Source organism: Chenopodium album, chromosome 4 (assembly GCF_948465745.1).
Source record: "Chenopodium album chromosome 4, dcCheAlbu1.1, whole genome shotgun sequence".
In the NCBI taxonomy this organism is placed as follows: domain Eukaryota; kingdom Viridiplantae; phylum Streptophyta; class Magnoliopsida; order Caryophyllales; family Amaranthaceae; genus Chenopodium; species Chenopodium album.
Genome location: NC_137837.1, coordinates 26,349,646 through 26,421,734, shown reverse-complemented (window position 1 = coordinate 26,421,734; position 72,089 = coordinate 26,349,646). Strand labels below are relative to the sequence as shown.

The 72,089-nt window shown below is 34.9% G+C and overlaps 2 protein-coding genes and 1 long non-coding RNA gene across 3 annotated transcripts; 2 read left to right on the top strand and 1 right to left on the bottom strand.

Moving 5' to 3' along the window:
* Positions 1-20,133: 20,133 nt before the first annotated feature.
* LOC145626881 (uncharacterized) lies at positions 20,134-21,206 on the top strand. The gene is made up of 2 exons (XR_014111134.1): positions 20,134-20,537; positions 20,943-21,206. It is a non-coding gene; the product is annotated as an uncharacterized LOC145626881 (long non-coding RNA).
* A 1,140-nt stretch (positions 21,207-22,346) lies between these two features.
* Positions 22,347-33,386, top strand: LOC145629064 (uncharacterized). Its single transcript, XM_081681542.1, has 16 exons — positions 22,347-22,504; positions 23,308-23,899; positions 24,175-24,403; positions 25,221-25,492; positions 26,199-26,366; positions 26,502-27,275; positions 27,363-27,457; positions 28,428-28,490; positions 28,568-28,653; positions 28,768-28,830; positions 29,413-29,985; positions 30,153-30,227; positions 30,596-30,663; positions 30,744-30,801; positions 31,916-32,150; positions 32,493-33,386. The coding sequence occupies exons 2-16, from the start codon at positions 23,484-23,486 to the stop codon at positions 33,149-33,151; spliced, it is 3,834 nt and encodes a 1,277-aa protein (XP_081537668.1). The 5' UTR covers positions 22,347-22,504; positions 23,308-23,483; the 3' UTR covers positions 33,152-33,386.
* A 1,501-nt stretch (positions 33,387-34,887) lies between these two features.
* Positions 34,888-47,975, bottom strand: LOC145629063 (uncharacterized). The gene is made up of 5 exons (XM_081681541.1): positions 46,886-47,975; positions 45,846-45,978; positions 39,567-39,811; positions 35,777-35,948; positions 34,888-35,307 (listed from the first exon to the last, which is right to left on the bottom strand). The coding sequence occupies exons 1-5, from the start codon at positions 46,999-47,001 to the stop codon at positions 35,152-35,154; spliced, it is 822 nt and encodes a 273-aa protein (XP_081537667.1). The 5' UTR covers positions 47,002-47,975; the 3' UTR covers positions 34,888-35,151.
* Positions 47,976-72,089: the final 24,114 nt, after the last annotated feature.

Sequence of the window (72,089 nt, the reverse complement as noted above, 5' to 3'; positions counted from 1 at the left end):
CCGATCAGATTTTCTTCTTTGTCTATAAATACTCTTGTAATTCCTTTTCAAAGCTAACTTTTAGATAATTTTTCATTTGCTTAGTTTTTAGAGAGAGAAATTAGAGAGAAGTTAGAGAGAAAGTAGAGATAGAAATTCTTGGATTTTGATTTGTATTACAACATTGATTCAATCAAGTTTGGATTTCATCTTCATATCAATGAAAGTTTGTGAGATTTCTTTCCTTTGAATTTACTTTTATTGCAATTTCCTTTAATGCTTGAATGTTTGATTTGAATTTTGGTTTAGGTTTGAGAAATTGTTGAATGATTGAATTCCTTCTTGATTAAACTTGAAATGAATATGTTTGTGATTGAATTTGTTGTCTTTCAATTTCACTATGATTAGTGAGTAGATTAGTGACGAGGGGAAAACTAAGTCGTTATCTAATCTTCCCTCGGTCAAACTAAATTTATAAACACTTAACAAACCTAAATACGAGTATAGAGGCAAGTCAAGGGTCGAACCCAAAGGAACGGTAATGTTCAAGCACTTTCAATTATGCGCCTAAGCTAGGTCGAAGACGAAGGTAAGAGTGAACACTAAAAACTAACAAAACAGTACAAGTAACCAAAGAAATAAAACACTAGGAACGGGGATCAACAAGTAATCATGTCAATTGCAACAACTTGGAAAGATCAAGTCAATCAAAGGTTGTGAAGACTAATGATAAGAGCAATCAATTGGAATCAAAGAGCTATCTCCTAATTGTTAAGCTAGGGTTCACTATGAATAACAAACTAAGAGAATCACAATCAAACCCAATCGATAATTGCAATTACTAAATCAATTGTTCGTGTCATTAGCAATTACAATACAACCTAGCATAATTCTCGAGGCCTAATCGAATTACACACATGCGAACCTTCATTAATCACTTTAATCTCAACAATCAATCAACACAATTCCCAAATTAATCACAATTAATCAATCATACAAGTTTCACCCAATTCCTAGCCAAACAACTATTCAAGAATCATCATCTATCAATTAACAACTATGGAAATCAAGAATCAACAATATATCAAGAACAAATACACTAAACAAGCATTAAACATCAAAATCAATTCAAACAAACATGAAATTGAATAAAGCAATAAGGTGAGATAGAGTAAAGAATGCTCATTGATAATAGAGAAGATCTTGAACACAATTGTCACCCTTGTATCTTCAATCTCTCAATCACCATTGAAATCCTTCACTTTCTCTCTCTAAAAATACTCCTAATATAGCCTAATCTAGAGAGAGAAGCTCTCAACCTAAGAGAGAGAAAATTATCCTAAGACTAAGAATTACATGAATGAATGATAATGAAAACCCCCAAAAACTATCTATAAACAAAAGGAGAAAAGAAGCTTAAAATCGTAAAAGACCCGGAAGCCCACGCCCTCGGAGAAATCGGTCGCGCCCGCGGAGGAGAACGGACACCCCGGAAGCCGCGCCCGCGGGGAGCTCGCGGCCAGCCCTAGGGGACTTACTGCCCAAAATCGACAGAAATAGGTTGCGGCAGATTTGCAGGGCCAACTTTGGAAGGCTGTAACTCCCATTATAGGAATTGTATGAAGGCTTGCAACCTATGATTGGATAGCTCGTCAATTCTAGTTTCCAACCCAACTTGAATCACCTCAATCCAATCTGTAGAACTCGAGATATGGCCGAAACAATGCACAAAGGTCCTTTTTGATACTTTGCAAGCCTTCATTTTCCTTTGTTTCTTGGATTGGCTTGACTTGCGTGCTTGGCTTCCCTAACTTGGCTCCGTTAAATTCCTTGAATGCACTTGAGATCCCTCCTTGATGATTAAATCCCGGGAAGCTCGACACACCTACAAAACAAGTCAAACAAACGGAGAAGCGAGGGAAATAGCTGAGAAATGAATAAAATAATAAGAAAACCATTAAAAGCACGCATTTCTCTAAACTAGCACACAAACACGCAAATCAAGCATTATTCCCTAAAAACACGACATAAACAACTAAAAAAGAGCATATAAATATAAAGAAAACATAGCCTAAAGGTGCCATAAATGGCACGGATCAATTAGTTGCTAGGGAGAAGGGGAAGCATGCTTGATTGATGATTTTTGCTAGTTGATGATCATTGATTGATTGAATTGTTGCAATTAAATTGGTTGACATAGTTGTGCATGTGATTAATTAGACTAGGAGTGATCAACCTATAAGATTAATCTAGATTGCATTGCAAATTTCAATGACCTGAACCCTTGATTTGAGAATTGCTTTAATTGATTGAATTTGATTGTGATTTTCCTTGTTAGTTATTCATAGTGAACCCTAGCTAGCTTGGCTTATAGAAGATAGCTTTTGGATTCCTTTGATTGCAACTATTGTTTGTCCCTTGTAATGTTTGAATCAATTGAGTGATCTATCAATTAGCATAATCATTGAGCTTGCATGTGGAACCTATATCCCTAGTGTTTAGCATATTGAATTTCTCGATTTGCTAGCTTCTTGATACTTTAGTTACCAACCACAACCATTTATATTCTTCGAATTAGCTTGACGTAGACTATAGCATCATATCTACTTGGTTCGACCCTTGACTTACACATACTTGTATTAGGTTGGTCGAGTGTTTACAAATTAGGTTTGGCTCTAGGGAGAGGTAGTTAACGACCTACATTTTCCTCTTGTCAGCAATCAATAGGTTTATCCCTAAACCTTTTTAATCTATGTTGGTTGAATATTAATGCCAAAACAAAACTATTATTGGCGATCTCTTGAATTAGAATCATGTTAGCCCTAACAAGATTATTAATTATCCTATTAAGCGTGATTACAAGTACAAATTCCCTTTAAACATACATAAAAGGCGTAATCAAGCAATCACAATAAGTAAATAAACATCAATCAACATATAATAATAATCATCATAATAATAATCATAATTATATTAATCATGTTAAAGCATAATATTAATAGCAAGATCCTAGGCATGATACTAACAAGATTAATAATAAAGCCTAGCATGTCACTAAACATAAAAGATCAAAACTTTAGCCCTAACAAGATACTAACATGATATTAGGAAAGAAATAGGAAGCATCATAGAAATCATAATTGATATAAGAAACTTAATTATTACCCTAAACATGATACTAGGAATCAAAATAATAATCTAAACATGATTTCTATATCAAAGGATCAATAAAACAATTAAAGTACTTACTTCGATGCCTCGTATCTTTTTCTAATAACAAAATACACACGTTAGTAACTTCAAGGAAAAGTAATAAATAAAACAATTAAATTAAATTAAATAATCGAAATAGAGATTAGGGACCAAACCCTCAGAAATATCAAACCTTTCACGTTTAAGGCGAAGGCAACTTCGAACTTAGCTAGGTGTGTCTAGTGATAATGTATGAGGAATTATGTTTGTAAAAGGATAGGCTAGAAAGAGGGAGAGAGAATAAGCTTTAGCTTAGAGAGAGAGTGAAGAATTAGAGAATTTTGGTTTTTGAATTGATGAGAATTGGTTGATTGAAAACGGAGGTCCAAGGACCCTATTTATAAGAAAATAGTTCGAAAACGATAGAAAATACTTTGAGTTCAACACGGAATAAAACTGCAGCGCCAGGCGACGAACTTGTCGTTTGGCGATGCAATGGAATTTGACACGTTTTCAACGCGTAATCCTCTTCTCAATATAATTAAGTTGTATAATCCGTGTTTAAAGGGTAAAATCGTATTTTCGTGAAAACACTTCTTTTATTCCAAGTAAAACTCATATACATAATTATCAATCCTAATTCCTTTAGGATTTAAAAGAACCTTCTAGATGATTCTTGAAGACTATAATCAATCCTAATAGCTTTAGGAATAATAATTAATAATAGGCCCTCTTTTAGATCATTGGGCCGTATATAAGAACCAAATCGGGCCCAGTTTAGTATTTTGGCCATAACTTCCTCATTATTCATCGAAATTGGGCTTATAATATATCGTTGAAAAGCTCTTTTCAAGCCCCATCCAACTACACCATTATTGGACCCTTTTCATGGACCAAACTGAACTAGACTGGCTATTTTCATAAAATAGAGAAGGTTTACGAAAACAGAAAGAAATATTTTTTTATAAAAACTAACCGCAACATTAGACTTTTTCACACTTTCACTTAATTGGATAATCATTCGACGTGAAAGGTATTCATCACTGGGTTTAGTTTTGGGGAGACACAAATGGGTGTCTATAGGGACTTTCGTAGCCCACTTCTGTTTCCAAAACATAGTTGATTTTCCATTACCAACGGCAACAACAATTCCCTTTCGAAGGATGTCGATATTCTCTACCATACCTAATGCTGTCAAATTTCAAACCGAAACCGTTTAACTGTCCGAAACCGACTGACCCAAATGAGAACCGAACCGATTAAAAACCGATTTTGTAAAACCGAAAACCGACCCGGACCGTATTTAAGTAAACCCGAAACCGAACCGATCCGAATAATGTCAAACCGTATAAGAACCGAACCCGTTAACAAACCGAACCAGTTCTTAACCGAACTGTAATCAAACCGAACCGAAAAGGAACTGAACCGTTTCTAACCCGAAACTGTTTCCAACCCGAAGCCGTTTGAACCGAGGTAAAAACCGTTTACACCGAACCGTTAACAAACTGCAACCCGTTTGCACCGAACCGTTTATAAACCAAACCACTTACAAACCGAACGGTCTATAAATCAAACTGTAATTTCGACGTCACAATAACTCATCAAATCATGATTATGACACATCAATTAGTTGATTGAATAAGAAGCAGCTAATAATGTGATAGTAAAATAATAATAATAATAATTCATTAATACACTAAACTTTTATAATCTACGTTACTTCGTAATAAACTAGTAAGATCAGTATGACTAAACTTGAAATAACATGATATGTATTTTTGAAATCGATGAGAATTTGTATATAATATAATGCTTAATGCCTAAATATGAAATGATGAAGTCTCGCCTTGATATAAAACTTGTTAACCAGCGAAAGGTTAGCAAGTACTATGAAACTTCAAACCAAAATCGTTTAACTGCCCGAATCCAAACGACCCGATTAAAAACCGGCTTTTTGAAATAAAAAACCGTTCCGAACCATAATTTAGTAAACGTGAAATGAAACTGATCCAAATAACGTTAAATCGTATAAAAGGCAAACCCGTTAACAAACCGAACCAAAATAAAACTGAACCGAAAAAGAACCGAACCGTTTCTACCTCAAAACCGTTTCCAACCCGAAACTGTTTGAACCGGTATAAAAACCGCTTACATCAAACCGTTAACAAACTGCAACCCGGTTGCACCGAACCGTTTACTTTCCGAACCATTAACAACCCGAACCGAATTAAAACCGCTCAAGAATAAACCGAAACCGAATCGAACCGATAACTATTTAAACCGAACCGAAACCGACCCGCGAGACACTTAAACCGATTTCAAACCGACCCGATTTAATACCGAACCGATTTCAAACCGAACCGAACCCGAACTGTCAAACCGTTTTGACAGTGCTAACCATACCCCTCCAAGTATTGGAAGAATCACTCTTGTGTTAAAACATTTCAACATCACGTCGGCCCTTACAATACTTGTGTCTAATTACTCTTAACCATAAAGCATTAGGTTCTGCAAGAACCCTCCATCCCAACTTCTCAAGGAAAGCTGCATTGACTTGCCTCATGGAACGCAGTCCTAACCCACCTTCGGATTTCGAAGTAGTCACTTTATCCCATGACACCAAGTGCATCTTTCGTTTCTCCTCTGTACTACCCCACAAGAAGCCTCTTATTTTAGTGTCCAGCCTATCACATATTCCCTTAGGAATCCGAGTAGTCTGCTGCAAGGTATCGAAGAAAGAAAGGATTGGATCAAAGTCGCTCTTCTAGCCATAGATAGCACCTTTGATTTCCATCCTGCTAATTTGGCATTCACTCTCTCTACCAAAAATTGATAGTTCTCCTTAGTTACCCTTCCATTGATTGTTGGGACGCCAAAGTACGTACCAAAATCTTCCGTAGCATCCATCTCTAACTCTTGGCAGACGGCATCTTTGATCTCTACATTCATATTATTTAAAAAATAAATACGACTTTTTTCAATGCTAACCTTACTGCCAGATGCTTTGAAAAACTCATTAAGGCAATGTTTCATTATACTTGCTTGCTCCGTGCTTGCCTCACAAAATAATATTAAATCATCAGCAAAGGCTAAATTAGAGATCGGGGGACCTCCAATGCTTGCTCTAACCAGTTTCCATGAACCCAACTAGCACTCTCTATCAATGAGATAGGCTAGTCGTTCCATACTAATCACATAAATATACGGCGAAAGTGGATCACCTTGTCTTATTCCACGAGAAGGCACAAAAAAATTCAGTTGGCTCACCATTCCAAAGGATACTCAGTTTACTAGAATTGATACACATCATGATCAAATCCACTATATTTTGTGGTAGCCGAAGCTCAAGGAACGATCTCGAATGAAGGACCACCTCAAACGATCATAGGCCTTTTCGAAATCAATTTTCACTGCCATGTACCCAATCCTTTTCCTTATTTCCTACGCATAGTGTGTAACATTTCCTGAACAATAATAATATTGTCCGTAATTTGTCTCTTTGGAGCGAAAGATCATTGGGTAGGTGATATGAGAGTGGGAAGAAGCGGTTTGAGCCAATTTACAAGCACCTTGGTGACTACCTTGTAGATTATATTACACAATCCAATTGGTCCGAAATGTTTAGGCTTTTGAGGCACCTTAATTTTAGGAGTTAAAACCAAAAAAGCTTTGGTTAGACCCTCTGGAAAACTTCGACCCTCTAAGATATCAAGCACAGTTCTCGTAACAATGGGATTTACCAGACTCCAAAACTTTTGGTAAAAAATGGATTGAAACCCATCTGGACCTGGGGCCTTGTATGGGTCCATACTCATAATGGCTGCTTGGACTTCACACTTAGTAAAAGGACGGACCAAAGTCTCCCAGTCAGCCCTTTCAATTTGAGGAAAATAATTAATCAAAAGTTGGTCTTGGGTCGGCCCACTATTCTCCTTCGAAAACAGGTTATGCCAATAATCAACAACAAGCTTCTTCACTTGGGCTGAATCTGAAATCCAATTATCTTCATGGTCTTGGAGCATTTCAATATGGTTTCTACGTCTTCTAATGATAGTAGACAAATGGAAATATCAAGTGTTGCGATCCCCATCAACATTAGCTTGCGCTCTTGATTTTTAGAACCATAGTAGCTCTTTTTGTTCAAGAATTTCCAGCATCTGTTTCTTCAAGTTTTCTTCCAACTTCTAAATATAGGCTCGAGCTCCCCTCGCTCTTGATTTTTTATCTTTGCTCACTTCATTTATAATTTTATAGATAATCGCTTTTATGGTGTTGCCTTAAGATATTTGGCAACACTTTTGAATTATTACTAGCTAATACATCAATTGAAAAAGGTTGTATATTATGACATAAGGTTACAATTTCAAAATGTCTTCTAAGGTGGAAACAGTCATCATTTGTTATCTTTGTAAAAGTGTTGCCTTAGGTATCATTATACCTTGGCTTTTAAAATTGTTGCCTTTGAATTAAAATGTGTTTCCTTATGAATAGACAACGGGGGTATAAACTACGCCTCATATGTGTTGCTTTAGCTACAAGGCAACACATTTTTCATATTAGGCAATGGTTTTTCATTGTTATATTTGCTTTATTTTGTTGTAGTGTGAATTCCCTCAAGTCTAGCCCAATGCTCCGATTTCTTTCGAAATATGTTATGAAAGTGATCCTTGTTCCATCTTTGAAGCTTCTCGGCAAACTCTTTCAAAAAAGAAATCAAAGTGGTGTTGTTATTCCAAGTAGCCATTACATAGTCTTCAAACTTATCATGCTTAATCCAAGCTGCTTGGAAGCGGAATGGCTTAAGAGCAATAGGCAAAGGCGCAAAACTGTTGGTATCAATGAGTAAAGGGCAGTGATCCGACACCAACTCAGTAAGATTCTTGACCGCACCCTCAGCAAATCTAAGTCTCCAACTCTCATTCGATAGACCCCTATCCAATCTAGCAGCTTTCAAAGTAGCTTGAGAAAGCCCTCTACTCCAGGTATGCTTAGTACCAAAACATCCTAAGTTAATAAGATGATTAGAATTGACTCAATCAGAGAAATCCTTACACCTACGAACCATCTCCGAACCACCATTTCCAATCCTTTCCGACATGCTCAAAGTATCATTAAATCCCCGGCTAACAACCAAGGACCCGTATATGATCTTATATTCTCCAAATACCCCTCCATAAATCTCACCTTAGGGACGAATCTGGGCTAGCATATATCGCAGAGAACATCCAGGGATCTTCCTCCTTCTTTTTTATCTCAACAGTAACATGTTGAATATTATTATCAAGTACAGTAATATCTATCAACTCTTATCTCTAAAATAACCAAATACCTCCAGTAAAACCTTGAGCATCAACACGAAATTGGCTAGAGAAACCAATTCAATCACAAACTTTCTGAGTTTGATCTCCACTAATATGAGTCTCGACCAAAGCCAACACTGTCGGATCATTAATTCTAATCAGTTAACGAATAGCAGCTAACTTGTTACCTACACCTTGAACATTCCAACTCATGATTTTTAAAGATATATTAAAATTCGGAATATTAGGGTATCTATCTATAGGCATCATTCGAAGTGCGTCTACTTTAAAGCATGTTGTGAATATGCTTGGCACTCACAGGAAGTGGGAATTGACATAATACGATTAGGGACAAGGAAAGTAGGGATCCACAAACAAGTTTTTAAGGAACTTGTAAACCATTCACGGATCATTTAAGGCAATCACGATTGAGGGACAACGAAAGGCAACAACGATTGACCCGTGAAGGTTACTGTAGACACCCAAATGTGTCTCCCCAAAACCAAACCCAGTGATGAATATATTTCACGTCATTTGATTATCGAACAAAGTGAAAGTGTGAAAAGTCTAGTGATGTGGATGTTTTTATTAAAATATCTTTCTTTCTGTTTTTGAAAATATTTCTTTCTACACTCTATTTATGAAAATGTCCAGTCCATTTTAGTTTGGTCCATGATAAGGGTCCAGTAATAGTGTAGTTGGATTGGGCACGAAAAGAGCTTTCCAACGATATATTATACGCCCAATTCCGATAAATAATGAGGAAGTTATGGATTAAATTAAATTTGGCCCAAAATGAATTTTATATGTGGCCCAATGATCTAGAGGAGGGCCTATTAATTATTATTCCTAAAGTTATTAGGATTGATTTTAATCTTCTAGAATAATCTAGAAGGTTCTTTTAAATTCTAATGAGATTAGGATTGATAATTATATTTTAAAAGAGTTTTATTTTGAATAAAATAAGTGATTTGTCACAAACATGATTTTGATCTAATCAACGCGGAATTAACTGCTTAATCGTATTAAGAAGAGGATTCCGCATACAAAGCGTGTTTGATTTCAGAATTAGCGCAAGACGACAAAGATGTCGCCTGGCGCTAAAAGTTGTCGCCTAGCGCTAAGCCTGTCGTCTGGCGCTAACTCCTGCCGTTTGGCGCTAACTCCTGCCGTTGGCGACAGCTTATTCTCATTCATCAACAATCACTCAATAATCTCTATTCTCTCTCTCTAAAAATCTAGAAGCTTATTCTCTCTCTATTCTTTTTCTAAACCTTCCCTCTTACAAAATACCACATTCACAAGTTCTAGACACACCTAGGCAAGTTCGAAGTTGCCTTCGTCCTTGGCGTGAAAGGTTGATAGTTTCTGAGGGTTTGGTCCCAAATCCCTATTTTATTATTTAATTGTTTGATTTAATATTTTCCTTGAAGTTACTAACGTGTGTATTTTGTTATTAGAAAGAGATACGAGGCATCCAAGTAAGTAATTTAATTGTTATTCTTTTATATAGAAATCATGCTTCGATTATTTTAATTCCTAGTATCATATTAGGATGTCTTTTTGATTCCTAGTATCATGTTTAAGGTAATAACTAAAATTTCTAATATCATGTATGTTTATGATGCTTCCTATTCTTTCTAATATCATGTTAGGGATAAAGTTTTGATCTTTATGGTTTAGTGACATGCTAGGATTTGTTATTAATATTGTTAGTATCATGCCTAGGATCTTGCTAATAATATTATTATGCTTTGAGATTGAGACTATTATTATTATTATTATTATTATTATTATTATTATTATTATTATTATTATTATTATTATTATTATTATTATTATTATTATTATCATTATTATTATTATTATTATTATTAGGCTAATATGATTATAATTCAAGTGATCGCCAATAATAGATTTGTTTGTGCATTAATATTCAACCAACATAGATTAAACAGGTTTAGGGTTAACCTAATGATTGCATGTTAGTCAGAAAACGCACATGAATGTGAGAAGAATAAAGTAGAGTCCTATTTTTTGGGCAGGTTCAATCTCTTTTAGGTTGGATTTGTACCTTCATCCTCGAATATCCAGTCATGGTTCCAGACCACTATGGAGTTAGCGATCTCATGGATCGTGAAGGGGTGTAACCTTCACCCTGTGAAAGGTTTACAAGTTCCTAAAACTTATTGGCGACTCTTTTACTCTAACTTCCTTCCCTTTGGACGCCACCATGCTTAAATGTATGATCACAGTGGGGCTCAAGTGTGGGATACTTGAAATATTCCCTACAGTTTTTTGGCGACTCCATTGGGGAGGATTTCTATTTTAATTCTTAAAATTTATTTTGGCAATAATTTAGAATGAGTGGATGAGACTCGAAAAGTTCTAAGTATTTCATGTGCGTAATTTTGATTAACATTATTGACATATGCATAAAAAGGTTCGCATTGGAATGACCATCCGTAATGCGTCAAAAACGTAGGTTTTTTACACTTAGGAAATTAGGGAAATATCTTTCACAACTAAAGTCGAAATAACGCTGCGAAAAACTGGAAAATTCAAGAACAGAAAGCTGCCGAGGCATGTAGGAATTAGCACTGAGAAAACAGCGCCATCGCCAAGCGATGGCTTTGTCGCCTGGCGACAATAATTGTCGTTTGGTGATAGTTCCATCGTCTGGAGACAAGCATTGTTGTCTCGCGCTGAATTCTTCCAATACCGAGGCGGAAATCTACCTTCTTGTTTCGACTAGTTTTTAGTACTGTTTGCTCGATTTTACTTCCTGATTGAGTTTTTCCCTTTTTTCTGAAACCCGGCCATATGTGTTCTACATATGGCCATAACCCTCTGGGAATTCACGCTCCATCTACCCAATCGAACGCTCCTGGCAACGAAGGGTACATCCGAGTTTGTTCAATTCACCAAACCGTGGAAGCGAGTTTAACTCACGGGGTCCCATCCTCTCGCGCCAACCCTTCCAAAGGTAAGGCTTCCGCGCGGTGCATCCTGACTCATAACCATGGACACTCTTTGACTAAGGCCTTCCAAAGGGAGGTTTGATAGGTACTTGTATATACATATCAAGGGGCACTAGAGACATTTCGCATGAAATTTACCCATCTCTCTCCTCCTTTTCTCTCACCCCCACGTGCTGGATTTAAGTGTACCACTTGGTGATTAATAGTATCACTAGATGATCAAATAGTATCATTGAACATTTAGTGGTACTCTATATTCATTCAATGGTACTGTATATTCATTTAGTGGTACCAACTACGTATAGAAATAATATCACTACATATTCGATGATATTATATAAGCTTTTAGTGGTACATTTAAAAATTGGTCCCACTTGCCAATCTCTCTCCTCCTTTCTCTCACCCCCATGTGCTTACAATACTTTTTAATATTTTAAGCTTTGATATGTATTTGCAAATACATATCTAAACTTCATTAGTACTTCCTCCTCTTTGACTAACCCATATCCTGAACTTTAGAGAACTAGAGCCATGGTAAGGTTGCAAACTCATTGCATCATATTGTGACTATTTGACTGCTTTTCCCTCGTATTTTTTAAATATTTTATAAATTTTGTTTTATTTTATTTATAATATTTATTTGTTATTTTCCAAAATTTAATTTCAAAAGTTTCAAATGATTTATCTGGTTCGAAAATTATTTGAACAAATTATTTTATGCACCTTTATTCTACAATTTATGTCCAATCAAACAAGTCTAACCCATTTGTTTACTTAATTGACCATTATTTTTATGAGGCCCAATCTTCCTATTTACCCTACAATTCTCTCCTATAAATACCCCATTAATCCCCAAAAATTTCTCACACAAAAAGTTTAGTCTTATTTTCTTTCTCCTTTGTTTTATTGATTTGTGTAATTATAATTATTGATTTATGGGTTTTGATTTTATTGTTTGAAATTAATTTAATTAGTATCAAATTGTATTTTTATGATTAAACTTTATAATTTTAGATTTTATAAATGTCATAATTTTCAGATTTTGGAAATTTTATAACCTAGGGTTTTTAATTATTGAAAATCATGATTTTAGAGTTTTTATGAACAATTGATTTAGGGCTTTTATAGTAATGATGATTTGAAATTTTGGTGATTATAACTACTGATTAGTTTAACTTAATTCCAGATTATTTTGAACACGTAAATTCGTGTTTTAATTTTTAGATTTCCGTTTGTTAATATTAATCCCGTTTTAATCCCGATCAGGTTCTGAACTCATCCGATTTTAATAAAAAAAAAAGTAGTGTTTTCCATGTAGAAACAACGTTTTAATAAAGACACATTACCTTTGGTAGTGACCACCAGCCTTTCATGGCCAAATTCAGCCTCTAAATATGATTTTCGGGCAGTTTTTAATTTTAACGAAGTTTTTTATGCTTAAATTTTATCCTTGAATTTGATTAATAAAATTAATTATGTTTAAAGTTAATTAAGCATAAATATATGTTTTAATTGAAGTTTTAAGAGGTTTAATTTTTCATCATATTATATTGTTGGAAATTACTTGGGTTAGTAATATTAATTGTTGGTTGTTTTTTAGGAAGTGATTATTTCCTAGGAGACTTTTAATTGAGTATTAAAGTGATGTATTGATAAAGTTTTTGAAGGGTTTTTATTTAATCTAAAGTGCTGGAAATAGTGTCTAAGTACTACTTTTAATGTTTTATAAAGAGGGTTCAATCACCCATTAAAAAGGGAGATTATTAGGGGTTTTTAAATAATTTTCAGATTTTTATTGAACTTTAAACTTGCTGTAATTTCATGTATAAGAGTGTATTTTAAGGTTTTTATGAAGAAAATTTAAAGAAATATATATATATGCTTTTAATTTTAACTAAAGGGAAGGTTTTAAAGTGTTGTTTAATTGGATTTTGAAGGTTTTTAAGTAAGTTAGTATTGATGTAAATTTGATTGATTGGGTATTGATCGAGATGTTATTGTTTGGTTAGGGGAGTAGTTTATTGAAGGTGATTTCTAGTTTTAAAGTGGCCAACCGAATTGTTTACACAAGGTACGTACGAGTTACGAAACCTTGATTTTGAGGTGCATGTTTAAGGACGGATCGAGAACTTAGTATCATGTATAGAGAAGACTGAGCTAAATTGTTTGGTTATACATTGTGATTTCCGTATATTGTGTATGAGGCATGTTTGAGATATTAAGTATATGACTACAGTTGTGGGTGATGTATAAGTGATTGTCTTATCAATTGAATATGTTATGATTAATTAAAGGTTATGGATTCTTGGTTGTCTATAAGTGGAATTAATTTTGATAATGGTTCCATGAGGTTAATTTTTAATACTCTTTCATGAATTAATTATGATTTGAGTAGAGGAAGTTCATTAAAGTCTTTTAAGACGAGATTTAGGATTTGAAGTGCCCTATGCACTTAAGGTGTTTATACACCGAGGTAGTTAAATGATTCAATACTAAATGTTGCTTGTCACTAATAAATCAAGAATTGAAATTGGAAAATTGTTTTACTTGATTGGATTGATTGTATTGTTTGCATATGAGTCATCACCAAGTCTAAACTTGTAAATCACGTAAAGTGCAAGATGGATGAGCAATAAAACTCTGGATTGGTGCACATCTGGAGTAATGACAATCAGGGGTTGGGGTACATGGGGTATTAGTCGTGTACTTTTCTCGAGGCCGTCTGATCTACGAATCTCTTATTTCAAATATATTTTTTTAAAACTAGGAGTTATGTGAGATCTCATACTAACTACGGTCACGGAGTCGCGCCCGTGGTCGTTGGATGTTTATTGATGTTTCCGAAAGGAGGAATGGGGTTTTTCTTCTATTGATGTTCCAAATGGAGCATGGGTTGGACGACCTTGTCTATTGCTTAATCCAATGAAATAAATAAATAAGTTAGCTACTATCAACTAGTGAAGACTTAATAAAATTGATAGTTGAGTCGTGTGTCGAGTCTATAATTTAATGATGCATGATGTTTGATTATTAGTAACATGTTAGATATTTCTTAATTTATTTCGCAGCTTGTATGTACTCAGCTTTGCTGATTGCGTGCTTTTGTGTGTGTCTTTCTTTGGTCATGGCCTTCTCCTTTCAATGACCCTGTGACGATCCAATTTTTACACTTGTAATATTGGGGAGCAGATTAACCACAGGTTCTTACACATTCAGTATTCGCATCATAGTTGTGGGATTTTGAGTGGAGTGTTGGTTACTTTTCACTACTTATTTTGCTACTTACTTTTGAATTCATTAATTAAACTCAATTTCCTTTTATACTATTTTATCTAATTTGGGTTTTGAATAAGGGTCTTAATGATTCCAAGTTGTAATATTTAATTTGGTTTTGGTTATTGGTTTTAAAACTTATTTATAACTAAGTTAGTTTTTCCGCTGCTATTTTCTGATAAAGCCTTAACGTTTGAACACGTGGCGGTAGAACGCCAGTAATTCTCTTGAATATTGTTCAGGGTCCTCACAAGTTTAAAGAGAGAACTATTGGGGTGTTACAGTGCATTATTTTCTTGTGCATAACCTATATGTGTTTCCACTAACCGTTTGTTTGACTTGTGAATGAGTCTAAATAAACTTATTAATGACTAAAGGACTTTGCTAAATTAATTACTTAATTAATAAATGATTAAAGTCTAAATAAATTGATCAAACTTGACTTAGTAGGACTTTAGGCTTGTCCCTTTAGAGTAAACTACTGGAAACAGTCCCAGACCAATGTTCCAGCAATGGCACAAAAGAACCTTCTAGATTATTCTACGGTCACTAGTCTTAGCACACACTTTGTGTATATGTGACCAATAAGTTTTAGTGACATGCTAGGATTTGTTATTAATCTTGTTAGTATCATGCCTAGGATCTTGCTAATAATATTATTATGCTTTGAGATTGAGATTATTATTATTATTATTATTATTATTATTATTATTATTATTATTATTATTATTATTATTATTATTATTATTATTATTATTATTATTATTATTGTTATTATTGTTATTTTTTATGTTGCTTGATATTATTGTTATTGCTTGATCACGCCTTTTATGCATGTTTAAAGGGAATTTGTACTTGTAATCACGCTTAATAAGATAATTAATAATCTTGTTTAGGCTAATATGATTATAATTCAAGTGATAGTCAATAATAGATTTGTTTGTGTATTAATATTCAACCAACATAGATTGAACAAGTTTAGGGTTAACCTAATGATTGCATGTTAGTCAGAAAACACACATGAATATGAGAAGAATAAAGTAGAGGCCTATGTTTAGGGCAGGTTTAATCTCTTTTAGGTTGGATTTTTACCTTCATCCCCGAATATCCAGTCATGGTTTCAGACCACTATGGAGTTAGCGATCTCATGGATCGTGAAGGGGTGTAACCTTCACCCTGTGAACGGTTTACCAGTTCCTAAAACTTATTGGCAACTCTTTTACTCTAGCTTCCTTCCCTTTGGACACCACCATGCTTAAATGTATGATCACAGTGGGGCTAAAGTGTGAGATGCTTGAAATATTCCCTACAGTTACACCCCGCCATTCATAATCCATGAGATTACTAACTCCATATGGTTCGAAACCACGAAAGGAGGATCGGGGATGATGGTACGAAGTAAGTCATGAAGTCACATTCGCCCATATTGGCCTCTACTCGATTCTTATTGTGAAAGTGATTCCTGTAATCTCAAAGGCATGCAAACAAAATATTCAATTTGCGCCAAACTATTATTATATGCTAATTTGGTTGAATATTAATGCAACATATAATTCTAAAATATCGTGATCACTTGATCAAACAACAAGATTAAAAAGGAACCTAAACCGGTCATGCAAATTATCTTATTAGTCGTAATTTTCAATTACATATTCCTTTTAAACATGCAATATGATGATCAATAAATAATATAATAGAATAAACATTAATATTGGAAGGAAATTAAAAATAAATTGTTAGTCAAATCAAATAATAATATTCCTAATCATGATATTAGCAATATAAAATAATAAGAGTAATTAAGTGAAATAATTACTCACTTTTCGCGTTTCCTTGAATTCCTACATCATGAATAAATTATTAATAACTTCAATAAAAATATAAATTAAATGAAAATTAAAAATTAAATAAAAAGTAGAGTTTATTTGGTCCAAACCCTCAGTCAATTCTACCTTTCACGCCTTGGTTTAAGTATAGAATTTCGGGTCAAGTATGGACTCCTTAGAGTGCTTAAGGGAAGTATTATGGAAGAATAGGGAGGTTGGTGTTTAGGCTAAAGAGGGAGAAGAGAATGATTTAGTGATCAATCTTGTTTATGATTGAAAAAGGGGTGATATGACCTCTATTTATAAAGAAAAAAGAAGGGCCGACCGGTCGAAGAATCAAGAAAAGATCGAATTTGAATCGGAATAAAACTGTTGTGATGGACAACAGTTTTTGCGGTTATTGTTTTTATCATATCTTTTGATCCAAAAATCGACATAAGATAAATAATATGTCATTGGAAAGTTGTTGAAGTCTACTTTATAACCCAATTGAAATAAGATTAAAATATTTTGTAGAATAATAGATATGGCTGAAATAGTGGGACTGTGTCAGTTTTGGATAGAGTTTGATGTTTCATTCATATCTTTTTTGTTATAGATCGGAATTAATATTATAATATATCATTGGAAAGATAATTTCAAGGGATATCCAACCATTTAAGATTTGGATAAAAACTATGAGGCACAATAATAAAATTTGTCTATCTTTGAACGTTTTTCAATTTGAATAAAATTAGGACTTTCAAAAAGAAAAGTTTTATTCAATTTCAAACTCTTTAATCTTGTCTTTTCATAAAGGATGATTAAGATCTTTTAGAAAATTAAAGAAGCTTCTAATTAATCCTAATTTTTTTTAGGAATGGGATTATATCCTTTGGACCCTCCACATGATCATTGGGTCGGAGGTAAGGTGGGCTTCGGTTTGGTTTAGGCTCAGTTTATTATTTTGGCTATAACTTATTGGTTATAACTCGGATTTAGGCTTATTATATATCGTTGGAAAACTCTTTTCAAGCCCCATCCAACTATTCCAAAATTGGACCCAAATTATGGACCAATATAAACTAGTATAAACGTTTCTATAAAAATGACATGAAATGAATGATTTTAATTAAGGGACACAAAATGAATTATTTTGGGTTTAAATGCACGAAAAGAGGAAAATTAGTTATGGTTTGGGGAAATTGGATAGGAATTGGGTTGGTTTATGAAATGTATTGGGATTGAATATGGATTCAAGCACTCCAAGATTAAATACTCAACCCAACCAATAATGGCAATGAAAGGTTGTTCATCATCGGGTTTGGTTTTGGAGAGACATTTTTAGGTGTCCACACTATCATACACTTTCAAAGGAACGTTAGGCATTGTCCTGGGAAAAGCGTCTCTCAACGCCTTCATTGGACCATCTACTTCCATCGAAATTGCTACTGACATCAACATATCCGGGGAGGGATGCACCGATGGCAGGAACGAATTCATTTGGATCTCCGCTTTGTTCGCCACGGGGTGCACCGCTACTAGATCGAGTTGGACCATTCATCGGATAATCCACTAGGGCTGAGTACATTGGTGGGATTTTGGTCACCAAAGTGATCAGAAGTCGAAGAGGATTTGTCATAGTTTTCACTAGAGATCACCGTATCCTTGAGAGCAGTAGGGGTATGTGAGACAATAGAAAATTGAGGACTTGTACCCTTACTAAGTAACTCTTGTCGAACATTAGGGGAGACAATAATATCTTTTCCTGCCAAATTAGCACCAGCAGAATTGATATTTTCCTTATTATTATTGGATATCAAGGGTCCAATTGGGAAACGACTGTTCGAATTAATCAAACCTCCCCTAGCAGTATTGTAAGTTTCCTTATGAAGTCCACTTTCTTGTCTTTGATAATATTGTCTATATTTTGAAGAGATTGACCCAAATCAATTGTAGATTTTTTCGAGATATCCATCTCCATCTCTTTTGCCAAGTTGTTTCCCAAAAGATTATATTTTCCTCCCAAAGAAATATCCTCTCCTAAATTTATGGCACCTTCCAGCTCATGACTAATTCCCATAGTCAAATCCTTGACCTCCCCTTCTTTATTTCCAGCCGTATTATTCCTTTCTAGCAGATCCTCTTCACTTACCATATCCTCAACTTGGTTCAAAATTTGAAATCGAGATCCACTTGAGCCAACCCCACCCTGTTTACCATTAGCCACCTGGTTAACATCCTTACTATTCAAGTTCTTAGCCCTCTGAGTTTGTTTGTCCTGGTTCGAATGACCATCCTCCTTGGATTTTGGAACCTCAACAGCTTTCTTGGCACCTTCTCCTCTATTCTTTGGAACATATTTCCTGTTATTTCTTAAGCCATACTAATCACATTCTTCTGGCCTTGGTTGGTTCTGCACAATTGAATTAGCTTCTCCAACCTTGATGTTATTCCTTTCTCCATTCTCATCAACCCCTATCACCATAGGACAATCATTATCCTTGTGGCCAAGCTTACCACATTTAAAGCAAATTTTCTTTAGTCCCTCATATTGAATCTTCCACACTTGCTCATTGAGTTTGAATTTGTACAATAAGGGCTTCAAAAGGTCGATTTCAATGCTGAAACAAACAAATTGGCCTCTGCTCATGGACTATGTGTGTCGATGCTTATCACTCTGCCTATTTTGGACCCTATTCTATGAAGAAACTTCTTATCGAAGTACTCCACTAATAGTTGAGGAATTCTAACCCATGCTGTGAGGAATTTGCTCGGAGTTTCATCCGCAACAAAATTTGGCACCCATTTCCTAATCGTTAAATAACTGTCCCCAATAATCCAAGGTCCATTAGTGAGAACGTATTGATTATCCTCCATACTTGTGAATCGAACCACATGATATGCAAAACCAACATCTGTCAAGGAGATATCACCTTTTAAGGACCATTTCAATCGCAAACGTTTAATGAAAACCTCATAGCTTAGTTTTCTATCAAACAATTTAATTATTAAAGCATTCTGCCACGACAGCCTCAATCGCCTTTTATCCTCCTGTGACAATAGGAAATTCAGGCAAGACTCATCATTGATTCACATTCCAATGGAATATCATCGTCTGATTTACATTCAGCTTCCCAATTGTCATTATTGGAACCTAGCAGTCCCATCCCATTAGAGCCCTTATCTATTTGACTATATGGCAATTTCGACTTGGTGAGGATCCACCAGGGGATCCTCATCATTCCTTTGCACCATCTTTGTATCCATTCCATAATCAGGTTGATTAGGGATACCTTGAGGAGAATTCTCCGGAGTTCGTTTGAATTTCTTATTCGATCTTCAAATTTGGTCAGTCTCTTCGCTCGACAGTTCGTTCGCTCTCCATTTTTGATATATGTTCAAAAAAAATATAAGATGAATCTAATTTAAATATAAGTTTATAGCAAACCTTGATCAAGATATAAATCCAACTCCATCACTTCAAACAACACATTTCTCTTTATCACGCCTGATAACTTTGGAACCTGTGAAACTAGGGGTGAAAGTAGTTTGGATAAAAACTGAAAACCGATCCAAACCAAACCGAACTAGAAATTCGGCTTGGATTCGGTTCCAAAATCCTGAAACCGAAATATTTCGGTTTGGATTCGGTTCTGGGTCCTAAAAAACCGAAAACCGAAATCCAAACCGAAATGTTTAAAGCCCATATAGATTCCATCCCAATTCCCCTACATATATATAGCAAACCCTAATTTTCTCCTTCATTTTTCTGACTTTCAGCCACCTTCACTCCTCAATTCCTCTACTTCCTCACCAAAACCCTTCATTTCCTTCACTCCGGACATCGTATCTCACCACCGTATCTCACTCCGGCCACCGTATATTGTCTCCTTGGTCGAATATCAGTTCCTTTCTTCAGATCTGGTGTTCGTAGACTTCGTACTCCCTCAATCCGCGACGCGCCACCACCTTCTGTCGCCACCACCTCTCTCAGTCACTCAAAGGTAAGGATTTTTTTATTTACTCCTCTTTTCCTCTTTCATTTGTTTTTTTGAATTGGGAATTTGAATTATGTTCGAATTAGGAATTTTGAGTTATTTCTGGGAAATTAATTTATTATGTTCGAATTGTGAAATTGAGTTATTAATTTATTATGTTCAAATTGGGAATTTTGAGTTATCTCTGGGTTATTATGTTCGAATTGATTCCATTCAAATTGGTGATGTTTTGTTCAATCTTTATAGTGATGTTTTGTTCTGTTATGTTCAAATTGGTGAGTACTTATGTTATTTTTGATATATTCATTATTTTATGAGCCTTATTTTTGTAGTATAATGATTAATTATCATATGTTTTTTTTTTCATTATGTCATATATATTATGTAACTTGTTTATTTTTTGAATGTTAGACTTGAAGAATATGAAAATTACTAATCCAATCAACCCAAACTTGGTTGAGCTTGATTGAATGCATGAAGAGTACGCTGCCAAGAAGAAGAAGCTAATGCCAGATTTGAATGAAGCTGCTGCCAATCTGTCATACTGTCATTTTATGTTTAAGACTATTGTTGTGTTTGACTGTCTGTAATTTTTATTTTGGCTGGACAAACTTAAGTGTTGTAATTCATGACATTAATTGTGGTGGTGGAAGCTTTGTCTAAAAATTTATGTTTTGTTCAGGAACAGGTACAAAAATTAGGTCTTTAAAAGGCCCAAAACTATTTGTCCAATAACAGCCCAGAATTCAAGGCCCAAAAAAACAGCCCAAAGAAATTCGGTTCGGTTTGGATTCAATATCCAAAACCGAATTATTTCGGTTTGGATTCAATATCCAAAACCGAATTATTTCGGTTTGGATTCAATATCCAAAACCGAATTATTTCGGTTTGGATTGGATTGGATTGAATCCAAATTCGGTTTGGATTCGGTTTCAAAAATCCAAAACCGAAATAATTCGGTTTGGGGTATAATCCAAACCGAATACCGAACTTTCACCCCTATGTGAAACTACATGGCTTTGGCCATCCATGTAAGTTTGAGCAAGCTACAAAATATATCTTCCAAACTACTCCTTCCGTTTTTTTTATTTGCATCACTTTCCTTTCATGGATGATTTTTTTTAATTTTTTTTTTATTTTTTTACTTGCATCACTTCTATTTATTGTAACTTTATACTATATTTTATTATTTATCTCTTTTACTTTAAGCTCCACTCAATTAGTTTATCATTTTCTCTCTCATGGCCCCCACTACTCTCTCTCACATACTTTCACTTTCATGATCCCCACACTACTTTTACTATAATAAATTATTCATCCACTCACATTATTATATTATACCAAATTTATTATCCTAAAACTCCGTGCAAACAAAAGTGATGCAAAAAAAAAAAAAAAAAGAGAGGGAGTAGCTAGCTTTTTGCTCCATATTCATGCTTATGTGCAAGTTAGGACTTTTGTTCTACCGCAGTTGATGCTCTTATTCATTACAAACAAGTTTTGAAGTTAATATGTTTTGAACAAGTAATTTCGAGTGATAATAATAACAATTTGGGTACAAATGGACTGAGTAATTACGACTTCAGGTAATATCAAGTAATTTTTGGATATCAATGATTTTGATTAAAAGGTTTTTTTCTAATAAAATGGATGATTGATAACTAACTTTCAAATCAATTATATAAGACCTTTTGAATTCGAGGCTTATCGACTCAAATCAACTTGAATCAGACTCAATTTAACTTGAAATTTTCGGATCGAGTCAGTTTTTAATACCAACAATTGAGTTGATATTATAGGCGTGTCATTAATATTCGTCTTAGATCTATATTTTTCTTTTTCCCCCTTTCGATCTTTTTCACGTTTGCGCTGCACCCCTTCCCCCTCTTCTCTCTCCTCCATTGAAGCGTACTCTGAATTCTCCATTGAAGCGGCTTCGAAGCTTTTTACCTTCAATTGAAACAGCTTCTAAGGTAAGATGTTTCATATTTCTATCATCGAATTACTATTTCACAATCTAGTGTTTAATCTTTAATTTAATTTTTTCAGTTATAGTCAATTTAGGGTTCTTCTAAGTTGGATTATTAAACCGTTGATTGTAATTACTGAAGTTATGAAAGATTATATTGAGCGATCTCGTTGCTATAATTTTGCAATTCATATTGTTAAGGAAGAAAAATTTAGCGTAATTTATCGAGTTTAGTTTGATAATTGAGTCAACTTTGGTTGTTAATGAGTTGCAGGCTTTGGTTTATATAACTCTTTAATGTCAGGCAAAGCCATGAAAATAGAAATTTTTTTCTTGGTTGTTTACGGGTTTGTTTTGCATATATGTGATTTTTTTTATCTTGCTCAATTTGGGTTATTTAAAAAAAAAACCTAATTTTTTTGGTTGAGCTAGGGTTTTGAATTTTTTAGGTAATTATGTTCGTTTGCTTACTTGATTTGTGATACTCTAGTTGTTTGTTAGTTGCTTAATTTGATTAATTTGTCTGTTTTTTTTGGCATGATTTAGCTGATATTTATCGAATTCAATTGGGTTTATTAATTATGTTTATTACTTGCTTTAAATTATTATTTTATTAGATTTTTGCTGATTTATGGAAAGATGATTAGTCGAATATTGATGTGTGTTTAATCTTTGCAAGCAATTTTTTAGTAAGGAAAGTAGGTATCTTGGGACACTTTGGGTGGAGAAATAAGTAAATAGCCTTTTTTGTTCTTAATTTATTTATTTAATGTGTATCATGGCTTCATTTATTGCTATTTTTGACAGATTGTTTGCTAAATTCTGGTCTGAGTTATGGGCTTATTGGATTGTGGGTTGTGTCCTTGACTTGGTACTTGAGGAATCATGGGTCGTTGATGGGCTGATACTTTAGCTAGTTAAGTTGTTCTGGGGTAGAAGTTTTTAAGTTTTACTGGACATGAGTTAGTATTGGACTTGAGCTAATGGCTGGAAATGCAAAGTTTGAATTGAGTTCTGCCAGTCCGGATAATTCAGGCTTTTCAGGGAGCTATTCAAATGGACAGCGAAGTAGTTATGCGGGTCCTAGTTTGGATAGGTCCGGAAGCTTTCGTGAGGGAAGTGATGGTAGGAATTATAGCTCTGGCACATCGAAAATGAATGCTTCACCGATGGCCGATTTGCCACCATTATCCCAGTGTTTGGTACTGGAGCCCATTACAATGGGAGATCTGAAAAATATACGGGCAGGTGAATTGAAGAGGGCATTAGGTTATTCCTTTGGTAATGCCTCTGAAGATAATTCTTTTGGAGCAGGTCATGCTAAGCCTTCACCAAATTTGGCTACTGAAGAATTGAAACGCTTAAAAGCAGGTGTTTATGAAGGATCTTTGAAGGCTAGGTACTTATTAATGCTAAATGCATGCATATAATTCAGTGGTCTTATATCGTTTTGATGATTTTGGTTATACTATCTCCCTTTGGAGTATTATATTTAAACCCAGTAAATTTATGCAGGAGAAACATTCATGTGCTGAAAGTTATACTGATGTTATCCTTTTGTCTTTTTATTTATTCATCTATAGTGTTAGCATTGTATTTGTGCTTCAAATGTGGGTGTCTTTTTGCTTAGATTTGATTATATGCTTAAAAGAGGTATGCTAATGCTAAATGCAGGACTAGGGTCAAAAGATTGGATGATTCGTTAAATAAATTGAACAAGTATTTTGAAGCTTCAAACTCAAAGAAGCAATTGCCAAACGAAAGATCAGGTGGTTCAAACTTGCTGAAGATGGGAGCCCAGTCACATCGAAACTCGGCAGATCTCGCAACCCAAAAGTTAGAGGACAGAAGTAAGAACATGGGTCTCAATAAGCGTGCCCGAACACCAATGGGGGAAATGCGGGTATGTATATACCATACACCAAGTTATATTCCTTTTTCTTATGTAGTTCAATCCTTTGGCTATGCCATTTAATTTGTTGTAATTTTATTCTTTAGTGGGGTGCCTAGCTAGCTATGTCTAGGGAACTCTTTCGGTTTGGTCTTATGTTTCAAATTTATTTGTTGACAGTATTAATGTGGAAAAAATATGTAAAGAAATATTTTTGCAGGAGTATAAATGTCAGCACACTATTCTTAAAAATTTGAAAAAAGGCAATTAACATAACCGAGGGAAAACAAATAAAAAAACATTTTTAGCGGTATAAATGTCCGCACACTATTCATAACATTAACGAGGGAAAAAAAATAAACAAATATTTTTATGGTATACATATCCGCACACTATTCAGAAGAGTTTGCTTGAACTTTTAAAAAGGTAGGGAAGTATAATATGCGTAGTAATTTTATTGGCATAATCAATGACTGATTGACTGTGCTTTATTTTTTCTGATCGCTGAAGACTGAAAGATACCTTTTTGAATCTCACATATATTGATGATTAGAAATATAAAGGAGGGCACATCTCTTGCCTTTTCTGTCAAAATGACCTTTTACATTCCAAGATCCTAGTTCTGTTTCCATTATTAACCTTTTGTTTAGATTGTCCTCAATCTGTTTATTTTAGTTATTAGTTGCTGTAATCTATGGGGTTTGTTGGGGAAATTTGCCCTGCTCTTATTTCCAGTGGCTTTGAGTTATGTTGACAGTTGTGCTTTGCAACTGTTGATGTATCTGTATAACTTCCATTAATTTTTGGTTGTTTAAAATAAAATTTTCAGTCAGAAGGACGGAGCAATGGAGTCCCAAGGCAACATTTAGTGATGGGAAAGGATAAAGATGGACCTAAGGAGGGTAGCTCTGAACTTGGTGAAGAAAAAATTCGCAGATTACCTGCTGGTGGAGAAGGATGGGACAAAAAAATGAAAAGAAAACGTTCAGTAAGTAGTGTATTCCCTAGGTCGGTTGATGGTGATGGAGAGCTTAAGAGGACCATGCACGGTAGGCTTGGCAGTGATTCTGGAATTCACTCTTCTGATGCTCTTGGCTTCAGGTGTTTTACTATTTCTTCGATCTAAAAGTTCGGCCTCATGTCTTCTAATATATTATATGGCTGAAAAGCTTCTATATTTTCTTGGCCATTGTATATTGCACTCCTCTTGCTGCATGACTAGTAATAACAATAATAAGGCCTTGGCGCTGGATTAAATTTGTGCAGGAAGGAACTGTAGGATACGATCCTAAAACCCTCAGGAAGACTAACTGAAAACGTTTTTGAGTACTCCATAGCAGCCTTTACAGAACTCTAGGCACCAGCATTGTTACTGTGACTTTCGGGTTAACATATATGTGTCATGTCAATATGTCATTAGTCTACCACCTGTAATCTAAGAATGCTTTTCTATGTGGATAGGAAAAAATTGCACCAGGAGCATATAGTTGATTTAATTGTTAGGTACCTAGACCTGATAAAAAATTATCTTGCTCCCGATGAATACTTTTTTTTTTTTAAGAAAAAAATTTTCTTTTAATAAATTCATGGGTCAATCTCTTAATTCTACAATGTCCTTTCAAGATTTTAGATCAGCCTTGTTAGTTGTATTTCACATGCTCAATCTTCATAAAAATTGGCAAGATGAACTCTATCGATCGTGGAGATTGAGTTTGACACCGGCCAAGTTTGGCATTTATTCTTGAGAATTTTTTCTTTCCATGACTGTTTTGCATTTAATTCAGCTGTGAAAGTTTATATTTTGTAGATCCGGGTCTTCCAATGGTACTAATGGAAGCAACAAGTTAGAAAGAGCTCCATCACCTGTGAGCTTGAGCGGTCGTATGACACCTAAGAATGAATTGGACAAGACTTCTCTTTCTAGGGAGCTTACTGGAATGAACAAGGAAAGATTACTGCCAAAAGGAAATTCTAAGTATGTAATAGCTCCAATTGTTTGGATACCAACTGCTTTGAATTGGATTTTTATGATCCTATTTTTGTCGCAGTTTAAACTGCATGCTGATCTAGTTTTTTTTAAATGATGACCTCTCATCTTTGTATCATTTAGGTTAAATATGCGTGAGGATTCCCATGTGTTCAGCCCTGGTTCCATTACGAAGGGCAAGGCTTCAAGAGCTCACCGAACTGGTCCTGCCTCAGTAGGAAATTCATCTCCGAGCTTCTCGCGAATGTCTGGGGCAGCAGAAGACTGGGAACAACCCCTTAATGTAAATAAGGTCCATTCTTTGGCTGGAGTGAATAATCGTAAACGTCCCCTACCCTCAACTGATTCATCATCTGGAATGGCTCAATGGGTCGGTCAAAGACCACAAAAAATTTCCCGTAATCGGAGAACAAATATTGTGTCTCCTACTTCCAATCATGATGAAGCACAGATTTCATCTGAAGGATGCACTCCGAATGATTTTAGCACCAGAATATCTGGCTCTGTGAATGGGTCATTTCCTGTCAGAAATATAATGAGTAGCTCACAGCAGCTAAAGGCTAAACTTGACAACTCATCTTCTCCGGCAAGATTATCTGAAGGTGAGGAAACCAGTGCTGTTGACAACAGACTCAAGGATAAAGAGCTTGGTGGTTCTGAGTTGGATGATAAAAGTTCCAACTCTCATCAGCATGCTAGTCCTTCTGGCTTGTTCACAAAGAAGAGCAAATTGCTTGTGAAGGATGAAATTGGTGATGGTGTACGTAGACAAGGTCGAAGTGGGAGGGGCTCTTCCGTGCCAAAGGGTAGCATGTCTCCTTTAAGGGAGAAGCTGGATAGTCCAACAATGGGAAAACCTGTTAGGAGTGCAAGGCCTGGTTCTGAGAAGAATGGAAGGTGAAGACTTTTTAAGTGATCAAGAGTTTACCCGTTTTTTAATGTAACATGGTTAGACTGATATTTTATTTTCTCTATGTACTGCAGTAAGTCAGGCCGTCCTCCGCTTAAAAAGCAATCAGATCGTAAGGGATTTACCCGTCTTGGACCTCTGCCAAACAGTAGCTCTCCAGATTTCACAGGTTTGACATCTATTTGGTGTGTAATCTTTGCTAATTGTTTTTTGTAAAAACTGAATAGACATTTCTCTCAAGAGCAAAGGCAGTGGTTAATTTTTAACATCAGAGTTAAGGAAAGAATTAAGTTCCAAGCTGATTAACCAGTCAATTGAGGTAATTTTGTGAATGCCGTGTATACATTAGACTTAGACCATTATTATACTTGATGCTTAGTACATAAGGTGTTTTGCTGATATATTCTGAGAAAACCACCTTTGTAACCATAGTGTGATTTTCTCATAAAATATGAGCAAAAACATTTCATATACTTAGCACCAAATATAACAATGTCCTAAGACTATTACTACCTCCGTTTTTTTTAGTTGCCACGTTTTGACTTTAGCACTATTCACAAACTCCCCTTTGACTGTGTTTTGTGCTTTATACGTAATGGAAAATATAGTCATGTGGGATCTTGTTAGATTCGTCACGATATATATTTACAAAATATCAACTTTTTATATTTTTTGCTTATCGGTAATTAAAAATATGAATAGTTGAAGTTGTGGATTGGCAAACGTGACTAAAGAAACGTGTCAACTAAAAAGAAACGGAGGAAGTATTTACATGACCTTTACAAATTTGCAAGAAATAGATGCGAGTACGTGACCATTTCAGGAATATTGTTTAAATTGTTCATCATAGAACATTTGATTATTTCTGCCATGATATAATAAAAGAAGTGTTTTTCACTTGAGCTGTTTGCCTGTCCCTAAAATAAAATTTATTTTGCTCCTGAAATTGATTGTTCATACAATTAAATATACTATATTTGTGGCATTATTGTGTTTGTCTAGAGTTAAAGTAATATTTAAAGGATATTAATTGCTGACTTGGTTGACACTTGATTTTTACTTGTGACTGTGATCAGTAAGCATGGGCTACTTGTGCCTGTCACTTGTATGACCAACGTGCTTTTTGTGTGCTGTTTCAGGTGAATCGGATGATGACCGTGATGAACTTTTAGCAGCGGCGCAGTTTGCTTGCAATGCCAGTTGTATGCCTCTATCTGAATTTTGTGTGATTTGTAATTTAATGTGGATTCGTTTTCACAAATGGTGTTTGATTTTGCAGATAATGGTTGTTCTTCTTCATTTTGGAAAAGAATGGAACCCCTTTTTAATTTTAGACCAGAGGATAAATCCTTTTTGGAAGAACAGGTGATTTTGTCGTGTATAATTTGTGTACTATGTGTTTAGCAGAAGCTCCTGTATCTGTTTGATTGGAATTTGAATTCTTGTTTGCTGTTGTTGGTGGTTATGCACATGTAACAGCTAAAAATTGCAGAGGATCGTTCAAATGAACGTGAGTCGACAAGCTTTGGCGATTTTACTCTGGTATGTGCTTCTAGCATAGATTAATTTTTGATAGTTAAGTAAGTTGGTCAAGCACCTTTCTAGTGCCTGTTTCACATGCCTAGAGAGATTTGTCAAAGTAAATTCCTAATTGAAGTAATTATAACTGTTTTTCTTAGCTGTAAAATATGTCGCTATAGGTGGTGTGTGCTACTGTAAAGTATGTCACTACTGGAAAATGTTCAACTTCGGCTTTTAGAAATATATAGGGCCTTTATCCCTAAATTTCTGGATGATAAATATAAGAGTCTCATTCATAGAAGGCAGAGGGAGATTTTTGTGGCACTAAGATTCCTTGCATATCTATTTTACTTACCTTTTTGTTGGTCTCTTTGATTGCAAACTTGAATACTAGGTTTTAGGTTGTTATAATTGTTATTTTACTTACCTTTTTGTGGCACTTGTTTTTTTTTTTTCCTTTTTTTTGTGTGGATTGCTTGCTACATCATATGCTGTTACTCTGTTATTTTAAGGTGGCACAGTATTCTAGTTTTTAATGTTAACTCTATATATATATATATACTCTTAAAATGCATGTGGTTACTGTTCATCCTCGTCTTGCAGAGAAATGTTACTGAAGTAGAACATTTTCGGACACAAAGTTTTGTTTCCGGAGAAACCAAGATATGCACTCTGGACAATGGGCTGACAGAATCAGCCAAGACAGGAGACTTCATTAATCACTGTCAGGATTATGATTCTTCATGTAGAGGATCAGACTCTCAAAAAGGGCCTAACAGCCTCACCCCATTATACCAGAGAGTCCTCTCTGCTCTCATTGTTGAAGATGATTTTGAAGACTTTGAAGAACACCATTTTCTTAGCAATGCTGCTTCTCTAGCTAATAGAGATGATCCATGTATGGCTGATAGAATATCTTGCAATGGCAATGCCAATCATAGGTTCTCAAATATCCACGTTCCTATGCATGATGAAATTGAGGAAGATGATTACGGTTTTACACACTCTGTTGGTCAGGCCGGTCCTGTGCTTCACAGAAATGACACAAATGGGTCACTAGCTATTCATATGAATGCTTCTGGTAATTCTTCATATGAATGTGAATATGACCAGATGTGCATGGATGATAAACTGCTGCTTGAGTTGCAAAGTATTGGCTTATATCCAGAGACTGTGGTATGTATTTGTTTCAGCATCTAAAGTTGAACCTTTTGTATTTCTCTTTTGGTCTTGCTCCAACCTTGAGGTTATTTGACATTAGCCTAAATCCTTTGTATGCAAGTCCATACATGTGATGCTTGGTAGCATTCTGAAATTAAATTGCTTTTATCTTTTCCTTTCAGCCTGATCTAGCAGAGGGAGAGGAAGAGTTGATTAATCAAGACATCGTCCAACTTAAAAAGCAACTTTCCTCGCAGGTTGATTTCTCTGTCCTTAGATTCCAGATTATTTGCTTTTGTATGTCGATGATGCAGTTCTGCTTTGACAAAATAGCACTTTCTTTTAATCCACCAATTGATTATCTCGATCTTTTCTTTTTATTCCTGATTATCTACCATTATGTGAAAATTACACTGCAAAAATATAATTTTTTCTAACGAGTACTATGCATTAAAGAAATAAATAGCTTGCCTAGGTTTAGTTAGTTTTCTGTAGGCCCTAATGCTACACTTGAGATCTGTTTTGGGCAAGATCAGTGCATTTACAATAGTTTACTGTAATTTCTCTTTTCTTGAATAGTATTTTCTTCATCTGTAATTTGCATTATATTACTGTGATTCTGTAGGCCATGGAAAGGAAAGCATACTTGGACAAATTAAATAAAGCTGTAGAAGACAAGGATGTTGAAGGGCGGTAAGATTATTGACTTTTTGCTTACCATCTGGAGTTAACTGATGTATGTGCTACAATTAATCTTTATTTAATTTTTTCAGGGACCTTGAGCGGCTTGCAATGAACAGGTTAATTGAGTTGGCTTACCGAAAGCTTCTGGTACTTTTTTCCCCTTATTGGCCATATTGTTTATCTTGAAGTTATTTCTAGGTGGTTTTGTTGATAACTTGATATTAGTGATTACCCCTGCTTGTTTGGTGTGTATATCAATTTAATATTATGTCTCTACTTCTGTAGGCTACAAGTCTATTAATGCATTAAAGAATGGGTGCTTTAAGTAGTTTGTTGATGGGAAGCAATTGAATGTTAGTGCGTAGTACTTTGTCCGTCCATAAATATAAGTCCCATTTTCCTTTTACTCACATTTTTAGGAAGGTGAATAACGGAAGAAGGTTGGGTTTGGTACATTGGTTTCATTAAAGGTGAATTAAAAAAGAGGGTGGGATTTGGTTGATTATTGGCAAATATAATAAATAAGAGATGAAGAGAGTGGGATTGGTTGATTAAAATTAAATAACAATGTGACAGTGAATAAATGGCACTTTTATTTGGAGACAAGATGTTTGGGTGAAATGGGACCTTTATATTGGGATGGGAGTAATATTTGAAACAAAAAACTTCGACTTATATCAAGAATGAAGTGAAAAAAAAAAAAAAAGAAAAAGAAAAAAGAGGATGCTTATCAGAGACAGAAAGATTCTTTTTGATGAAATGTGCAATGGCGGAGGTTTCTATTGTGCCATTTTCTTGCTGTTGTGAACGAGATACAACGTAAAAGCATCACTTGTTTGTACATGGATTATGTTTAGGTGCCTGTCCTGTCATTGCCAACTTTTGTTACCTTCATGTAAATTGGATAAATACAGCAAATTTATTTAGTTATTCTATGATAGTTATGTTTTGGATCCTTTGTCTACCATTGTACTCTTGTGTGAACTGTGTTGTTGGAGTTTTTCTGTGGTTAGATTTCAAAGTTAGATGACTGATATCTAAAATCTGATTCAAAAGAATGGAGGTTCAACCCCAAGCGCAACTCTTAGATTTGTGATATTACATCTCTAGAAAGAGGTGAAAGTTATAGGATCAAATAAGTGTGTTTACTATTATATTGAATATTTAGTACTAGTTGTGGAATTGAAGTGTTCACTATCATATATGTATAATTTTTTTATTATTTGATACATAAATATGATATATTTCATGTTCTCATCAGGCAACACGTGGAAGCAGTGCTGCTAGAATTGGGATCACTAAGGTCTCAAGACACGTGGCCTTGGCCTTCATTAGAAGAACCTTGGCTAGGTGTCGGAAATTTGAAGACGCAGGGAAGAGTTGTTTCAGTGAGCCTTCTCTTCGTGATGTTCTTCTTGCTGTACCTAGCAATAACACGGGAGTCGCCAGTGGCATCCAAGCAGAACAGAACATGCGATTGGACTCTAGATCATCAGGTATTATTTTAGTATACATCCGATCAAACTAGCTTGTTAGCTGTAGTGAATATAAATCTTGTCTATCTGGGACTCTGGTTTAACTCATACCACAAATATGTACCTAGCTGGTCTCTTGTATAAAGACTATTTAAACAAAAGAAGTAAAATTTTGAAGTCACTGCAAATTAATTATCATCCTCTCTTCCACTTAAGTAGGATAAAAACTCTATTTTTAAAAAAATTGTAGGATGAGAAACTGTTTAACTGAACTCATGGAGTCTGAAAAGTCCCTTGGCCACAAGTTATCATTTTTATCGACATATCCCCTTGAAAATAACTTTCTGCTTTTAATGTTTACAGGAGCATACCTTACTGGTCCTGAACAGCTTGACTTTCAAAATGATAAATCTGGTAGGGGTCCATTTGATGCATATGAAGCTCTTTCTCATCAGTCTGACCATGCTTTTGCAAAGAATGGACCTATATTGAACAGAGGCAAGAAGAAGGAAGTGTTGCTTGATGATGTTGGTGGAAATACTGCCCTAAGATCAACAGCAACTCTTGGATCATCGCTTTTGGGTGGAGCAAAGGGAAAGAGAACTGAAAGAGATTCCGGTGCCAAAGCTGGCCGCCCTTCAATATCTAATTTGAGGGGTGAACGGAAAACAAAGTCGAAACCTAAGCAAAAGGCTGTGCAGTTGTCTACACATCCAGTCCAACCTTCAGCTAATGTTTCCAGTGACATGGTTGGTAATAATAGTAATAGGAAACGTGAAGGGTTAATCTCTCCTGGAAACATTCTTGATTCATCCAAAGAGTGCAAAGATGTTATGGACCTTAGTAGCTTGCCCTTAAGTGAAATAGACTCGATTGAAGACCTTAGTGTAGCGAATGAATTCGAAGGACATCAAGATCTGAGTACTTGGTTAAATTTTGACGAGGATGGTTTGCAAGATCACGACTCTATGGGTCTTGAAATACCCATGGATGATCTATCTGAGTTAAATATGCTTATGTGAGGACAAGACACTGTACATTTCTAGCTTAAGTTGATGATAATAGTTTGATTGCTGGGAAGGAAGCCAGCTGTGTAATTTATGCCTCAGGAAATCAGCACTTGTAAATTATGCCCATTCTTTTTGTATACTTAGGTTTAGATATCACGAAAATTTGTTTATGTGATTTAAATAGTTCCACCCTTGTAACAAATCACAGATTTTACTAATAGCAATCATTTCATAATCTTTTTCCCCCCTTTTGTTTTTGTACTAGCTTGCTTCCATTTGTACATAATTTGATATTTCATAGAAATAAAATAATAAAGTTGAATTGATTTTATATTTTCTTTTCTTGCGGAACACATTATGCTTTCTTTTTTATTAAATGTACCACTTTTAAAATTGCGGACTCCTAAATAATTTTTGGAGTAGAGAGATAGAGAGAGAAATAATAAAGAGGGTCCATGTGATATGTGAGAGAGAATTTATCGACTAAAGTAAAAGTTATATTCCCTCTGTGTTTTAATAAGGGTTACATTTTCTTTTTTTACAAAAACCTACATTTTAATATTGTATCTCTCTTCTCTCATGTTCCTCACCCAAATCCACTACGTTATTATTATTATTATTATTATTATTATTATTATTATTATTATTATTATTATTATTATTTCTTCTCACTTGCATTCATTACTTTTCAATAAAGTATTAACCCTTACAATATTTTAATACTCCAACTACCCTACTTACCTCTTATTTTATTTAAGTCAATTAAATTACCTAAAAATATGTGCGGTCAAAGTGTAACACTTATTAAAATACGAAAGGAGTACATTTATATTAAAACTTCCATACATATAGAGTGATGCCTCTAATAAAGCGGATGAAGTATTATGAAATTACAAACTGACATGATTCAGATGAATATCTTAAGAGCTAACATGACTATATGGAGAAAATTTGTCAATTATTGCCTCCAAAAACGGGTCTTTGTCAATTACTACCCTAAAAAATTGCTAATTACTATCCTTAAAATTGATTATTGTCATGATAAATGTCTTTTCCCATTTTCTTGTGACTTAAAATAATATAATGACATCATTTTCCAGCCAAATTGTAATTATTGGCTTTTAAATTCTACTTAATTAAAAAATCCCCTTTGTTGCTCCACCTCCGGTAGCCCCTTTACACCATACCCTTTATTCTTCCCTTTTTCTCATAGGGTTTTCGTTTAATTCGACTGCAAAGCCATTGGAAATTGTGGTGTTGGTGTTGGCGAAATCTCCATTGAAATAACTTGAAGACGAAGATGAAGGTAAGTGGAGATTGAAGGAATAGATGAAGAGGATGGAGGTGGGTGAAAGAAGAAGGAAGAGATCTGTGAAGAAAATGGAGGTGGATGAAGTATGGATGAGGAGGAAGATGAACTAGAGTGCAAATTACAAATATATCCTTCATTTACTCCTTGATAAACATCAAACATTTATCTAGGAGATAAATAGGGGCAAGCCTGTAGATTTTGGGGGTTTTGGTGTCCATTACCTTGTTTGGCTTTCTTAAATCTTTTCCATTTCCCTTTGTTAAACTAAATGCCTTGGTGTTTTCATTAATTTCGTATATGAAATTTAGTAGAAATCTAGTAGTTCAGTACTGAGCGAAAGAGAAAAAAAGAATAAAGTGACCTAGAAAGAAAGCGAAAGGCACACATTTTAAACACTGTGAAGACAACAAAACCAATGGAAAGTCCAGAAGTAAATGTCAAAGCAATTCATTTGAAAAATGCCTAAATTTTTATATATCCAAGATGGTAAAGTTGACTCAAATTACAGTCATCTTTGATATCATCTTTGATTTCACTCCCATGGCCTAATCTATCTGGTTTACTGCATAGCAATTAATATATTTGTCCTGCACCCTTCAGCTCAGATTAATCAGATTTTAAACTTAGTCGAGATGTAAATCTATACTCATGCTCCTAGCACCATTAAAAAGCGGGGCTAATGCTGAATCCTTGATGAGAATTAATTGGGAACGAGTTGCTCTACAGTTCTCCATATAAAACTTGCATTAGGAAGATTGAACCCCGAACCATATTCATCCTCATTGAAATCAGTCTGTTTAAGTGTTCTCTTGAAATTCTCAGTTGCCATATGTGGAGAGCCCCGAGCAACTGAGACCTGTTGCATTAAGCCAAGTAAGATGACAGAATAGACAACAGAAAAACTACTTCGCACTTTGCATATAAAGAGATTGAAACAAGAATAGATAGATGCATATCTGTTTATATATCTACTTTATATTCGAGAATGAACAGATACTAATTACCAGCATACACATGCATGAGCACCATATAAGCTAAAGACTCCAAAAGGCAAAATCAACTTTGCTACCTAAAGAAACAATGTTTCATACTTTCATTTCCATTTAAGTTATTGAAGTGATTTCTTTGGCATACTCGATTGAGAACTTTGGCCATTGAAGCTACTAGAATAGTCGCACTTACTATCCTGTACAATACCAAAGTTGCAACTATAAATTTGCATATGTAAGAACACATTCCTATTGCACACAGTCCATCAATCAAAAAGTGGATCCGATTGCAAGACAGAGTAGCTAAGAATGTGGAGAATTAAACGATAAACTTACATAATGCCTCTTCTTTAGTTCAAAATGCCAAAATTTCCAGTGCCTCAGTTCTTCACTGTGTAATTTCACAGAAATTCTAGTCCAATTAATGTGATTGAACTCCAGGGAATCCAACTGGTACCTTAATCCACTCCCTATTGCTTTCACAAATGCTTCCTTCAGACTCCAATATCTGCCTCAATTGTCCGAATCAGTTCAAAAATAATCGCATAACATCTGAAAGAGTCTCAAATTACATTACAGTCAAATGAGACTTTAGACTCAAATTCATGGTAAGCAAGAACATATAGGTAACTGATGTCGAGTAGCCAAATTTTAGCACTAATATAGTAATATCTATAATACTACATAGGGGTTGCCTTCCATAAAACATCACAAACTGTAATTCCCCTTAGCTAACAGTTTGACTCAATGTTAAACATGTACTCTCCATGTTTTGTCAAAAATTTAAGAGAATACACTGTAATTTAATACATAGAGATGGAAACTCCCAAGTCTAGAACAGGAAGGAGTAATCCCTGCAATCAATTTAATGACAAAATTGATGTGAACTAAATCGAAGTCAAGACCCATTTAGAAACATATTTTGTTAGTCCAAAATGACGACTTCTGCTACAGGCTAAACTTATTTTCAGTTTTCAACATCTGTCTCAGTCTCAACTTCACCCTGACTCCCACCTTTAGAACAGGAAGGAGTAATCCACTAATCCCTGCAATCAATTTAAGGACAAAATTGATGTGAACTAAATCGAAGTCAAGACCCATTAAGAAACATATTTTGTTAGTCCAAAATGACAACTTCTGCAACAGGCTAAACTTATTTTCAGTTTTCAATATCTCTCAGTCCCAACTCCCCCCCCCCCCCCCCCCCCCCTCTCCCACCGCTAGCACAATTTTAATTTGAGCCCCTCATTCATTTAATTGGAGTAAAACCTTTCCACCTCCGGTGATTAGCATTAGATAAAAAAATCTAGTCATTGATATATAATTAAAGCACCCCAAATGCCACATAGGGAAGGCCTTTACTGCAGTTTAGACTAGGAATGGGCATGATGCATGTACAACGGGTGTATCAGTTGAAGTATAAATTAGCTATTTTAAGTATCCAAGGAAATGTATCCAACATAAGCAACAATGATTTCATCACACTTTTCTTTACCATTGGTAGCCAATTCCAATATAATACCTAAAAAATGAAGGTTAAAAAAGTAATTACCAACTACAGGTAAATAATGTTAGAATTATCCTGCAGGTAAGAACAAAGCCACAAGGAGACCCATCCCATGTGTAAAACTAGCATTATACTACACCTGTTTTTCCAAGTGTTAAAATTTGATTGCAAAAATTTTTGGAAGGTTTAATTGGCTTTATTATAATAGTAAGATGTAAGTGGGGTAGTTTGGGTATTAAAATTATGTAAGAAAATATAGTAGAGTTAATATTTTATTGTAAATTAAAAAGATGTAACAGAAGAGATTTTTTTTTTTTTTTTTTTTTTTTTTTTTTTTTTTTTTTTTTGAAAAAAGAGTGGGGATGAGAAAAGAGAGACATTGAATGAACTAATACAAATTTGCTAACAAAAATAAGGAAAAATTGGATTTATTAATCCCAACTTTGAGCCATTTACTATTATTACTCCCAAATTTCGATAATTTTTTCATAATCCCAACTTTAGAGACGTTTTCTTTTAAGCCAAATAACTTTGACCGATAGAAAGGATTTAAAAAAAAAATTCTTTTTATCTTTAAAAAATGCTGTGTTTTAAAGAAAAACAAAAACTAATCACCAAAAAAAAAAACAATCAGCCACCCCATCCTCCCCCCTTAACCCAACAAGCGTTCTGACCGGTCGGCCACCACTGGTTGCAGCCCCACCCCAACCCCTAAATTCAGCTAGCCAGCCCACCCTCTCACGTTCCCCACTGAATCAAACCCCACCAAATCACAAAACCCACCGAATCGAAACCCTACCAACCTCAAAACCTACTCCCGTCCATCAATGCGTACCGAAAGGGAAAGGGATGGGGTTTGGAGTTTGGTGTTGGCCTTGTGGGTGGAGCTACTTAGTTGGAAGTCGAGAACGTTTAGGGATAAACAAAGTGGTTGATTTGGGTAGGAGTTGGAGCATGGCGGGGTTGATTTGGGGGGGCAGGAAGAGGGAAGGGGAAGATGGGGGTGGCCAATCAGAGGTGGGGGGGGGGGGGGTTTGGTCGGCGGAAGCAAGGAAGGAAGTGGCTAAATTGTTCAGAAATTTCTTTTTAAAAAAAAAAAAAAAAGACTAATCAGGGCTTAACACGTGTCAAATAACGTGTTATAATAGTTCCTTGACTTTTGTTGACCGGTCATGACCTGTTAAAAGAGAACACCCCCAAAAGTTGGGATTATTAAAAAATAATTTAAAGTTAAGATTAATAAAACCAATTTTTCTAAAAAATAAAGAACTATAACACTCTAGCTGACTAATAAAACAAATAGAGGGAGTTATTAAAAATGGGAAATATTGGATGGATAATCCAAATTTAGCTAAACCAAATGAAGAAATGACCTCATTATTGTTCCCAAGATCAACAAGAAGCCGTGCGTTGATAAATTACCTGGTAGTAACACGGATTAAATGGCATGTAGCAACTAGACCACAAGAAAATGATTGATCTCATCAAGGGTACAATGTGCCATTATAAAGTGGAAGATAAAAACCTAGAATTTCTATAAGTGAAGATTTGATTTCTTCAAAATAAAAAGTACGGACATTTTTCAAAACAGCTAATTATAGAATAAGAATTCACAAAGCTGATTTATGAAATTATAGTTTGCATGAAGTGACAGATACAATTGTTCAAAAGATGGGAATCCAGATTATAACAATCTTGGCAACTACTCCCTCTGTTTTGTAAATAATCGCAACACTTTCCTTTTACGTTCTCTTCGTAATAATTACAACACTTCCTTATTGGTAAGCACCTACTATTATTTCTTTCTCCAACCAATCCCTCTTACACTAATTTTTTTTTCTCTCTCTCCTACTAACAATTAAATATAGGCAAAATTGGCATCAACACTTTGGACTATTGCTTAAATGCACCCAACACCTGTACTTTGCATAATAGCACCATAAACTAATGACTTGAGTGCAAAGCGCACCTTTAGTGAATTTTCCGGCCACCATTCTCGCCGGAGCCAGTAGAGTAAATTTTTATTTTTTGATTTGCGTCTTGTTAAGGTTTCGAGAGTCATTTTAGCTCTTAATGGGCAAATTGAACTCTGAATAAGCAAAAAACTAACGTAAATAACTCATTTTGCGTATTATAAACTATATCGATTTACGTGTCATTGTTTTTATAGCCGAATTGAGTCATTTACGCTATTTTCTTTTTTGCTTTATTCTGAGCTCAGTTTGGACCCTTAAGAACCAAAATGACCACCGAACCTTAATAGGACATTTTTCGGCACGCAAATAAAAAAAATAAAAATTTAATTCACCGGCTACGGACCGAATGGTGGCCGGAAAACTCACTGAAGGTACGCTTTGCACCCAAGTCATTAGTTTGTAGTATTTGGGTGCTTTTAAGCCATAGTCAGAGTGTTGAGGCCAATTTTACCTTAAATATATCCCTGCTAACTATACTTTATATTATAAAATTCTCCTTTTGGTCCCCACACTATAATTTTCCTTAAACTTTGTGCAACACATAGTGTTGCAATTATTACGAAACGGAGGGAGTATACTCCTACACTAACGTCTTTCCTTTCTTAAGAGACTCGGGAAAATAAATAAGAATAAGAAGAAAAACCTAAAGAGCCCTTGCAGCATATCATCACAAGTGCCAGCATAAATTATCTTGTTCCACTCCTTACTTGAAAAGTATGATGAGAAACTGTTGACGAATTGCTGAGTAGTCTCCTTTACAGGTATTTGAGGAGAAACTACATCCAAACCCACAAGGCAGAATGGTTCAGACGCAATAGCCACAAGATCACCATGATGGCTGACACTGAAGTTGAAATTCGGAAATTCTGGTCTCACTTCATCAAAGTGCTGAAGAAACACAGTTACATTAAGAAAATGCAGTGTGTTTACGAAATCAGAAGAATAAGACAAATAAAGAGCTAGTGCCTGTGCAGCTAGAATTTATAAAAGTTTAAGAGTCTCACATAAAAATGAGGTTAGTATTAGGAAATAATTCTAAAGGCTACAATGAGAATGCTCACATGTAAAATCTTGTTAAAAATGAAAATACCAAAGTGATAACCATTATTTTCAGCTGGATTATAAAATTTGACATTAAAAATGTTATGTCTATACTAGAATCAATTTGGTCAGCTTGATTATTTACAGAATACTGAGCACTGAGCAGAACTTCACAATTGCAAATGCAAGCAGATGCAATTATACAAACTAAAGGCATTCCTTAGCATAACTACCTCAATCTAAGCAAGAAACAGGCATATAGAAAATGAAAATAATCAACATAAGCTTCATTCTTAGTTTATATAAGTCCATAGAAAGCAATGAGTTGATGTATCATGAAACAAGATAAGTAATAAATTCACAATTGTATCTACCAAAAAAAAAAATAAAAAAAAAATAAATAAATAAAAAAATAAATAAAAAAATAAATAAAAAAAAAACCATCATAAATACTAAATGGTACACTAATTTGGTATACTAGCTAGAAGAGGTTTCACTCATTTAATGTACTAAAAAAGGTTCTTATTACTTTGTCCATTTCTGAAAACATGCAACAAGTTAACTTTTGATAAGAGTATGATAAAGTCAATTTGTTGCATGTATTAAGAAGTTTGAAAAGTCCAAAGAGCACAAACTAGCCACGGAGCTTGGATACGGTTTCCCAATCGGAGATTCATGGATCACAGGTGGTATCTCCCTGGAAAAAGTATGGGAAATCTAAAAGATACTTGAAGAGAGAATTGGGTGCAAAGAAACACTCCAATCAAGATATTGTGTCACTAAAAGTCTAAAAGGACCTAATTACCTATTTATTGGTACTTTAAGTATTTGAGATTCATCTTTCAAGGTAATTAAATCAAGATATTTACTCATGATGATCACTTTCTGATGTAGAGTAGCATCTTGGAATACTACGCGATAACAATGTTGCCTTTAAGGGGAAAGAGAAAAGTTAAAAGAGCTGTTATTTGGTTAGCTTTGTTATACACGTCAAAATATTGGGCTTTCATGATAGCAACTGTTGAGTTGAATATGGTTGAGATAAATATGTTGAAATGGGTATTTGGTAGCACTCGAAGAGAAAGACCTACATGAAGAGATTCGCATTAAGGTTTTAAATGCAGCTTGCAAGTACCAAGGATAGGTTTAAGGTGATCAAGCTGCACTGGTTTGAATATATCCACTAAGAGATCAGACACATTTAAAGAACATAAAAAGAATTAGTTATCCAGATCCTATTTTATTAGACAGAAGTGGGCGAGGCGAAGAATTCGCTTGGGTGACCCAATGAGATGCCATAACCGACACCATCCTTTGGGGATAAGAAATATAAGAAATATTGTAATGTTATCATAATTTAAATACTTTTTTCTTTTTCAGATATGAGATTCTGACTTTACCATCATTTGGAATTCCTATGTTTCTGTATTATCATTGAGATTTGCTTGGAGCAAAACAGAGAATATATAAAACAGAAGAAGGCTTACCAATTGCTTTTGTGTGTTTATACTTGAGGTTCTTTTGAAATCAATAAAGTAGATGTTCTTTTCATTTGTAACAGATCAAATTAGCATCAGCAGAAACAGAGTAATTGAAACAAAGAAGATGATTATAAAACAAGAAGATGATGATTAAAGAGAGATATTTTCTTGAATTGATTCTCAGTGAATAGTGTTACAGATAAGGCATTCGAGAGGCCATGAACTAACCTAAACAATAATATGGAAACAAATCTGAAAGGGGAAGGATGTTTTTCCACTGCCCCCAGTTTGTTTTTATCGCATTCTCATCACCATATTCTTTGATTTCACAAGCTAGCCATCACATACACTATGTTACTAGGACTCTTCAATTTACTTCGTGTCAGACCCTCGACACTTGGACATGGGTAGGACAATTAGACACATCTTTTTGGTTCAAAACCATGGATTTTTATATTTTACACAAAATAGTTGAGTTGGACACTTGGACACATACCCGTGTCAGACATGTGTAGCCGAGTCCAAGTTACATAACTCATAGATTCTCTAACAGAATATCAGTGCATTTCCTCAATAAACCCCTGGGACCACGTCTAGGTCATTACATGATACTATAACAGTTTGTTCTTATTAGAGCTTCACTAATTAACCTAAACTAAACTACTATAATTATCAGTATCAAAAGTGCTCCAGTAAAGCCAGCATCTGATAATCTTTATATCTAATGAAATAAAAAGCAATTTCCAATTTCTGCCAGTCACAAAGCTGTTGAACAATGCCAGCACTACCTTCCAGTCGAGCAAGAGCAGTTTTTAGATATAGTAAACAGCAAGAAGCTAAGCTTGACAAGAATCTCTATCAATAAGAAGACTGTTTATGTCACTTCTAGGGTTGTCTTTAAGTTAATGTATAAGTTATTTTCTTCATTTTTACACATTTTAACCTTTAATTTTTCTTTTTATATTTCGCAGCCGAATTAGATTAATTAGTGATTTTTACAAGTTTAGCTCTTAATTTTATGGTTTATTCATCATAAACATAGCACCTTTAATTTGATTATTACCCTTGTTCAATTAATTCTCATTTTGCTTTAAGATTATCTTTTGTTTTAATTATTGGATGGGTTAGACTCACCCAATACATAGCAGCATAGCTTTATATGTTCCATTACACACTCCAGCAGGCAACAATACCTCTCCAAAACAATGAAGATTCTGACGGAAGTTCATCATCAAGGACTATCAGCCCAGCAGCCAGCGCCACAACTAAAAATAACTTGACACAGAAGAGATCCATCCTTGCACTGCCAAAGCAGTCACCAGTTCTGTCAACCACTTCTTGAGCCACCAAATAATCACAATAAACAACAGCCCTCCCCCCACTTCCACCCCCCGGTATAACCCAGAAGCCCCTTACACAAAGTCACGAACACACAAACTCTCTCTCTTTCTTTCTCCCACACCATAAACACCATTTGCCACCCACCAATGACCATCACCACAACCACCCTCCACCTCCTCTTTTTAACACCCAATTAGGCTTGATTATTGAACGGGTCAAGTTAGGGTCAATGCTTCCTTTACTTCTTTCTTCATAACCAGGTGAATAAACTTGGTTTGGGCAAACACTTGCCCGGTTCTTTATTTAATATGTTAGGAGATACTTAAGCTATTTTTGGCCCGGTGTTGTTAGAACATAATCATCCTTATACTAATCATAGCATTTTTATCTTAATCTAGAGAGAAAACATTTTGATTATGGCGACTAGAAGACTTTGTAAACCATTTTGTTGAAAATTAATGAAGCATCATTAGTAAATTCTCTCCACTTTCTCCTTCAGTCTAACTTTGTTAATTCCATTCAAAATTCCAAAATATGCACTTTTGTTTGTTTTGATAGTAGTTTATCCTTGATTTACTCTTGTTAGATATTTATTGCTTTTGCAATATGAATATGGATATTGTTATTGGCAGTTGTTAGATTAAATTTGAACATAATTAGTAATTAGTTTCATAGCTAGGAGAACAGTGATGGGTTGATTGGTGTTATGAATTAATGGGGTATGTCTTGGAAATTCAATGATTAAATTCTTTGATAATATGTTTAACATATGTTGCATGTTTTGACCAATCTATTGTAGCATATGAGTATACTTGAATAGAGGACTAGAGGTGCACAAAAGTGTGGTCTAGAAGAGTTTATTCATTGATTTGTTTAATTCGACATCAAAGTGTGAGTATAAGGCAAAAGCATAGGTTTGCATGTTTAGAGAAAGCATTCACTATCAAAACAAATGGGGGCATGCAATCCTAATCAATATATTCAGATTAGTTTAGTTTAATGTATGTTTCAACCCTTATCCTTACTTAATTTCATCCTATTCCCCTAGTGCTTCCTTCATTTGAGATCCTAGCTAGTTATTTTAATTGCTCACTTAATTGTTGTTAGAATTGTATTTTTAGATTTTTAATCAACCAAATCTCTGAGTTAGTTTTGCACATAGATTCTGTTGATAGTGGTCTTTGTCGTCCTCATGGTTTGACCCTATACTTGTCACTGAACTAGTCCATGGTTAGGTAGTGCTATAGGTGTTATTCGGTTTAGGGTGTTTCATCTAGAAACATGAAAATTCCCTCTATTAGACGTCTAAAAATATCCAACTTACATGCCGCCTTTATATCAGCATAAAACAGGTATCTTCACTCTTTACTAGATTGATAGGACATAAATGATTTTATTTCAAGGAACATAAATATTACAAGATGGACTAATTGGTTCACAGAGTAACAAGTCCGCTCATTGCTGACGTTTACTTAATGATGTGTTATATAATAGAATATGTGATAGGCAAATTCCCTACAAATTAGGAAAGTAAACAAAACCATTATTAAATTCCAATTACCTATCCACACACATTTAAGAATTAAATATTCCACAGATCAGGAGTTAGATTCTTTGACACATATAGCACAAAGAATATCACTCTCATTGAAGGCGCCCTTCTTACATTTTTGCTGATCCGTTTCTTTACTGATCTCGCAGAGCCCATGTACAACATGGACTTGACCCCAAGCTTAAATGATCCAATATGATAATATGATCATGAAAACAAAAAAAGGCTAGGCACATCTGACTTGCATACTTCAAATCCACTAATGAGTTTGATGCTTCTTAAGACTACATGTATAATAGGTCCAAACAAAACTTATTTAAAAGCAACCCCAGATTCAAAAACCTTTAAGTAGGTTTGCACCAAAAAAAAAACCTTTAAGTAGGTAACTAAATTACTAAAGAAGATACCTAACTCACACACAGTGCAAGTATTTCATGGCTACAAACAAAATCCCAAGCCTGCCATGTTCTATAATAAAAGCCCATGACAAGCTAACACTATTTAGAAAACCTTAAACTTTTGTGTACTGTTCTTCTTCCTAGACTCTGATCGTTCTAAAAAAAAAAAAAAAAAAAAAAAAAACAAATTCCAGCGCACAGCTTTCTAGAATTTAAATTTGGTTAGGTGAACCAATAGCTTCTCTCTAAAAGAGTGGAATCCAGGCAACATAAAATTACATGTTTATGAGACACTGAAGCTTTTTCTTAAAACTGATCATGCTTCTCCTTTGTACAGAAAATCAGAAATCATCCTACCCGAAATAAACGGTTTTTTAAACCATTGGCAAAATTAACAATATCTTGCTAGATTAAGAATATTAACTTCCTTATCCTTTGGATCATTACTGGCTTTGACCGCTCAGCTTAAGAATGATGCTTTCGAAACACCTTTTCAGAGTTCTAGCTATAAGTCTTGGCCAATCATCTGGCAACAACATTACAATGGCAGTGTGCACCACTTCTCTTTCTCTCCTCTTCTTTGACAAATGAGCAATAACAACCTCAAATGTTCAGAAGAAACTCTAGGATAGTTTTTAGTGCTGCTCCTTCCGCCCTATCACTTCTTTATAAATTCCTCTCATTTTCCTTATACTTCTACTGCCATTTCTACATATTGGACGATTTCAGGTCTCAACGGAACGGTTCCTCCACTCCTAAACCTAAACAACTAGTCTTAAAAAGAAGAAAAATGTTGTTTATTTAAGGATGTTGAAAAAGAAGTTATAGGCAATTCTTAAAAAAGAGTTGAGCAATTCAATATGCAAAGGTATTTGAGAAGAAATCTTAATTTGATCTTTGTCAAAGCACAAGAACCTGCCCCGTCCCCTCTACGTTCACAAGCAACCTGTTTAGCAACATCAACTCAATCACTCTCCCGAGGAAAGGATGGAGGAAGGTCCAGCCGCGAGAAATTTTTCAATATTCCAAACAGAATACATTATATAAATGAAGAGCAGTATGATTTTTCAAAATTAAAAAAAAGAGAGGATGAAGAAAAAGAGCTTTACCACATAGGGCTTGCCTTCAGCAGTTGACCTGATAACTATTTCATTAAAGGGAATTCCCAATACTTGATGCACAAGAGCATACTGAAGCAGCCTACTCACCAACGCCCGTTTCCGGTCTTCCAACTTCACATATCTATATTTTTTAACCATAACAAGTTTCCTAGACTGATTTAATTAGAGTTAAAAACTGAAATTACAAATTTAAAACAAAAGGCACGCCATTCATATCTCAACACATGTCAAGTGTCCAATTTCTGTTATGAAAGCAAACCACTTGTTATCTCTTGATTAATGGTACATACAACTGATCTAATTAAGCATATTTTCTCATCATATCATTTTTGTTTTACGTCTTTCTTTATTTAATAAAATTGATAAAATTCAAAACACAACAATTTCAAGTAATAATTGTTCTTACGCCTTCAAATGTCTATAAGGTAAATTAAACCAGCCTTATCAAACTGTCCCATTCGGAATTCATCTTCACAATAGTACTTAGATTATCAATGTTGTATAACATCCTACTAAACAACACAACCTTTACTTTTCAACAAGTATCCAAAATCCCAATCTACAGAAAAAACATAACACTATAATACATTTGAATTCATATTCAATCATATATCATTGAACAATTTGCATTCTTGAACAATTATAACTTTCCAATAATTCTTCATACCAAGTACATAACAAATTATTTAAATTGAATACCCTTGTATACATTCTCAATCATATATCATTGAACAATTTGATGTAACAATTAATCCATATAACTTTTCACTAATCCTTCATACTAAGTACATAAAATTATACCCTTTACAAATTAATTGAATTGAATACTCTTGAATACATTCTCAATCATACATCATTGAACAATTTGATGTGTCAACAATTACAACTTTCCACTAACTTTTCACACCAAGTATATAAAATTATACCCTTTCCAATATAATTAAATTGAAACGTATAATTCGTCAAAAGCAAATTAACTCCAGAATAGTTAAGCAAATATAAATGCAATGCAATGGGAGGAGTTTTACCTGTATACAAAGGAGTGCTGATGTTCGGGAAGAACAGAAATTGCAGCGGAGAAGTCAGCGGGTGAAGGGTTCCATTCTGATATGTCAACAATCCATCGTTGTACTCCTGTTTCCATTGTTCTTCTACTGATTCATTCGAGTGTCATTTCTAAATAGGAAAAATTGAAAAGAATAATTCCAGCTTTCGTCCATCTGCTCAAAATAATGCCACCTTTTTTAATTCCAAAAATAATCCACCTAATAACCCCATCTTCCCATTATAAACCCTTTTTATTTAATGACCTGTTATTTGAATTGGTAACCTGTTTTAAAAGGTAATTTAACACATGTCACCTTTTAATTGGGTTTTTAAAAAATTAAAGAATTATTTTTAAAATTAAAGAATTTTTTTAAAAAAACAAACAAAAAACCCTCTTCTTCTTCCTTCCCTTGCCAGAGCCCCCTCGCCGGACCACCGCCGCTGACCTGTCAGACCCAGCCGTCCGCCAGAACGACCAGATCCAGCCGGCCAGCCGCCCTCCTTGATTCCCTCCCACCCAATTCACCAATCACCACCACATCGTTTCTCCGATCCTATTCTCGACTCACCCACCTTCAAGAGCTCGTTCTCGACATCAATGCTCTCATGGAGTCATGGGTCCTATCCCACCAAGCTTTTCCGAGTTATTCGCTTTAAAAGGATTGGAAATTCAGGGGAATCAACTCACTGACGAGTTCCCTGAGTCAACTCAGCTCCCTCAACTCCCAGCGAGTTTCTTAACTCGCCCGAGTCTACTCCAACAACTATCTCCATCGTCTTCTTTATTCACCTGAATAACAACTCAGAGGTGGGGTGAGGGGTGGGAACGAGGTTGACCTTGGAGCTTGACCGCCAGGACAACAAAGATGAAACTCGGAGCTTGACCGAAACGAAATCAATGGTGATGGGTGGGAACGAGGTTTTCGATTCAAACCTTGGAACTTGCTGTTGAGGAGACTTGTGGGATTTGGGTGGGCGTGGCTAAGGTGTGGCGGGGCGGGGCTGGGGTTGCATATAAGGCAGTCAGTTTGGTGGTGATAGTGGGAAGGTGGTCAGCGCAGTGGTGGTGGGTGGTCTTGGTGGTTGAATGATGGGTGAGGTGGAAAAAAAAGATTAAAATTTTTTTAAAAAAAAAAATTAACCTGTAAAACAGGTTGAAGGTAAAAATGTTCATTTTGGGAAAATGGGTTACAATGTGGGATTATTTCTGGAATTCGAAAAGGTGGGATTATATTAAGCAGATGGGCGAAATGTGGGATTATTCTTTCCAATTTTTCCTTCTAAATATCCAAATTCAAAAAAAAAAAAAAAAAAAAAAAAAACGGAAAGTTGTAATTAAGACTAGCTTGTAATTTTGAAAAATCTTTAGTTATTAAGTTATTAGTTGACGGAGCTAAAAGTTACAGTAAGCCCCGTTCTTTAAAACTGTTCTGCTCAAAAGAAATCTGCTCTGGTCTGCACTATAATTAATAATAACAATAATAATCCGTAATAATTAATATTCAATAATAATAATTAATATTGTATTAATGATAATAATTTATTATTTTGAATAATTATAATAATTATTAATATTAAATTTTTTTAATAATTATTAATATTAATAATAATTAATATTTATTAATCATAATAATAATTAATAATAATAGTTATCATTATTAATATTTATTAATTCAAACTATTAAGAATTAATATTTAATAATATTATTAATTAATAATTTCTAATAATTATAACAATTCTTTCAAATAAATAAATAAAAATAATAATAACAATTAATAACAATTTCTTTTATAAACATTTGATATTAGAATCACAATGTGTAGAAACATTTTATGTATGTGGGTATTGATTGTTAATTCATTGAGTTGAATTATTTTTCAAATATTTCCATACAATTTAAGAATTAAAAAAAAGATGTTGTTTTCAAGTAGTACTTTGTGTATCATTATTATTTTTAGGGTTAATTTTATTTTAAAATTTTTGTGAAATAAATATAAGTAAACCGTTGTCTTTTATCTTTCTATTATTAACATATGTTAAATATGGTATACATATATTTATGTTTTCACTCACCTAAATCAATGGTATATGCACTTAATAATAGTAATAGTAATATTAATAGTAATATTAGTAATAATAATAATAGTAATAATAATGACAACAACATTAATAATAATAATAATAATAATAATAATAATAATAATAATAATAATAATAACATTAATAATAATAATAACATTAATAATAGTAATAATAATAATAATAACATTAATAATAGTAATAATAGTAATAATAATAATAATAATAATAATAATAATAATAATAATAATAATAATAATAATAATAATAATAATAATAAAATAATAAAAAAAAAATAATAATAATAATAATAACAATAATAATAATAATAATAATAATAATAATAATAATAATAACAATAATAATAATAATAATAATAATAATAATAATAATAATAATAATAATAATAATAATAATAATAATAATAATAATAGTAATAATAGTAATAATAATGACTACAACATTAATAATAATGATAATGATAATGATAATGATAATGATAATGATAATAATAATAATAATAATAATAATAATAATAATAATAATAATAATAATAATAATAATAATAATAATAATAATAATAATAATAATAATAATAATAATAATAATAATAATAATAATAATGATAATAATAATAATAATAATGATAATAATAATAATAATAATAATAATAATGATAATAATAATAATGATAATAATAATAATGATAATAACAACAATAACAATAACAACAATAACAATAACAATAACAATAACAATAATAATAATAATAATAACAACAACAACATTATTAATAATAGTATTAATAATAATAATGTTGAAATCTGCTCTGCTCTGCTCTGCTGACCCCTGCTCTGCTCTGCTCTGCTCTACTCTGCCCAGAAGCTCAAAAGAACAGGGCTTATGGTTTTTTTTTTTTTTTTTTTTTTTGAAAAATTACAATTACTCAATTAGGCTGTTTGACCAAGATAGTTACCTAGAAAAAAATCCCAAAAAATTAGAGATTGGTAAATAACTAAATAATAGGTGTATTCTTTAAAAATAAAAATAAAAAAAAAAAAAAAATAAATAATAATAATAATAATAATAATAATAATAATAATAATAGGTGTATTAAATACATTACTTACTATCCAATAAAATTAAGTAAGTGTTACCATATTCAAAACTAATTATCATTTGATGGTCTATTATACTCGAATAGTATATGTAAGCCCGTGCAATGCACGGAATTTTATGTAATAATTTTTTATGTTTCTTTTGATTTTTTTTTTTTAATTTTTGTTTGCCTTTATCTTATAAATCCTTATACCTAAAAGAGAATTTAATATGAATCCATTTGAAAACGATAACACTTATTAGCACTTGCATGCTATTGTAAAAAATAAATAAATAAAACCTTACCTTTAATAAAAAAATATATATATATAATAAGAAATTAATGTGTAAGCATCAAACACATTATAATTCTCTGTTTTTTTTTCGTTTTTTTCTCCCTTCGCCTCTAGGTATAGCCTATCTTTTTCGATCTTTAATTCTAATACATATATCTTGGGCCTCCCTTAAATGACACTGGCATGATTATTCTTTTTTCGAATTTAGCCCGATTGTATCTCCATTTACCATTGCATCCCTCGAGTAATTGAAATTTCACACCTAAGGCGTGCTAAAAAAAAAAGCTTAGCTTTATAATATTAAATCATATCTTTTCAACACAAATTTTATCATTCCTTTTTAATCTAATCTTTATATATATATATATATATATATATATATATATATATATATATATATATATATATATATATATATATATATATATAAGGATTATTTTTGTTTAATTGTGACTTTTTAAAAATCATACTACTATGCTTACATACTTTAGTTATTAATGATAACAATTATCATTGATCATAGGATTAATTTTTTTTTAATTGCGATTTTCTTTTAAATCATTATAATAATTATTATCTTACTTTTTTTCAATTTAAATTTGTATTCATGATTTATTATTTTTTTTTTATTTTTTTTTTTTTGTAAAATAACATGTTTTAATAATATTTTACAAAAGTATAGTACATATTTACCGTATAATCATACACTTTTTTTATATATAAATTATTGTATATGTTTTTTTTTCTAAATTATCATGTTTTAATTTTGATGATTGCACGATAAAAATCTTTCCCATATAATCATACTTTTTTTTAAAAAAAAATATCATATACATTTTTTTTTAAAATTATCATATACGATTTTTATAAAAATAAATTATTATGTGATATATTTTTGTAAATTTTGATATTTAAATTTTTAAAACATTTTGTGTGAGACTGGACTCACGTGAGACTGGGCTCATAATAAAAAAAAAGGCGCGAGCCTGATAAACCCGACCAAAGCCCGCACACCATTTTATAAAATGCCTGATTTTTTTTTTCATTTTCATCCTTTTCCTCAAATTTCGAGCGTCGTCATTTCCTCAAATTTTAAACGCCTTCATTTCCTCAAATTTCGAACGCTTTCATTTTCTCAGATTTCACAGCATTCAAATCTTTAAATTTCACAGCATTCAAATCACAAAAATGGAGAAACTAAACAACACGACGATAATTGAAGGAGAATCTAACTCACCTATAGAATCAACTAGTTTAAGTCCCGTGCAATGCACGGTTTTTACTTAGCATATTTATAAATTATAATGTTAATTTAACAATAATTAATTAAAAATAAAAATCAATATTTTTAATTGAAACAAATACTTGATTTTCTTTTCCATAAAATACCTATTATAAAATATTATATGTCAAAATATTTTCATTGAATGCATGTAGAATATACTTTATATATAGTTGTCAAATTGAAAGTTAAATATTATAGGATGTTATAAAATAATGTTCATAAATATTTGTTAAAAAAAGGAAAGTAAAAGTGACGGGAATTTTTTTAATCAAAACCTGACAAGTGTCATACCAGATTCGCCTTTAGTATAATGTAATTGATTCTGAGTTCAATTACTGCTGAAAAAGGTATAACTTGTTTCATAATTTTAGATCGTATTTAATTTCAGATCATATTAAATTACATATTGTATTGAATCTGTACAATCAATTTTAAGTTTATAAGTTTTCGCAAAAGCATTAATTCAATTTTGCACGCGATTTAAATTTGCATGCAATCAATTTCTACTTTATTTCGACTAATAATTTGAATGGAAGGCTAATTTAATTTCATATCATATTTAATTTCCACTTAATTTTGATTTATAATTTGAATTTGTACAATCAATTTCAAGTTTATAAGTTTTTGCAAAAGCATTACTTCAATTTTGCATGCGATTTAAATTTGCATGCAATCAATTTATACTTAATTTCGACTTAAAATTTGAATGGAAGGCTAAATTAATTTCAGATTGTATTTAATTTTGACTTATAATTTGCATGCAAAAATTTAATTTCAGATTGTATATATAAGGCGCACAGTAAATTAATTTAAATTTGATTCCAATTTATTGTGTATTGATAATTTTAAGCTGTGAAATTCAAATATACTAATATTAATGATGAATGCAACACATAATGTAATTATAGAAGAGAACACCAATCATGAAAGAGATGAAGAAGAAAGAGATGCACCAATCATGCTGCAAATATAATAGGTATGTTTGTCTGAAAATTACAAAAAATTAGAAGTATAATACACTGATAATTAAATGCTCTGTAATTATAATGATATAATTGCTGATAATTAATTTAATATAGGTTAATTTCTAACAAAAAATAATTTAATTTCTGGCTTAATTAACGTAATATTGAGAAAAATAATGCAAGACCTGACTAAAATATTCTAATTTTTGACTAAAAAATACCAATTCCTCACTAATATTATCTTAAACCTGACTAAAAAAATATTAAATTCCTGACTAAAATATTGTAATGGCTGGCAAAAAAAGACCAATACCTGACATAAATTATCGAATTTCTGACTAAAATATTGTAATGGCTGGCAAAAAAAGACCAATACCTGACATAAATTATCGAATTCCTAACTAAAACATGGTAATTCTTTAGACTTATAACTTTTAAAAAAAGTTTAATTACTGACTAAAATAATGGAGTTGTTAACAAAATATGTAATCGTTGCCTGAATTGATATATTTCCTGACTTAAATATTCTAATTCTTGACTGAAATAATCTAATTTGTTACGCCAAAAATTATTTAATTCTTGACTTAAATAATTTTGACAATATGATTTATATTTACTTTTGTTGCAGGTTATTACAAATATATAAGGATGAAAACATAAGTATATGTCTAGCAGGTTATACAGTATCAGACTACAATGATGGATATTTTTTATACAAAACTCATTCAAGATATGTTGGTTTCTGCGTCAGACAATCAACAAAGAGAAGAGATAACAATGATATACTGTATGAGTTTTATTTTAGATTCTCAAGGACGGACGAAGGGTAAAATGAAGATTGCAGGTCAACGAAATTCCGTCGAAATACCCATATTGGGTAAAATTGATGAAAAAAATAGAAAACAAAGGGAAGTAAATGACACAAGAACTGGATGTAAAGCTCATATTTGTTTCAAGAAAAATGCAGAAGGTAAATTTGTTGTTCTTACACATGAGTTGGAACATAATCATGAATTAGCAATAACAGTTCAAAGACATCAAACATCATCTAAGATTAGAAAGGCAAATATCAGCTCCAATGGGTGAGCTAATTGAGAGCATGCTTGAGAGTGGTATTAAACCAATGGATGCTTACAATTATATAAGCAATGAAGTTAGAGGAGAATAATGTGTATGTTATACTAAGAGATACCACCTTAATTATGTATCTAGGGTGAAAATAAGTATGGTTGGAGGTGGAGACATGCAGAATGTATTAGACACCCTTCAAGAAAGAGCAGATAAAGATCCTTCATTCTTTTATATACTGAAATTTGGAGAAGATAATAATGTGGTAAGCTATTTTTGGCGTGACTCTCAAATGCTTGAAGATTTAAAAGCTTATGGTGATGTTTTATTCTTTGATACAACATACAGAACAAACAAATATGGGTTGATATGTGCACCAGTTGTTGGTATAAACAATCATTGGAGAACAACAATGTTTGGATGTGCCTTCATAACTGATGAAAAGACTGAAACATTTGTTTGGCTGCTTTCAATTTTCAAAAAGTCAATGTGTGGAATTGACCAAAATCAATCTTCACTAATCAAGATCTTTCAATGAGCAACGCCATAACAGAGGTAAGCAGTTTTAGCTTCATAAGATATATTCTATAACATAATATCTGATTAGTATAAGTAATTTAATATAGTCTAAGTAATTTAATAAAGTCTAATTCCTGGAAAAAATAATTTAATTCCTGAGATCGAAGACAACAATGCTTATCATCCTTATCATCCTTGATTTCTTGTATCATCTTCTTAATGTCTATGCAATTCTCCACCATGTTTCGATACCCATCTTCTGATCGAAGACAACAATAGACAACCTGAATTAAATGAGCAAAAAATTTGACTATCTCCCTTAGCCTACGATTATCTCCACAAGTTTCTTTGTCATTAGAGGAAGAAGCTTTTGCCATTGTTACTTTTAAGGGGGAAACAGAAGAAAATTAGTTGAATTAGAGTCGAAAAACGAATAAGGAACTGTTTTGGGTGTTTTTGTCCCCCGGGAGAGTTACGTCACAAAAATTGGTCCGGTTGAGCTGTACCTGCAAAAACAACAGAGACTCCGGGTGGTGGAGCTCCGCCTCCGAAGATCAAGTTAGTAACTTGAAAGGAATAAAGAGTACGGAAATTTAGGTGGGGATCTGCTTGGATTCCAAGCTCAGGTGTTTCTCTGATGAGAGAGAAAGTAGGTGTAATAAATGATTGAATGTGTCCCCAAAATGGGGAAATATCTCCCTATTTATAGGGTCGTTGGTAAGTGTGCCCCTATCTAGGTCACTTGACCTAGGTTTAGTGGGTTGCGCCGAATTACAGTGCTTCTTAGGACTTGGGCCCTTAAAGGCCGCCATTTCAGAAGCTTTTCTGAAGGGGACACTTGTTAGGAGGCTATTGGGCCACTTGGGCCATCCTAAACTTGACACATGGCCTCCTCTCATTGGTTCACATGTCTAGGGTATTTTTACCCTAAACATTTGCCCCTCGCAGGGGGTCACGTGAATGTCACGTGATGCCTGTGACTCGTGTCCACCTATCAAAGGTGAACAGTAATAACGGATAGTAAAATTTGAAATTCAAACGGGGATGCCCCCGTTTTCACCTTCTATAAATAGAAGTTTACCCTTCCCCTTTCTCTCACTTCATTTCATTGTCATTTGACTTTCTAGAGAGAGAAAGAGAGATTTGTAGAGAGAGATTCTCTGCTTCCGTCTGCGTCAAATTTTTCCGCATTTCCGTGTGCTAACCTTGCAACACCCGGTCACTGTCTGTAGCTGTTTTAAGATTTTTCAGAGTTAAACACAAGGTAACCGCCTGTACCATTTTAGCTTTTCTTTTCCAATCTTGTATACATTCTTTTTTCCGTTTGTATACATAGTCTTAGAAATAAAATGGGTTCTCAATCCACACACTCGGCACTGCCTAGGAATCTCAGTCGGTCTCCCGGAACGGCTGAGTCTAGAACAGGGGGTGCCTTTTCTGGACTGTCGGAACTGCTGTGCTCATCTCCGAATTCCTCCCTCTCTGTGTCTGTGCAAGACACAATGGCCAGAGTCAAACAGACGGCCAGAAAGTCTAAGAGCCGGCGCACTATGGAAGTGCCTACCGACGAGGTTGTTCCGGCTGGGGAACACGAGGATTTGGAGGAGAACGGCAATTATGATGAAGAGGCTCCCTCGTCTTCCGGGAGCTCAAGCGTACGTGAGGTAGACGGTGAAGAGGCCGCCTCCTCTAATGGATCCGGGGAAGGATCCGGCGGTGCTGAGGCCGCTGAAAGATCGGGAGCCCTGGCTTCTGGCTCCGATCAAGATGATTTCGCGGCTGACTATCAGCAGCCGGCGAAAGTTGATGACAACCCCAACCCGAAGAAAATTAAGATGCTTCCGGGTGACATATCCCTGCTGAAGAGTGGCTTGAGGGCTTTCAAGGAAAAGCACCCCTTTGGAAAGGGGTGGGAGATTATCGTCCCGCCTGCTGATGCAGTGATGGACTAGGGACGACGAAATAAAGAATGCAGACAACTATTATGTGTGCTATGAGGCGGTAATAGAAGCCGGCCTCCGGTTCCCCCTCCATACCGGGATTAGGAAAATCCTGAAGGGGTATGATCTAGGAGTTTGGCATCTCACCCCCAACTCATGGGTGAATATTCTGAGCTACATAGCCGCCTGTGAGCTCTAGAACTTAGCTCCCAGCTTCTCTGCCTTCGCTCATATGCATTACTTGAGCAAGGCCCTAAGCGGTCATGGGTCATGGTACACTCTTTCCACCTTGCCCCGGTACTTGATGAGTTTGGACAAGGTGTCCAAGTGGTCCGGGTGGAAAGACAAGTTTTATTTAATTTTTTCACCAACCCTGAGACACAACCGGACACTGTGCCAGTACAATCAGGAACCGATTCTTCTGGGTAGGAAATACCCTCTCCCGGCGCTCTCTACTAGGGCCCGGGAGCAAATAATGGAGCCGGGTTTCTTTGAAACCACTACTGAGCCCTTGGGGGATGAGACTCACATCATTGTTCCAAAAAACTAGATCCCCCACCCGGACTACTTCCAGGATGAATGCTTTCTGTCCGCCTGTGGGTTAAGCCCCATGTTTCCCAAGGGTAGATCCACTTGCATCCGACATTTCTGTAGCTTTTAGTTTGTACTTCAAACTTTTTACGTGTAGACACCCATTTGTGTCTCCCCAAAACCAAACCCAGTGATGAGTACCTTTCACGTCGAATAATAATCGAATGAAGTGAAAGTGCGGAAAGTCTAGTGTTGCGGATAGTTTTAATTTCTTTTCTCTTCTCTCTGTTTTTGAAAACTTATTTTAAGAAAACAGCCAATCCAGTTTGGTTGGTCCATGATATGGGTCCAATAGTAGTGTAGTTGGATGGGGCTTGACAAGAGCTTTCCAACGATATATTATAAGCCCAATTCCGATGAATATTGAGGAAGTTATGGCCAATTTACTAAACTGGACCCGGTTTGAGCTTTATGTGCGGCCCAATGATCTTGGGGAGGGCCTAATATGATTTATCATTCCTAATGCAATTAGGAATGGTTTTAGTCTTCTAGAATCTTCTAGAAGGTTCTTTTCATTCCTAATTCAATTAGCATTGATAAATTGACTTTTGTTGACTTTTCAGAGTTTTAATCAAAATCAAATAGCATTTTCGAGGAAATTATATGATTTTATCCTCCAGTACGACAAACTTACCTGATTTTCAAAAACGCGTTAAAATTAGGCTTGGCGCCTGACCCCAGGCTTTGGCGCCTTGAACCAGGCTTGGCGCCTGGCGCTAGTGTTGGTGCCTGGCGCCAGCTAGCCAGGGTTTGCGCCAACTCTGTTTTTTGTGCGTCAGACTCTGTTTTGTTTATTTTATCTTTTTGGCTGATTTTCTCTATAAATAACGTATTAAAAACTCCGTTTTGATTCATCTACATTCACCAATTCTCACGATTATTCACCGACAATCAGTTTTCTAATTCTCTCTTAATTCTTTCTTTCTTTTTCTCAAATACAAAATTCCGCATTCACAAGATCTAGAAACACCTAGCCATATTCGAAGTTGCCTTCACCCTAGACGTGAAAGGTTTAATTTCTGAGGGTTTGGTCCCTAATCTCTCTTTCAATTATTTAATTTAATTGTTTTGATTATTATTTTCCTTGAAGTTACTAACGTGTGTATTTTGTTATTAGAATGAGGTACGACGCATCAAAGTAAGTACTTTAATTGATTTATTGATATTATGATGTAGAATTCATGTTTATATTGTTATTATGATATTCCTAGTATCATGTCTAGGGTAACTTTAATATTAAATATGATTGTTATGATTCTTCCTATGTTCTTCCTAATATTTATGATTGCTAGTATCATGTTAGGGTTAAAGATTTGATTTTTAATGCTTAGTGACATGCTAGGGTTTGTTATTAATCTTGTTAGTATCATGCCTAGGATCTTGCTATTTTTATTATGCTTTAATATTAACATGAACATGATTATGACTATGATGATTATAATTTATGATAATTATGAATATTATTATTATTTTGATGATGATTATTTTATTTATGATTGTTATTATGATTATTGTAATTATTATTCAAGATATTGATTATTTATTATGTTGCTTGATGCTTATTTATTGTTATTGCTTGATCACGCTTTTTATGCATGTTTAAAGGGAATTGGTACTTGTAATCACGCTTAATAAGATATTTAATAACCTTGTTTAGGGTTAATGTGATTATAATTTCAAGTGATCACCAATAATAGATTTGTTTTTTTTTGCATTAATATTCGACCAACATAGATAAACAGGTTTAGGGTTAATTCTAATGATTGCATGTTAATTAAAAAGCGCACATGAATACGATCAGAATAAAGTAGAGGCCTATTATTAGGGCAGGTTCAATCTCTTTTAGGTTGGATTTGTACCTTCATCCCCGAACCCTTATTTGGTTCTAGACCTTATGGAGTTGACGATCTCTTGGATCGTTAAGGGGTGTAACCTTCACCCTGTGAACGGTTTACAAGTTCCTAAAACTTGTTGGCGACTCTTTTGCTCTATCTTCTTCCCTTTTGGACGCCACCGTAATTTAGTGTATGATCACAGTGGGGTTCAAGCTAGTGGGATTAAAGCTTGAAATTTATTCCCTACAGTTTTTGGCGACTCCGCTGGGGAGGATTTCTATTTTAATTCCTGAATTTGTTTCGGCAATGATTTAGAATGAGTGGATGAGACTCAAAAAGTTCTAAGTATTTCATGTGCGTAATTTTGATTAACATTATTGTCATATGCATAAAAAAGATCTCATTGGAAAGACCATCCGTAATGAGTTAAAAACATAGGATTTTACACGTAGGAAATTTGAGAAATATCTTTCACAACTAGGACTGAAATAACACCGCGCGAAACTGGAAAATTTTATCGAGCACAGAAAGCTGCTGAGGCATGTGGGAAGTAGCGTCAGGGGCCAGAGCTTGGCGCCAGTGTTTTAGTTGTAGCGCCAGACGCCAGTATTGGCACCAGGCGCTACGGTTAAAAGCTGGCGCCAGTCTCTGTTTGCTGGCGCCAATTTCCCTCAATACCGAGTCAGAAATACGCGTTCTAATTTCGACCGGTTTTTCGTATTGTTTGCTCGATCCTACTTCCTGATTGAATTTTTTCTCACTTTTCTGAAACCCATATGTGTTCTACATATGGACATAACCCTCTAGGAATTCATGCTCCATCTACCCGATTGAACGCTCCGTGCAACAAAGGGTACATCCGAGATGTTGAATTCACCAAACCATGGAAGCGAGTTTTTTTCTAAAACTCGCGGTGTCCCATCCACATCTACCGCCAACCCTTCACGGTTAGGCTTTCGCGCGGTGCATCCGGAAAATTAACCATGGACCCTCTTTGACTAACCCATATCCCGAACTATAGAGAACTAGAGCCATGGTTAGGTTGCAAACGCATTGCATCATATTGTTCCTACTTGACTAATTGTGCATTATTTGTTGTGCATATATATTCTATGTTTCTCTTAACCGTTTGTTGACTTGTGTTGAGACTAAAAAAATTAATGACTTAAAGAACTTTGCCTATTTAATTAAATAATTAATTAATTTGAGTCATTAAAGTCTAATATTTTAATCTGAATTGACCTAGTACGACTTTAGGCATACCCCGATTGACTAATAACACCGAAAACAGTCCCAGATCGAAGCTCTAATATTGGCGCCAAGGTCTGAGCTGTAGCGCCCATTATGGAGTGTAGCGCCTGACGACAGCTCTGTCGTCTAGCGCCAAGCTCCACGGTGTGACGCCAGTCCTGTCGCTTGGCCGACAGTTCGGATTATTGGTCGAGTCATCACCTAGAGTCTAATTAATCAGTTTTCTGTTTAATTCGGTTAATTTTGCTGTCAATAGTATTTAATTGAGTCAATGATCGAGTTTAGGCACTAAGTCCCATGGTCTTACACAAGAGTCCAAGCATGTCACTTACACTCAACGCACACACCAATACACATACTTTGACCATGTTTAAGAGAGTCTTGTGTGCGCGTTTTTCCGTCATTTTTTTAGGGGGGTAAGTCGGATATTAATCCTCCAACAAAAAAAAAACAAAAAAAAAAAAAAAATTAGTTTCCTAAAAATATATACATTATTTTTGCCAAAAATATGCACCCTTTTCTTTTTTTTTTCCCCTTAAAATAAACCGTAAAGTCAAGTTGATTCGAGTCGAGTAATTAAAACGCAAAATGGTTTAATTTACAGCGCGTGGTCAAGAAAGGAAGGACGGTTAATCAAAGACAACCTCTTCGTACAAGTCCAACTTTTCAACAAACCCATAGCTCGTAAGAGGAAAGCTAAGACTGTAATGGCAACACAATAAGAAGTCAATGATCTTAAGAACCAACTGGCTACCGTGACTGAGACACTGAAGCTTCTCGCACTCAAGATCGATGATCCCATGAAGCAACAACAGATGGACCTCATGCAAGAGAGCCTAAGCAAGTTTTCTAGCGACTACAAGTTTCAAGAGCTTACATCACAAGGGGTCTCGGTGGACAAAGAACTTCTTCCGCAGAAGTTCAACGCCAACGACATCCCAAAATTCAGAGCAACTGACAACCCATACTTTCATTTAAGAGCATTCGAAACAATAATGAGTATCAAGGGTATTGATAAGAAAGTGTTCCCTTCTCTGTTCTCACTATCTCTCGAGACCGTTTGCCAACAATGGTTCTTTTCTCTCGAGAAAGAAAAGACCTCTACCTGGGAGTCTATAGCAAACGCTTTCATTGATAGGTACAAGTGCAACATTCAAGTCGAGACTGACCATAGGGAACTTGAAATCCTCAAACAGAAAGAGAATGAAGGCTTCACCTCTTTCTTTAACAAGTGGAGAGAAACCTCAACAAAAATGATTGAGGTGCCAAGTGAAAAAGAGTCTGTGAGACTGTTCATAAAAAATCTCCAAGAAAAATATTCCAAGCATCTCAAATATCAAAACAATCTCCATACCTTCAAAGCCGTTTATGACATTGAGATCAATATTGAAGATGACTTGGCTAAATTAAAAGCTGCCAACAATAACTCCAATAGTGGCTGGAAAGGAAAGAAGAACGACAATCCTTCTTCTTCCAAAACCGCCCACTCAAACAATGTTAGCACCTTTAATTTAGGATAAGTCCTTGCTATGAACAATCAAGGACAGAAGAAACCATTTAGGAGGAACTTCACTCCTATTGGCATGAGTTATGACACCGCATTTGATCGATTAAATGCAAAAGGTCTTATAACTCCTATTGGACCGTTTGGGGACCCACCAGTTGAGAAGAGGTCGGCTAATTGGAACTCCAATGCGCACTGCAAGTATCACCAAGGTAGGGGCCATCTCACTGAAAACTGTTGGAAGCTTAAGGAAGCTATCCAAGACCTAATCGACAACAACAAGCTGTCGTTGCCCCCTGCCAATAAGAAGCCAAGCATTGACAATGTACCTCTTGCTCATACCCTCGCTATCTCCGATGAGGAAAACGAGGTTGACCCCTCATCTCTCATTAGACCTGTCAAAGAAATCCGTGTCAAAGAAAAAGAAGAGGAAATCTTTTTCGATGTCAAGGATAACCTTCCAGAACCGGAAAATAAGGATGATATACAATTGCTCACACTGTCTATGAGGGAGGTATCGCAACTACTACGCGAAGCTCTCAAAGCTATGAACGAACTCCATAAGAAATATGATGAGCTTCCACTTTTGAAAGATGAACCTAAAAGAGAATTCACACCATTGAGAACGACTTATGAGGCAAAGCATTTTCCCTTACAAGTCACTGAAAAACCCAAGAAGAGCAATAGAACTTACACTCCAATTGGGATCCCATATGCACAAATGTTCGAAATGCTCTCCGAGAGTGGCGAGATCAAACCTCTCGAACCGAGACCATTAGAATCATTGAAAAGAACGGATAAATATTACTGTCAGTATCATCAATCAGGGGGTCACACTATAGAAAACTGTTTCAAATTCAAGGATTTGGTACAGAAAATGATTGATGAAAAGAAACTAGTCCAAGTTCAACAAGAAGAGGATGCAACCATTAATGGAGTTTGGGACAGTGATGAAGAAGATGTCTATCTAAAGGATGTAGTAGGACCTACACCTTCTGTGTCATATACCACAGATGACATTTGGGGTGAAGAAGACTCATCAATAGACGTCCTCACAAGATCTGGGAGAATGCAACCTCCCGTTTCAACACAACCTATGCCAACCACACAACAAGTTCCCATACCTATCATTGAAGACAATGATATTGTTAAGCAGTTTAAGAAGACAAAGGCTGAGATGAATGTATGGAAACTTCTGGCAACATCTCGAGAACATAGGTTGGCTGTAATGAATGCCTTGGACAAAATCAGGATAGATTCTGACACTACTCCTGAGGGACTAGCCAACTTCCTCACAAGTGACCTTCCTAGTCCGATTAATTTGATCACCTTTTCTGACAAAGATTTACCCCCAGAAGGTGACAAACATTACAAGGCATTAAACCTCACAGTAGTTTGCAAGAGGATGAACGTTCCTATGACTCTTGTAGACAATGGATCGGCGATCAACGTCTGTCCACTTAGAACTGCGAGGATGCTCGGCATAAAGGACGAAGATTTAACTCCGTCTACACAAGGAATAAGGGCCTACGACAACACTCGTCGTCAAGCTCTTGGCAAGATCACCCTAAATGTAACGGCAGGAGCAATAGAACATGCTACTACCTTCCAAGTAGTAGACATCAAAGCTTCATTCAACTTATTGTTGGGACGCCCTTGGCTTCATGATCTAAAGGCCGTCCCTTCATCTCTCCACCAACAAGTAAAAGCCATAGTTGGGGGAATTCCAATCACCATAGTGCTTCGCCTATGAGAATCAAATCCATAGATAATCCAATCATTAATGTAGAGCACGACGAAGATGATGAAGATTTATGGGGCTTTAACGAAGAAGTCTCTTTAATCTAGGAGGATGAAAGGACCCCTCTTTGCCATGACCCCCATTCCAACGTGATTTTCAATGCCATGCTAAAGAAACAAGGACATTTTCCCGGGATGAACCTAGGGAAGAAAAAAGGAATGGAAAAATCGCTGGAGTCACCTGGCCTCCCTAAGTTAGACACTTTCGGACTTGGTTTCGAACCGACTCGGAAAGATCTCAAGCGAGCCCAGGAAAAGTCAAAGGCACGTAGGGACGCTCGCATTCAAAAGAAAGCAATTCCAATTGATCAGTACCCTCTTACGCTTAATGGTCAGTTCATAAAAGAAGGAGAGGACTATATATCCATGCCATGAATTTCCCGAGCCATTTGTTGTAAACGGCATACGAAAACCGGGATTTGAGATTTTCTTGGATTGCTACTTCACTGATGAAATCCCAACTCCCGTCCACAAGAAAAAAGCACCCCCATGCTTTGACTTTAACGTCATGGGATTACTGTTCGGGCAAGAAAAGAATGAGCCAACTTATAAAGAAGATAACTCCTCGCTCATTCAAACAGTCCTACAAAGTGAAAGCTTCGATCCCTCGAAGCTAATCACTCCATTTGAAGGATCACTACAAGGGTGGCGCAAGACTATCAAGGTGACTAGTCCAAGCGGAAGGAAAATATCCATTACGACAGGGCAAGGACCGATGTTTGAGGAGTCGTCTGAGTCAGAGTCTGAGTCGGAGTCTCTCCCTCTAGAGTTTTCTAAGTCTTTAGTAGTAACACCTCCCCCTCTTATTTCTTCTCCTAGGATAGTTAGTGATCCAGTCCCTGAGGACATATCACTCTTTGATGTAATGATCTCAGAGTATAATAATATTTCTCATTCTCCTTACCTCTCGTGCTCTTCTCTAACCCTAGATGACGAGAATTGCTTAGCTAACGATGAAAAAGACAAAGAAATTATTAAAGCAATGGAAATACTCGAAAAGAAAACACCGATAATTGAAGAAACTGAAACAGTTGATATCTCAAATGATTCAACTCATAAAAGAGAAGTTAAAATCGGATTAACATTGAATAAACAAGAAAGAACCGATTTAATTAACTTACTTAAAGAATTTATCGATGTATTTGCTTGGTCATATGAAGATATGCCAGACATTAATAGAGAAATAACTCAACACACTATACCACTAATTCCAGGAATGAAACCTGTAAAACAAAAGTTACGTCGAATGAAACCCGACGTAGCACTTAAAATAAAAGAAGAAGTTCAAAAACAGATAACTGCAGGTTTCATCAAGATATCCAAATACCCCGAATGGGTCGCCAACGTCGTCCCAGTTCCAAAGAAAGACGGAAGGGTAAGGATGTGTGTCGACTATCGAGATCTAAATAAGGCAAGTCCAAAGGACGACTTCCCTTTGCCACACATCGATATTCTGGTAGATAACACGACAAATCACGCGCTTCTCTCATTCATGGATGGGTACGCAAGTTACAACCAGATCCTCATGGCAGAAGAAGACATGGAGAAAACAACTTTTATAACGCCATGGGGCACTTACTACTACACGATAATGCCATTCGGGTTGAAAAACGCGGGTGCTACTTACCAACGTGCAGCAACTGCCTTACTCCATGACATGATGCATAAAGAAGTCGAAGTATACGTCGACGACATGATTGTAAAATCAAAAGACCGTCCAGGCCATCAAGTAGCCTTAAGGAAATTTTTTGAAAGGCTAAGAAAATATAATATGAGGTTGAATCCATCTAAGTGTGCTTTTGGAGTCACCTCAGGCAAGCTCTTGGGTTACGTCATAAGCTCTAGAGGAATAGAGGTAGACCCAACCAAGATCAAAGCAATCATGTCCATGCCACCGCCCAAGACTGAGAAACAGATTTGAGGATTTATTGGCCGGTTGCAATACATAAGTAGGTTCATATCAAGACTGACGACAATATGTGAACCAATCTTCAAGAAGCTCAAGAAGAATGTACCAGTAATATGGGATGACGAATGTCAAAAAGCCTTTGAAAAGATCAAAGCCTATCTCGCAAATCCTCCCGTATTAGCACCAGCACTTCCCGGAATACCTCTTAGGTTATATTTGACAGTTACCAAAGAGACAATGGGAGCCATGCTAGCACAAGAGGTAGAAGGCAAGGAGAACGCAATCTATTACCTAAGCAAAAAGATGCTCGAATACGAAGCACGCTATACACCACTCGAGAAGTTGTGCCTTGCCTTAGTGTGGGCCACAACTAAGTTAAGACATTACATGCTGGTGCATACCGTCTTCGTAGTCTCCCGATTAGACCCACTCAAGTATCTATTCGAGAAATCTACGCTCAATGGACGCATATCAAGATGGATAGTCAATCTAGCCCAGTTTGATGTAAGATTCATGCCACAAAAAGCTATCAAAGGATCCGTGGTGTCAGACTTTCTAGCAGATTTTCCAATAGAAGACTCGACGCCAATACAAGACATTGAATTTCCAGATGAAGACCTAATGGTTACTGTAGATGATACTTGGACCTTGTATTTCGACGGAGCCTCAAACCAAAAGGGATGTGGCGTTGGAGTACTACTAGTATCGCCTAAAGAGGAGCATGTTCCAATCTCCATAAAGCTTGATTTCGACGTTACCAACAATGCTGCTGAATATGAAGCATGCGTGGTAGGCCTTGAAACAGCTTCGGCATTGGGAGTAAAGAATTTAAGGATATTCGGAGACTCTTCTTTGATCATCAATCAGATATCTAAGAGGTGGAAAGTAAGGAGCGAAAGTCTAGCCCCTTACCAAACCTATCTGGAAACTCTTACCGATCAGTTAGAGAAGGTAGAATACACATATCTACCTAGAGAGGAAAACCAATTTGCTGATGCCTTGGCAAGATTAGCCTCAATGGTTAGGATTCCCACGGAAATCGAGCAAATGCCTCTAACTATTGAAAAAAGGCACAAACCAGCATACATCCAGGCCATAGAAGACGACGAAGTAGTCCAAGGCGAAGAAGAAGAAGAAGAAGAAGAAGAACCGTGGTACACAGACATACTCAATTATGTCACCAATGGAGAATACCCTCCTCATGCGGACAAAAGAGCAAAACGAGCATTAAGACTTTTGGCTTCTCAATATGTACTCATAGACAACGAGCTACATAAAAGGGTACCTAAGGGTCGAGCTCTCCTATGTGTAGGAAAGAAGGATGCACAAAGAGCAATGAGGATAGTCCACGAAGGAATCTGTGGCACTCATATAAATGGCAAAATGCTAGTCCAAAAAATAATGCGAGAAGGATATTATTGGACTACAATGAATAGGGATTGTCATCAATATGTAAAAAGATGCCCTAAGTGTCAAATTTATGCAAATTTACAACACGTTCCTCCATCCTTACTCTACACCTACACATCGCCATGGCCATTCTCTACATGGGGAATTGACATCATCGGCAAAATCACTCCCCCAGGAACAGGAGGCCACGAATATATCCTAGTAGCAATCGATTACTTCACAAAATGGGTCGAAGCGCAATCATACGCTAAACTCACTGCAAAACATGTAGCACTCTTTATCGAGAGAAATATTATCTGTCGATACGGAGTCCCACATGAAATGATAAGTGACAATGGAACTCACTTTCAAGCCGAATGTGAAGACTTGCTACAAAAATACGGCATTCAAAATCATCATTCTTCCCCTTATAGACCTCAAGCAAATGGAGCAGTCGAGGCAGCTAATAAAAATTTAAAGACTATCATCGAGAAAATGACAGAAAATTATAAGGATGGGCCTGAAAAACTTCACTTCGCATTGTGGGGTTACCGCACGTCAATCCGTACATCAACAGGAAATACGCCATTTTCCTTGGTATATGGAATGGATGCCGTACAACCTGTCGAACTAGAAATACCATCTCTACGCATTGCATTAGAGAGTAAACTCGATGAAGTTGAATGGACTAGGGCAAGATATGAAGAATTGATTCTACTCGACGAGAAACGACTAGAAGCTCTACATCATACTCAGTGCTACCAAACTCGTATGGCTAGGTATTTTAATAAGAAGGTTAAGACAAGAAATATCAAAGTAGGAGACTTGGTGTTAAAAGCACTAAGGAAAAATGTTTTAGATCCAAGGGGTAAATTTAGACCTAATTGGTCTGGACCCTACATTGTCAAAACAATCCTGTCAGGAGGTGCAGCAAAATTAACTGATATGGATGGCAATGAATTCTCGAACATGACAAATCTTGACCAACTTAAGAAATACTACCCATAATTACTTGAGTAGGATACTCAAGAGAGCTACGTTCGCCCTGATTCCTTAAGAAAAGATACGTAGGCAACCCTTTACGGGTGCGGCCACTTTATTTTTTTTCGACATCTCCTCGTTCCAGAATTAATTAAAAATTCAACAGAAGAACGACGAACCATCGGCGTCGCAGAGAAGAACCTGGCGCCAGCCAGCAATTGTAGACACCTATTTGTGTCTCCCCAAAACCAAACCCAGTGATGAGTACCTTTCACGTCGAATCATAATCGAATGAAACGAAAGTGTGGAAAGGTCTAGTGTTGCGGAAAGTTTTTAATTCTTTTCTCTTCTCTCTGTTTTTGAAAACTTTATTTTAAGAAAACAGCCAATCCAATTTGGTTGGTCCATGATATGGGTCCAATAGTGGTGTAGTTGGATGGAGCTTGCAAAGACCTTTCCAACGATATATTATAAGCTCAATTCCGATGAATATTGAGGAAGTTATGGCCAATTTACTAAACTGGGCCCGGTTTGAGCTTCATGTGCGGCCCAATGATCTAGAGGAGGGCCTAATATGATTTATCATTCCTAATTCAATTAGGAATGGTTTTAGTCTTCTAGAATCTTCTAGAAGGTTCTTTTCATTCCTAATTCAATTAGCATTGATAAGTTGACTTTGTTGACTTTTCAGAGTTTTAATCAAAATCAAATAGCATTTTCGAAGAAATTATATTATTTTATCCTCCAGTACGGTAAACTTATCGGATTTTCAAAAACGTGTTAAAATCAAGACTGGCTATAATTGTTAGTATCATGTTATCGGATTTTCAAAAACGCGTTAAAAACTTATCGGATTGTTACGATGCTTCCTATTTTCTTCCTAATATTTATGATTGTTAGTATCATGTTAGGGTTAAAGACTTGATTTTTATTGCTTAGTGACATGCTAGGGTTTGTTATTAATCTTGTTAGTATCATGCCTAGGATCTTTCTATGTTTATTATGCTTTAATATTAACATGAACATGATTATGATTTTAATTGTTATAATTTATGATGATTATTATTATTATTATTATTATTATTATTATTATTATTATTATTATTATTATTATTATTATTATTATTATTATTATTATTATTATTATTATTATTATTATTATTATTATTATTATTATTATTATTATTATTATTATTATTATTATTATTATTATTATTATTATTATTTTGATAACGATTATAATTATTGTTATGATTATTTATTGTGTTGCTTGATTATTTATATTTATTGCTAGCTTGATCACCTTTTATGCATGTTTTAAGGGAATTTTGGTACTTGTAATCGCGCTTAATAAGATAATTAATAATCTTGTTTAGGTTTAATGTGATTATAATTCAAGTGATCGCCAATAATAGTTTGTTTGTGCATTAATATTCAACCAACATAGATTAAACAGGTTTAGGTTTAAACCTATTGATTGCATGTTAATTAGAAAGCGCACATGAATACGAGCAGAATAAAGTAGAGGCCTATTATTAGGGCAGGTTCAATCTCTTTTAGGTTGGATTTGTACCTTCATCCCCGAACCCTTATTTGGTTCATGACCTTATGGAGTTGACGATCTCTTGGATCGTTAAGGGGTGTAACCTTCACCCTGTGAACGGTTTACAAGTTCCTTAAAAAACTTGTTGGCGACTCTTTTGCTCTATCTTCTTCCCTTTTGGACGCCACCGTACTTTAGTGTATGATCACAGTGGGGTTCAAGCTAGTGGGATTTTAAAGGCTTGAAATTATTCCCTACAGCAATCATCAGCGCCAGCCGATGAAATTAGCGCCTGGCGCCAGACTCCAATGATAGGCGCCAATTGCAAGCAAGTGGCGCCAATTTGAAAATAAATTCTGGGCAAATTTCGGTGTTTTTCGGAAAATTTTCGACTTCCGTACTCGAAGAATTTCTGGAAAATTAATTTATTTATTTATTTTTTTTCGGTTTTCATTGCTTTAATAAAATAAATTTAAAGTACATAATTTAATTAAAAGCTGAAATTTCATTAATAAAATAAAATTACATTATTGATGGAATTTAAATAAAGCTGAAATAAATTAACTTTAAATGAAAAATAAACTAAGTCTAATAAATTGAAAGTTAAGCAATGCTCCTAATCTTTCTTTTCCTTTCTAGCCCTTTTCTAATTTTTGTCTGCTTCCTCCTCCTCATCCATAACTTTAGCTAGTAGGCATCCTTTAGAGGACCTACATTCAATTTTAGAATAGATAGTCTCCCCTTCAGCTAACACTCCATGCTTCTTTTCCACCCAAGCCTTTTTATCTGTGGTGTTAGCTTTCCTTTTCCCTTTATCTTTGGTAGCACCTTTCTTCCTAGGCATTGCATGTGTTTTGAATTCAATTCTTGCACCTAGACGTTCCTTGGCAGGAATCACCCTGTCACCCAGACGACTCTTTACATCAGTTCTACCCTGAGCTTTCTTTGAATCCTTCGAAGGTTTCTTCAGCAACCACTTCTTCACATCATTGGGCAAAGAAGGAGGAACCTTTTGGGTAATCACTTCCCATAAAGGTCTAGCGCTCCAGTAAGCATCAAATCTGTCTACTTCTTGAGATACAGGGTACTCATAGGGAGGACGAAGATCCCCGGAAGGAATATTCTAAAGCAAGCCGTATTGTCTTTTTACCCTGCAGGGGTAATAATAAGTCACACGAGACAAGCTTGGAAGACGGCGGAAAGATTGCTTGTTAACACCAACCATCCTTTCTATTTTCCACCATGGGACGACCCACTTGATAGCAAAATCACGTGATTCGAAGACTTTTCTCCACCCATGGCGCCCAATCTTAGGGAAACGTTTCTTCCTTCTCACGAAGCAATTGGGAGTATACTTCTCAATATCGTCCGGAGGGCTAATTAATCCTAGCCTTTCCATTAGCCACATCTGTAAAAAAAATTGCAATGCAAATAAATCATTATTACAATACAAAAATATATTTTTTGATTTCTATAATTAAAAAAATTAGGGAAATTCTCATTGGTAGCAACAAACTATTGCACATTCTCATTGGTAGCAATTTTTTTTTAAAAGTCTCTTAAATAGCATTACTAATCTAATTATTCTCTAATGTAGCATTATTTTACTAAAACTAACATAATTAAGTTAATTGGACTAACCATGGTTACATAATTTCCCTCCAACACAATTAAAACAATTCTATACCTGTGGACAATAGAACGATTCTATACTCTCCATTTAAGTTGTAGAGGAGAAAAATTAAATTCAATCAAACATATAAACAGGCACAATCAGCTTCATCGGGATATTTAGTTTACAAGATTTTTAATGTGCAATTATATCGCATTCTAGCCTCATTACTAAGATACAAGCAAAGGAAAACTGGACTTTTAGCAATGTAAAAGGCAGCTTAAGTATCACAATTGAATGAATTGGAGTAATTTTAGGCACTGTCAATTCACCCTACAACCTGGAAAGCCATGCAAAAGCTCCATTGTCACCATCTCATATTCTCATCAATCGATTTCCCAACAGTAATTAAAAAAAAAAAGAAAAAAAAAATAAAAGAGGACTAACTATCAGAAAGCCTCAGCTAATTAATAAGTACTACTTTTGTTTAAGAGAAGACCTTGTGCTAGATTGGCTTTAAAATACATAAAACAGGAATTGTAACCTGCTTATGAGGGGTTTAGAAAGTGCAAAATATGGTTGTGTTGTGTTATAAAGTACATTACTGGGTTATTAGGCCTACAAATAAGCATAAGCCCCAGGTCAGTAATATGTAGCATCAGAAAATTATTATCTGCAGTAATATTGCTACACCTTCTAGGAGTTTAAGCTACACAATAAACTACTTTTCTTATGCATCATTTTTATTTTATTTTTTTGAAAGTTTCTTATGCATCATTTTAACACCAAGAGGTTCATGTAAAAACAGGTTGAGTTAGTTTCATTCCATTTTCTGCAAAATGATTTCTGACCTTATCAATAAGACATAACTTACACTTCAGTGTTAAAAGACAATCTATGGAGTAAAATAGGCTTATTTTTGTTTCTACAAATCACCCTCACCAATAAAATAAATGCTCCCCCCCTACACAAGGGAAAACAACTGTCAGGACTCAATTTAGAGTAACAATTGACTGAATATGAGTAGCATATCCAATCTCAGGATTTTATACTCTATTCTGAACTTATCTGAAATTGCTCTGAGATTAGTGTTTATTCACTGCTTGCTTTTGTTTTTCGGTGATATACCCGTATTTAGTAGGTCTATAGGATTGGCTTTCAGATGCATACACTTGATGTCAAAGAGAATCTGGTGACTACCCTGCCACATATGAACTGTTAATGCCAATGCATGCCTTCCATGAGCCAGGACAACTACTTTACGAAGCAAATAACCTGGTATCCACAAATGTCCATGATCTGTTAACATCATGGCTATTACAACCACCTCTTGAATTAGTCATCGACTCGTTGGCCATCAATCTGCAAATACATTCAGATGCTTTATGCTGCAAAATAATACAGAAGTGACCCAAAACAAGGGTAGTGTGGACATGGTGAGATGACATCAAAAATTGACAAGAATTGACATTCATATATAATCAACAAACTGCCATTTTCAATCCCAAAAATGATAGAA

Coding starts and splice junctions, on each gene's coding strand:
- LOC145629064 (XM_081681542.1), top strand. CDS start 23,484: ATGGCTGGAAATGCAAAGTTTGAATTGAGTTCTGCCAGTCCGGATAAT. Junction 24,404..25,220: donor CACCAATGGGGGAAATGCGG/GTATGTATATAC, acceptor TAAAATTTTCAG/TCAGAAGGACGGAGCAATGG. Junction 26,367..26,501: donor CTGCCAAAAGGAAATTCTAA/GTATGTAATAGC, acceptor TGTATCATTTAG/GTTAAATATGCGTGAGGATT.
- LOC145629063 (XM_081681541.1), bottom strand. CDS start 47,001: ATGGAAACAGGAGTACAACGATGGATTGTTGACATATCAGAATGGAAC. Junction 39,812..45,845: donor CTGAAGGCAAGCCCTATGTG/GTAAAGCTCTTT, acceptor GTGTTTCTTCAG/CACTTTGATGAAGTGAGACC. Junction 35,949..39,566: donor ATGCTGCAAGGGCTCTTTAG/GTTTTTCTTCTT, acceptor CAATTGAGGCAG/ATATTGGAGTCTGAAGGAAG.